The 72,089-nt window shown below is 40.1% G+C and overlaps 1 protein-coding gene across 7 annotated transcripts; it reads left to right on the plus strand.

Moving 5' to 3' along the window:
• Positions 1-11,122: 11,122 nt before the first annotated feature.
• CD47 (CD47 molecule) lies at positions 11,123-58,487 on the plus strand. 7 transcript variants are annotated; one of them, XR_012074912.1, is made up of 12 exons: positions 11,774-12,052; positions 23,879-24,226; positions 27,840-27,929; positions 45,383-45,490; positions 46,696-46,788; positions 47,840-47,932; positions 49,260-49,352; positions 51,239-51,285; positions 54,294-54,325; positions 55,662-55,686; positions 56,302-56,334; positions 58,244-58,487. XR_012074912.1 is itself a non-coding variant. In XM_072965698.1 (11 exons), exons 1-11 carry the CDS (start codon positions 11,340-11,342, stop codon positions 58,246-58,248), a joined length of 930 nt encoding a protein of 309 aa, XP_072821799.1. In that variant the 5' UTR covers positions 11,123-11,339; the 3' UTR covers positions 58,249-58,487. The 7 variants fall into 7 exon arrangements, 4 of the variants coding, with proteins under 4 accessions (XP_072821799.1, XP_072821794.1, XP_072821798.1 ...); XM_072965698.1 differs by lacking the exons at positions 11,774-12,052; positions 51,239-51,285 and adding an exon at positions 11,123-11,349; XM_072965693.1 differs by lacking the exon at positions 51,239-51,285 and having other exon boundaries at positions 11,729-12,052.
• Positions 58,488-72,089: the final 13,602 nt, after the last annotated feature.

Genomic DNA, 72,089 nt, shown 5'->3' on the forward strand with positions numbered 1-72,089 from the left:
GAAGGAGAGTCAGGGAATATCCAATCCCATTCCTTTGTCCTAATAGCATCTTACATTTTCATTTCCCAAACCGCCTCCTGATATCCCTCCTCTCAATCCTACCCCAAACCTCCCTGCTAGGTTTTCTCCATTTATTTAATTCAGTAGTGGTGACTCTATTTCTCCAGTTTTTCAAGCCCAAGACCTTGGAGTCATCTTTGGTTTCTCTCCTTGGTTTCCTTGGATCTCTCACACCACCCCCGCACCCCAATCTGGTCTGACAGCAAGCCCTGTGAGCTCCACCTTCAAAATGTAGCTCATATCTGACCCCTTCTTGTCAACTTCACTGCTACAACCCTGGTCCAGGCTACCTTCATCTCTCCTATGGATTATTCCAACGACCCAAGGATCAGCATGGGCCAAATCTGGCCTGCCACCTGTTTTTGTAAATAAAGTTTTATTGAAACACAGCCACATTCATTAGTTTATCTTGTGCTCCAACAGGATCAAGAAGTTGCTACAGAAGCCTCGTGACCTACTAAAGACATTTACCATCTCTGGCCAACCCCAGTCAAGTCTTATAAGGCCCTGTGTGAACTGAACGCTCCACCCATGATTGTCTGCCCTTTCCCCTGCTGTTCTCCCCATGTGCTCACTCTCATCTGCCCACACTGTCCACTCTCCCCAGAACCCCTACTTCCTCCAACCCCCTGCTCTTCCTCAAATGAGCCAGGCAGGCTCCTGAAGCTGGACCTTGCATTTTACTGTCCCCTCTGCTGGAAATGACCTCCTTGTTGACACTGGTGGAGCTTACTTCCTCTTTACTTTTTACTCAAACGTCACCTTCTGGTGAGCCTTCTCTGACCCCCTTATTTAAAACAGCCCTCCTTCCCAGCCCCTCTCATTGCTTTCCTCTTCTCCACAGCTCTATCCCCACTTAATGTACCACACTTCCCTTACGAATAGTGTCTGTCATCTCTCTCCACCTCCCTGCTAAAACGCAAGCTCCTTCAGGGCAGGGTTCCATCTGGTCTGCTGTCCTGATATACCCACACGGTGCCTAGGCATGTACTAGGTGTGCAGTGTTTTTGAATAACGAAATAAATCCCTGGAAACAGTGACGCTATAGCAAATGTGAAATGTGTCAGTGTCTCAACAAGGGTTTCTACAAACACTCCTGCCAAGGGAAGAACCTGTAGGGGCTCCTGCCAGAAATGACCTGTGGACTCGGGGAGCTACCTTACTTCCCACTTTCCCACTTTCCTTTCTCCATCTTATCTCGTCCATGTAACTAGTGTCCTTATGCTATCTCTTGAGTCTACAGCTATAGTTTCTGTACTATTTCAGATTTCACTCTTTCTTTTCCATCTATCGTGATTAAAACAGATCTCTCTGGCTTCTACCAAGACTCTGGCTCATTCTCTTCTAAGCTGATAGACTCATTAAAGCCCAAATATTAATGAATAATAATGTCTCTACCACCTAGAAAATAATTTGCATTTAAACAACTTTCAGTGCTTGAATCCAAAGAGGCCAGTGATGTGGGAATTCCCAGCAGGCTGAGGCCTGAGCCAGCTAGGGTTGCCATGAAGAGGGCCCTGGAGGAAAAATCAATTCACAGCCCATGGGCAGCTGTCCACTTTGCTTCTTCAGGGTGAATCCAGCCATGTACATCCCCACTAGAGTGAGTGCTCGAACAGATACACATACACAGGGTATCAATTAGAGGCACTGAGAATATCTTAACTTGCATGGAAATGAGCCTGTCACTTGTGATCTATGTACACGCTTACATACATTACTATCGATTCCTTCCCTTAGTGCCTTGATAGCTTTTCATCTAGCTTACAGTCCCACTGGCACAAAGCTACTTCTTGGGGAGGAAAAAGAAGATGGATAGGCATAGACTCAGCCCCACAAAGAGGGGAGACAAGGAAAGGGGGGGTGACTATTGGAGCACAAAGCACAGCATGTTATACTGGCCTTTTGGGGCCATACATACCATGCTCCAAAACACAGTAAGGGTCCTGAGTAAAGAAGGGGAAGAGGTAGAGAAATGCAACCTCTTCAACAAAAAAGGGCAAAAATAAAATTCTTGGTTCACAAGATTTTGTGCTGTGCAAGGAAACTGGTGGACTTTCTGCCAGACAAAATTAAGAGAATCATCTGAATAACTGAAGAAGAGGAATATATCCATTAGGAAATCTGACTGACTTGTCCATCTTCTTACACCTACAGAAGTAGAGGGCTTGTGCATAGCCCCGGGACAAGACAGCCACTTACCTCCCAGGGACAGAGCAGGTTAAGATGTGCTTTTCCCCTCGTTTACCTGAACCAGCTCCAGGTGATCTAGCCTTTGTGGCTATTGAAATGAATAAATCATTTTCTTTGGAATTACGATAGAGTATGACTCGTTTCTCCCCTACTTTACACGCTGCCATGTAGGTGTCTCTGAACTTGTCATCTGGTGAAATGGGTACTGATCTGTCGTCCCTCCAGGGACTCCCCCGTTTTCATTTACTACAGTCTGTAGGCAAATGGGCACAATTATGAAACCATATGGAAGATTTCTACATTTTATCAAAATGGCATCTTTTGTATGTGGAAACTCGTAAGAGATTAGCACAGATTTCAGGTCCTAAGTGCCTCGATGGACACACAAGAAAGGCTGTTTGTAAACTACGATGAAACCAGTTTCTTAACTTCTAAACCTACTAAATATAGAACTGAAGAGATCCTCATCATGCTTAGTGAAGTGAGCCAGAAAGAGAAGGAAAAATACCACATGAGATCACTTCTATATGGAATCTAAAAAAAAAAAAAAGGACACAAATGAACTTATTTACAAAACAGGGACAGACCCACAGACATAGAAAACAAACTTATGGTTACAGGGGTCGGGGGGAAGAGGGTGGGGAGGGATAAACTGGCAGTCCGGATTTATAGATACTAACTACTACATATAAAATAGATAACCAATAAGGTCCTACTGTACAGCACAGGGAACTATATTCAACACTTTGTAATGGCCTATAATGAAAAAGAATAGGAAAAGGAATATACATATAAATGGATCACTATCCTGTACACTAGAAATTAACAAAACATTATAAACCGACTATACTTCAATTAAAAAAACCAAAAAACCAAAAACTAAAGAGATCCTCGAGCCACTAGGAAGCACACATTGGTTTCTCTCAAAACAGAGGTAGGATATGTGCTCCTTCACCATGAGATTTCAGAGAAACGCTGCTTCCAGGTGAGAGGCTTCTTGGAGCTGAATGATTTTATGTCCAGGCCGCCGCCACAGCCTGACTAGGGCTTGTGACCTACAGCTAATACAAAATGCCCAGAGGGCCAGGAGATTACCAGGATTTCAAGGGAGTCTCCGCTGTACCATAGGCGGGTCTTTCCCACCATATTAAAGGGGACAAACGAGCTGACGTATTTTTTCCAAGATAGATGACATCCTAGGCAGGCCACCTGACTTTTGAGGTGGCTATAAGCTGGTGGCTATCAAACTCTAGTTTGCACTGCAATCTCCTGGAAGGCTCCCTAAAACAAAAGTTGCTAGGCCCTACTCCAGAGTTTTTGGGATAAAGCCCAAGAGTTTGCATTTCAACAAGTTCCCAGGTGCTGTGCGGGCTGCCAATCCAGGCACCACCCTTGGAGAACCACCCCTCTAAGCACAGTGTTGCTATGACTTTTCCTTTTCCTCCTACTCGTGGGAACTATGACTGGGGGGTGGGGGGGAGAGTGGACGCTGTGGCTGCAACAGCAGTTGGCAGTGGGCACCTTCAAGCCCAGGCTGCCGTTCAAGACAGACAGGTAAGTGAGGTGAAAGGCACATAGAATCAGGCAAACGTTCTCATGATTCCAAATATGTGCATCTGCTTTGTCTGGCAGTTTGATCCTAGTTCATCCACTTCACTTTTAAAGCCCATCTGATGGTCGTCTGAGTCCCTGGCCCATACCCATAGCAATTAGAGCAGCATTAGAGGAAAGCAGATTGGCAGATGCCCCCAGAGAACTCCTGTAGCATCAATAAGCAAGCTTCATGAGGCATGGTGTCTTGAGTAATTTTTCACTGTGGCCATAGTAGGGCAGGGAGGGGCACACCTGGAGAGTGCCAGTTCAGACGGAGAACAAAGGTTCCTGGGCAGGCATTCCTGGCTGCCACAGGTGGGGAACTCTTCTGAAACTGGAGACCAGACTGTCAGCCTGAAATGTACACAGCTACTTTCAAAGAACACCCATGGGCTCTGGCATTCATTCTTTTTTTCTTTTTCCTAGAAAACTTGCTAAGGCTATAAAAGACGGTCTTTAAAACTTCTTTCTTTCTACACCTTGGCCCAAAGAGGAGGAAAGTGCTGCCAGCGGAGTTGGGACTAAGAGGAAAAGTGGTTTTGGTTAACACTAGGATTCATGGGGGGTTTTGTATGTAAGGCAGGAAATGGGGAGCTGCCTTAGCTGCTGGAAATATCTCTGAAGGGCTGGACTGTGGTCATCAAATACTTTAGATGGTATCCCTTCAGGAGAGATGACACATTTATTTCTATTCTAGTTGTGTTCCCTTTGTAGGTCAGCTGGGGCTCTGCTTTGTTTCATCTTCACCCCAGGACCCAGGCGGAGGGAGCAGCCGCTGTCCGGAGCACTGCTGATTGCCACGCAGGAGGGAAAGAGACTGGCAAATCTTAGGCTTTTGCTCAGAACGAACACATTTTATTGGCTGCAGTGGGTTGAAGACTACTCTCTCCAAATTCATGTCCACTCCTGGAACCTCAGAATGTGATCTTTTTTAGAAATATGACCCTTGCAGATGTATTTGGTTAAGGATCTGGAGATGATATCATACTAAATTTAGAATGGGTCCTAACTCTAATGATTGGTGTCCTTATTAGAAGAGAGGACATACAGAAAGAGCAGAAGGGCATCTGGAGACAGAGGCAGGGGATGGAGTGTTGCAGCTCAAGCCAAGGAGTGTCAGGATCTACCAGAAGCTAGGAAGAGGTAAGAAAGGACTCTTCTCTAGAGCCTTCAGAGAGAGCGTGATTCTGCCGACACCTTGATTTCAGACTTCTCGCCCCTAGAACTATGAAAGAATAAATTTCTCTGGTTTTAAGCCCCCTTGTTTATGGTCATTTGTTAGGGCAGCTCTAGGAAATTAATGCACTGGGCAAAGTTAGCCACACCAATTTCAAGGTTGGTTGGGGGGACCATCTTGCACTAATGTACAGTCGTCTCCCCAAGATCAACTCTCCACCCTTCTGAACTCTGCTGAGACTGGAAAGCTGAGCTGCAAGAACTGCATGAGCAGACCCTGTCCCCTCTGGCTTCTGGCTGGGACTCCCACAGCAGGAGTCCAGAGGGTAGGAGAGAGTCAAGTCTGAGTACTGACTTTACCACCTTCCTCTCCACCAGGCAGGTGGTAGCTGGGTTCTTCTGCCAAAGGCCACAGCTCATGCCCAGCAGCCCTCCTTCAGCTTCTCCTTTCGTCTTCTGGTAACGGGGCAGCAGTTACTGTTAGCTGACAGCACTTGGCCACTCCTTGTCAGTTTCTCTTAACCCTTCCCACATTCTGGTAAACAGCCCCTTTATCAATCTCCTGTAAATAACTTCATTTGAGTGTGCCACCTGTTTTCTGCTGATACCCAGGGGATACATTTATCTGGTACTTAGAAGGGGAACTGGAAGCTTGGTGGATACAGTGGTAACTGTCTCACTTTTAGTTGAGAAGTACCAGGAAAACAATTGTGGGAATAGCAGTGAGAGTGACAGATCACACGATTGCTTTGCTCCCACTATTTCTTCTCTCTAGAAGAGGAAGGAGGGTGAGCGCTGAAGCAACATTAAACTCCAGCTCCACCATTTACTACCTATGATATACCCCTCTCTGAATCAGTTTCTTCACAAGCACAATAGGTATAACAATGCTTCCCTTTCTGGGCTGTTAAGAGGGTTGAGGGACATAACCATGAAAGGAACCTAACTGTGGTAGGCAGAAGAGTGCCTCCCAAAGATTTCCGAGCCCTAATCGCTGGGAATCTTCGAAAACGTTACTTTACATGGCAAAAGAGACTTTATAGCTGTGATTAAGGTTACAGACCTTAAAATAGGGAGATTATCCAGGATTACCCGAGGGGCCCAATCTAATCACTTGAGCACTTAAAAGTAGAAGAGGAAGGCAGAAGAACCAGTCACAGAAATGCGGCAGAGGGGGCGGCAGAAGAGATATGACAGCGTAAGAAGGATGTTGTGCACCTTTGCTAGTTCTGACATGTTTGGAGATGGCGTGCAACTGCACACAATGGCCCAGAAGAGGCCTCTAGACCCGAAGGGTCCCCCCTAGATGGCAGCCAGCAAGGAAATGTGGACCTCAGTCCTATAGATACTGAATTCTACCAACCGCCTGAATGATCCTGGAAGTGGATTCTCCCCTAGAGCCTTCAGAAGGAAAAGCAGCCCAGTCAATGCCTCGTGAGACCAGACACAGAGAACCCAGCTGAGCCCACTGGACTTCCGACCTACAGAACTGTGAGATCATAAACGGGTGTTGTCTTAAGCTCCCATATTGGTGGTAATTTGTTCCAGCAGCAACAGAAAATAATACCCTAGCACAGTGAGGACTTGGTGCATAGTATGACCCACTGCATGTATGTTATCTGCCCTCAAAGAGGTGAGTTAGGCAAGATACATGGGGCCTTCCCAGGACCCTGCATGTTATGTGCTCTTAGAGAAGTAAGCCTGCTGCGATTTTACAACCCAACCTAGAAGCTGCCTTTCTCTAATGCTTCCAGCTGTCGTGAGTATGGGCTCCCCCACAGGAGTAGCCTCCATCAGCAGCAGGAGGAGCAGGACTCACTGTGCTTCTCCCCGACCTCAGCAGACAAGCCTGTGCACACATGACATCCACAAGGAAATTCACACCAGATCAGACTCATCTCTCTGGTAGGATTTCTCTTACTTGAAACCTTCCTACCATCCTCCCACCCCGAGGCAGATCATTTCCTGCTGCTGGAGCCTTCCTTCTGTTTCCCTAAGACAAGTCCATCTCCCCAACCACACGTCAGTATCTTCCAGCTGCCTAACCAACCAAACCCAGTCCTTGCCCAGAGAGCACAGGCCTTCACTGCTGCACTGCTCTACTTAATGACCAGGGCTCCTAGGCTTTAATAACTGGGTCAAGTTGAAATAACACCCTAGGGACACTGGGCTCTGGGCCAGGTGACAGAGATGTGGGTCCCTCAGCATTCAGTCACCAACACAATGCGCAGAAGAGTGAGAGGATTAAGGACTACCCAAAGGACACAGAATCAAAACTGGAGACAGTCCACCAACTCACTACTTTTTCAAGCCTCCAGACCAGCAACTGGGGATCCTTTGGAAATAATTTTCACTGCCCTTCTAGGAGGCCTATCTCACTATAAGGCCATAATAATAAGGGCTAATATTGATTGTGTGCTTACTGTGAACCCGGCACTGCTCTGTGTGACTGTAAAAGCATTAACATTAAATGCTCAAGGAAATTTGAAGAGTTAACTTCTATATTACTTTTATCACCTAGCTTTGAAAATGAGGAAACTAGGGCTCAGGAAGGTTAAGTAACTTCTCCAGGGTGAACTGGTAGTCCTAGGCTGGAGCTGGAACTGAAACCAAAGCTAAAATGTTTCTGTAGACTATGTAGCACATTGATATCTCCTGATTGATTTAACACACACACAGAGGCCCTTAGATCTCAACCAGGCACTGTGCCAGACCCTGGAGATACAAATATACCCAGAAACATTTCACTTTTTTCCCAGCTAACAGGGTAGAAAAGGAGACAGATATGTAGGAGAAATAGATATTGACACATTTTATAAGCAGCATGAACAGAAGTGTAATGGAAGAGGTTACCAGCTCTGCAAAGTGGCAGGGAGTTATGGGAAAGAGGAAAAGGAGGGTTGAGAAAGGCTGCTTGGAGGAGGTAAAATTTGGCCTTGAAGGATGAGTTTGAGTTCTTTGGGTTGAAGAGAGAAGAAGAAAACATGGGGAAGGACATATGAAGCAGAGGGAACAGCTTGATTAAAGCACAGAAGCCAGAGAGCAGAATAGTCCCAGCATGGAAAGTGCCTGACCAGGGCATGGAAGTCACATTAGCCAGAAGTGTTAAAAATAAAAGAACTTCATTTAAAAAACCAACCAACCAACCAAACACAAAACCCCCCAAACCCCATATATTAAGAGACACTAAGAAGAGAGAGAATACTCATCATGTACTGCAACTAGCTTGATGTTTGATAAGCCAAAAATTGGAACTTAGTGACTATAAACATGCCTGGTATATCAGATAAGTGTTAGGGTTAGTTTGATAGTTTAGCTCATAGATTTTCAGTTCACTGGACAGCCCTTTATGCTGGTACTTTGCCAGACACTCATGGAAGACAGAGTTCCTGTCCTTGAGTGGTTTATTTATCATTCATTCATTCATCTTTTTAACACCCATTTGTGGATGACCTACTACGCACCAGGCAGTGGGGGTAGCAGTGAACACGACTCATGTGGTCTCCCCTCACTGGGCTTACAGTCTAGGAAAGAGTCACTATTGAACAGGAAGACAGCCACACAAATGGGTACTTTCAATATAATAAGGTAACTGATACACACCAAACAAGACTAAAACACAGAGAAGGGGACTTTAATAGCGAGATTATCCTGGGCTTTGGTCTACTGTGGGATCCTCTGATGTAGGCCGACTTATGTAGAAAGGTGCATCCAGCTCAGCACAAAGCACAGGCCATGCAGAGTAGGTTCTGAGCTAACTCTCGGGAGTATCAGGAGATAATGCACGGCACTGCATGGCACACCAACATGGGCAAAAAGAAATGTCTAGCTGAATGAAAATTACAGTGAGGATATCCCTGTATCACTATAAAATTTTAGGCAATTATCAATATGGACTATGGAGAAGGATGTAAATACAGTTTGGGGAGGAAGATAAAAGCAGATGTACTGTTAAGATGAAAGTGAAAGAAAGGGGAGTTGGCCATGAATTGAGAAGTTGTGAACATTTCCACTGGCCTTGGAGTCAGACCAGCCACAATCCCCTCCCTGAGCTTGTGAGCAAGCTTCACTTTCCTCATCTATAAAGGATAATGACAATGCTAGAAGGTATCAATTGTTCTGCGGTTGTAAATGTATCCATCTGTAAAGAGGAAACAATAACATCTTTAATGTTATAGAGTGAAAAGAAAAAGTAGGAAAAAGAGGCCAAGGGAAGTAGATACAAACGAGGGAGACAGAGAGAGAAGTATCACACAGAACCATAGGCCAAAAGCTCATTATCTTTCTTACCTTTGTTTCCTTTGTTTCCTCATCCCTAACGTGAAAATCATAATGCCTATGCCAAGGCTGTTATGGAGATTAACTTAGGTAATATACCTAATGTGTATTACCTCTGTTCAAAATGTTCTAAAATGCATTACTCCCTTGGCTTCCACCCAAGAAAACCCCTCATGTAAAGATGAGCTCAAAATCCAAGTAAAAATGCTTACAAATGTTCAAAAAGAAACACAAATGTGAGATGGTTAGATACTAGAGAAGGGAGCCCAAGGTTATCTCAGAGAGAAGGTCATCAAACCTAGGCAGGTTGCTTTGGATTGTCTCTTCTGGTGCAGGCCTCCTCCTGCCCCATCATCAAAACACATCCCAGCTAGATTCCCAAGGACAGAGGTGATCACTCAGGTGGCCTGTCATTCACTTGACTTAAATCTATTCCATTTTCTGCACAATGCCATTTTAAGCACACAGCCTCAGCAGCTCCCAGGATAAAACCGGACATCACTGATCTGTACCTCTGAAGGTTGGGGACAGTCCTTCCCAGTCACTCTTCAGCTTTAGGGGGGTTGGTTGATCTCAGGGACAGCTGACAGCCTTATTTAGCCAACCAGCTGCTCGGTGATACACAATGTCCCGAATGCTCAAAGTCTGATGGATGATTCTTTTGTATCCATAGAAGCAGCAGTTGGAGGAGAATCCATTAGTCCCTTTGGTAGCCTCAGGGTGTCAATGAGGCTGCCGTTCTAATCATTACCACCATAATTATTAACCATTGTTTTAGTGAGATATCTGCCAGGCAATTGTTTTTTCTTTCTTTCTTTTTTGAATCATTAAAAAACAATCAAATTTCACTGAAGCAACGCTTGCCTCAAGTCACATCAACACATTTATTAAACTCCTTCTGTTTGCCCAGTTCAACAGGAAGTCTTGCAGAAGGACATACTTCAAATATTCTTCCTGTTTTTTAAAAAAAAAATGATAATGCTGTGGAGAAGAGGTTTACACAACATAAATTATACGGAAAAGTTGCATGGTATATGTAACTGCTACAGAGGGTCAGAGAGTGGCATTTTTGTCCCCTGGATTTCATTTCTATGGGGATACAATGGAGGAGACGCCATGGGTAGATGATTTGGAGGAGAATATTGTGGTGGGAAATTGCTTTCTTTTCCAGCAAGTAGGAGAAAAACAACCAAGAGAGCGGACAGGATATGCACCCCCATTAGAGTAGCCAGCCACCGGAGCGTGACTTTTTGACAAGCGTTTTCATCATTTAGTATAAATGTTAAAGGAGTTCTAAAAGGGTTTTTGCTTCAAGATGAAGTGTGATTCACTGAGATTCTCAAAGGCCTTGTTCATATTGTGGCTTGAAGCCACACTTTGAACCCATTTTCCAAGCATGCTAAACCCAAATAGCATAGAGGAATGCACATGGCTAGGTCACAGACCAGGCTCAATGCACTACAGGAACCGATGTCTTGGATTCCTCTTCTAACATCTGCGACCGTACCTGATCGCCCCTGGGGTTTCAGCGCTAACCACATCTCAAAGTGTTTATTTACCACCACGAGTGGAACTTGTGATACCAAAAGGTTAGAACAGCCTAGCTGCCCAACATCAGCACAGTTGCGAAAGCTTGATCTTATTTTTCGGGGGGGGGGGCAGATGGGTAGATAACTAGATTTATTTGTTTACTTGTTTATTTAATGGAGGTACTGGGGATTGAACCCAGGGACCTCGTGCATGCTAAGCACACACTCTAGCACTGAGCAGTCCTGTTCAGAGGTTGAAAACAGTACCAACAAGGCGACAGAGAAAGCCGAGAACCTGGGAGCCGTTGGGGGAAACAAAAGCAGATGGAGGCAGGTGAACGGAGGAGGGCGCGGGAGTCCAAGAAGGACGAGTGTACGTTCCCTGCGGACAGGCACTCGCCACCGCCCTGCCCGCGGCGGGGCGCCCTCGAGCTCGCTGCCGGCATGGGAAGCGTGGAGACGCCCCCAGGCGGTGTGCGCTTCGGCGGCAGCGGCGGAGCTTAGGGGAAAATGGGCAGAGGTGAGAGGCGTGGAGGCGTCGGGGTCGAAGCGCGCCGGAGGACGTCTGATGCCGAGAGGGGCGAGAGATCAGGGGCTGGTGCGGGGCCGGGGCTCCGAGGTCGGGGTGAGCAGCACCTTGAGAGAGTTCTTGAAGCGTGGGGGTGGGAGCGAAAGCTGGAGGGTACCAGCGGAGAGGACGGTGGGGCCCAGGGCGGTGCGAGAGGTAAAAAGGGAACTGCAGACTGGGACGGGTGCATTGAGGTCCCCGGTGAGCGTGGGAGCAACACGCTCAGCCTCCGGTGGGGGCAGGGACACTGACGCGGGGCGGAAGACGGGGCGGCAGGGCGTGACCGGGAAGCCCGGGTGCGCGCCACCGCCCGGCAGCGGCGGGAGCGGGAACTTGAAGCCGTGAGTCGGAAGGGCGCCGCCGCGTCAACAGTCGCGGCGGCCGGGCGGGGGCGAGGCCGAGTGCGCGTGCGCGGCCCGCGCGGGCGGGGGAGCGAGCGTGGGGTGGCGGGAGCGAGCGTGCGCGCGCGCGGCCAGGCAGCCTGGGCAGCGGGTCCTGCCTGTAACGGGAGGCGGTGGACTGTCCTCTGTGTGACGGCGGCGGCGCCTGCTCCAGACACCTGCGGCGGCGGCAGCGGCGGCGCGATCCGACTCCGCGGCGGATGCGGAGATGTGGCCCCTGGTGTTGGTGCTGCTGCTGGGTTCGGCGCGCTGCGGTGAGTGGTCACTTGCTCTTGGGTCCGCGGCTGGTGTCTCGCCGCCCCCGCGGCAGCCCCTCGGGCGTATGGGCTGCGCCCCGTCTGGCCCGGCGGCGCCCTGGAGAGGGTGGCCGGGGTACGGGACGCGCGGGCCCTGCACTCCCCGGGTGCGGACGTGGGAGGGCCCCGCGGGTAATCGGCGCCCCCTTCCTTTCTTCCTTTTACCTCCTCTTCCTCTTTCCCCTGGGTGAGAGCGGGGCTCATCTTTTCCTGTTTTCCACCTTCAGATGCCCACACCGAGGAGGACTCCAAACCGTTCACCTCGCTTAAAAATTAACTGTAGAGAGAAGGGGCGCGATCGGAGGCGAGAGGTTGGCAGCTGTTAGGATCCCCCCTCTTTCGCACTCCTCTCCCTCCTCAGTGCTTTAAACGCATTTGGGGTTGAAGGAGGGAGAGTGGGAGGGCCCGAGCCTCTTGCGATGCAAGTGCGCATTTTGGCGAAGTCTGCAAGAAGGGGTTTCTCCTGTTTGCCCTCCCACATGAACATAGGAGTTAAGGGGACATAAAGGACACAATTAAGTTTCATTTCCAGCCCAGCATTTAATCAGAAGAATCTTCTGGCCACCACCCCCCCTTCCGCCCCTTTAACCATAGGAATAAGCTTCCTGAGTGGAAACTCTTTTTCACTACCCCCACGCCCCATCAGCCACTTTAATACAGTCCAAATTGCATGTTCAAGTTTTCCTGCTTTATTAAAGGGAACCGTTCTAAAAGTAATCCAGATTTCGCTTGAAATATGAAGACAGTAACCTCTATATGAAGACAGTCAAAACCATATTTGCGGCAGAGTGGGATTTGGTGTCTGTCTTTCAACGCCAGAGGCGTGTTGGCCCCCCAAGCTTTTGGAATCCATTTCGCTTTTTTAAAACGTGTGCTTCGTCTGTAAAAACTGAGAAAGGAATGGTAATTTTCGTGGTTCTACAGTACATGTCACACTTCACATCTATAGAGCCTCTTGTGAACTTTCTGTAAGATTCAGAATTGAGTTTGAGTAACATTAACAGGCAGTTGTTACATTTAATTCTAAAATGCTAAATTAATTAGATTTTAAACGGGGTATTGGCCTCACGGTGCCATTCCTAAAGGCTTGTGACTTCAAGCTATTTACAAAATGCCCATAAGTCCAGGCTTAGCACTTTCCCCACTGCCTGAAACCTCCCGGGATGTTGGAGCTGTTAATAGTCAATGTTTGTTATGTAAAGGGTTGATATTAGGAAAGCAGTATTTCCAGTTATCCTTAACGGCTTGTTGCTCTTACTATCATTATCACTCAAGCAATACTGCTTTCAAAAACCTGTTGTATGATCAGAAAGCCTTCTGTTGAACCAGATAGTAAATTTGTAATAAAATATTACTAATTCAGACCTTTGGTCTCAAAGCTAGCTTGCAGTATAAAAAGTGTAAATCGTGTACTATTTTAAAAACAGAGGTCCTATTTTCAAGTAGATTTAAAAGAACCGCTAGAATGGTACTTTGGGGGATAGAAATTGTTAGGCCTCCTTTAGTGATACGGTGTGATCATGTATAATTAGCACTCATTTACATACAACGTTAATGTTCTCCAGTCCCTGCAGACTCATAGAATTCAGAATTTATGGTATCATATTGTACTTAGTTAATAATAACCTGAAAAAAAAACAGAGGCAGTTTGCGTTTGAGATCTGTTAATTGTTGAATATCAAACAGGAAGGGGTAGTGTCTGTCATGAGATATAATGGAATTTTGTGCATGTTTGTTTAATATGTTGTTTTAAAAGGACGTGTATGAAGAGATGTTAACAGTCTCAGAACACAAGTGGTTACAAACCAAGGTATTTGGGAGACTGAATTAAGATTCTGGAATGAATAAGGAAGTCATGGGTTTGTATGTTTATTTGCTCTGAAGTTTGATTTTGCTTTCAGTTTCACTTATAAATGATAGGTAATCAAAAGCTATTGCCTGGTAGCCACTACAGTTTCATTTGGCCTTCGTAGGAAAGGGAGTTACCAAAAATGCCCATTCCATCTAATTAAAGGCAAAATGCAACAGCCTGTATTGGCTTACAAGACACAGAATGAATGACTATTCTCCTTTCCTTCCCCCTCCCCCATGTGTCCAATTATACTTTGTTTAAAAGCACATCAGCAGTTTCAGTAGTATTCACAAACTGGTAAATAAAATGTTACTCAAATAATGACAGTAATATGAACTGTCTTTCTGGGTTGAATGATTTTTCTTTGTCCAAATGAGTTTTTAAGATCAGGGGTACACATGAGTAAAAAATATTTTTATTGTCTAAGTCTAGTAGTAATTTGGCTTGCTTGTACTAAAAATGTTTTCTTTTCTTCTCAAGAATATATTACTTTTAACCACAATTTGCCATTTTAAGGAAATAAGTGCCTATTTAAAAGTACTTATTTCCGGGGCCACCCAGCAGTCTAGAGGCAGTGTGTTAAAGCATTACACTAAATGCCTGCCATTAGGACACTTGCTCATGCTGTCATCAGTGTTTTGGCAGATGTTTTATCTTTGCCACTGAGTTGTTAATGTGGATTTGAAAGGCTGGGTTCTAAAGATGAAAAATAGGTGGTTTTCCCCAAATTGATAAACATTCTGAATCCAGAATACTCTATTAAAACTAAGTTCACATTCCTAAATGTTAATTCAGCTCCAGCTGGTGTGGGCATTGGGTTTTTTTTGATACATTCATGTTCTTTTTGTGACATATTTTTCATATAACTATTTTAGTCATCTCAGGTTTTTGTTGTCATAGCTTTTTATAAAAGATAAAAATTCCTGTATTTTTATATCTTGTGCCTCAGCCTAATATACTCTCGGGTTGTGATAAAGCAACTTTCACTTTGTGTACTAGTGCACATATTTCCTCTATAATAAAAGAATAAGAATGATAGCATAGGATCACTTTTACTAAACTCACTGTGGCACTAAAGTTAAAAAAACAAAAGAGAGAGCACACAGGAAGTTTGATTCTAATATACCTAGACTAAGACTGAGACAGGAAAACCTAGGTATTCCCTCTTTCTGGTTACATGGAGTTCAAACAGGAATTAGAAGCTGCACCTTCCTCTGAATATTTCATTCCATAGCCATGGGCATTGTAAAGAACTCAGAATCTGGTCAACCCCAGGGTTTGAGATTTAGATAAAGAGAATAAATGTGCATATTTGAATACATGTTACACTTACAGGTTAAAAAGCAAGGCAAGGGATTTGGCAAGGGCAAAATTGCCAAATCTGTCAAAACTGCTTTTTCTCTTTCAAGCAAGTATGAGCCCATGTTATATTCTAAGAAGCACTTTGCAAGGTCCTCTTGGACATATAGACAAATTTCAGACTATATGCCTCTTTGTAACTTAAAATGTAGTTTTTAAAAAGAAGGGATTTTTTTGTTTTTATACCTCAGTGGTACTTAATATATTTTAAATGCTTGATAAGGTTGTAATTCTGGATACTACTGACTTTAAACTGCTCTGGGCCCTGTAATTCTAGGTTGACCACTTCTATTCTTCTGAGGCCACTTTAAAATCTAGTAGGGGATTAGTCTGAGTCAGAACTAAACACAGGTGGACACCTCCATTTTACTCCAGACTTTAGTTGGTTTCTGTTGAGGAGAGATCTGACCAAATCCTCCTTTTGTCCCTAATTCTAACCTGATTCAGCTTGAGATTCCAGTTCTTCATACCAGGGCCCAGGTCTGATGGCAAAGATTAGTAGGTTTCGTTTCTAGCGGGTGCCTTTATTCATGAGCTTTACTTCCTTTACCTTAGTGACTGCTGGGGCTTCTTACCCCGTTCCTGAACATCCATTCCAAGCAGGTAATTAGCTTCCTACTCCACTGCAAAAAATAGTGATGTGTGGTGTGGAGTCTCTCAACTTCCCGCCCACCATTGTTAAACTTGTCTGTAATATCTTAGGTAGCCTTCGTCTCATTCTTCTCCTTCACCCAGGTCAGAAGTATTCCTTTTCCCCTTTCCAAGGAAAGGACCACCTGTCTACAGCTCTTTGACTTCCACCATCTTGGAGACCTGCTCACTCAGCTTAATTCTTCAGTATTATCCCTTAGATCTTTCCCTCTCCTCTCCCCTGGTTCCTTCATCTTAGCTTGCAGACATGGTCAAGTTTTAGCCCATGTTAAAAACAAACAAACAAGAACAACAACCCAAAAACTGGCCCTTGTCGCTGCCCCTGTGCTTTTTCCATTATGGCCTCTCTCTGCTTTCTTATATTGCCAGGTTGATTCAAAGAGAATCATTGCCTCTTCTTTCTGCTTTCCCCTTCACTTCCCAAGTGCAGTCTGACTTCTAATCCCTATGCTGTTGACATTGCTGCAGACAAAGAAGCTGATGATGAAATTTTTAATCTAGAGGCTGTTTTTACTTATCCTGCTTAACATCTGTTTTGTCCGTATAAGACCCTTCTTGGTGCCTGTGGTGGTGTAGTTTGCTGCCTCACCTACTTTTGTTTTTCCCCCCCTCACATCCTTGGTTTGTTCATCTTTAACTGTTTGCTCCATAAATACTGATGTTCTCCGACATCTTATTCTCCGGTGCCTGCTCTACTTGCTTTGGGAGGATTCTCTGGGTGATCTTGTTTATGCTCACAGCTTCAGTTACCAGCTGTATTCTTGGTGATTCCCAAGCCTTTGTAGCTCTGACCTTGCTTCTTAAATCCAGAGCCATATACCTCGGATCTATTGGACACCCCCATTTCATTGTACTGCAGGTACTTGAATCCTGAGCCTACTGAGTATTGAAAGAATATTCACCCCTAAATCTCTTATCTGTAGTTAATTCACAATCTAACTGGTTATGCATATTATTTTAGTTAACAGATCTTAATTCTCCTCTCCTCTTCCTCCTTACCTCCTGTATCTGACTTTTGTTGATTCTGCTTCTTTGTTTTTTACTGTAATTTTTGGCCTTCTCTCCAGTTGTCCTTTAGCTGGACTATTACAGTGATCTCTTTATATATATGTACTCTTAATGGGTTTCCTTTCCCATCTCCCTTCCTGCCCTCAATTCACCCTTTTTACTAGTGTATTATTCTTTAAAGTGCAAGTAAATCTAAGTGGTTTGCTAATGCTTGTGTTATCAATCCAGAGTCCTCAGAATGACATTCAGGGAAGCCTGTACAATATTTCTTAATCATCTTTTCCAGCCCCTTTTCCTGGAGCTCACCTAAACAGTATCCTGCTTCTGATTACTCACTTTCTTCATTCTTCTGTCCACGTTGTATACTCTGCCTAGAAAGCTCTTCCTTTTCCATAATATTCCTACTCATCCTTCAAGCCCCAGTTGAAATACCACCCTATCGGAAAGAGCATTCTTAGACACATCATGTAATTGTTAAGGAACTCTTCCATCCAGTCCGCAACTCACTTGATAGAGATTTTTCATTAAGATGTGTAGCTTCACGGTAACCATAGTCAGATCTATAGAAGTGAGAAACAGTGGAGGATTCTTTTGAAATATGGAAGAAAAGTGAATCTCCCCTGATATGATATTTAGATTTTCCTTTCTTGAGATTCATACTTTAAATTTTTACATTCAGATAGAATGTATTGAGTCCTACTTGCTGGACCCTGGGTTGGAGCCATAAGATACCAAATGAAGCCATTGTTCTTGCATTTCTACCTTTTGAGCCTAAAGGAGAGGTCAGTAAAGTAACACGGTGATTACAAGATTAGGTAGTAAGTGCAGTGACAAGACATGGACAGGAAGCAATGGGAGCAATAAGGAAGGATGAATACAGTTGAGTAGTTGCAGGGAAGAGGACAGGATTGAACAGCTCAACTGTGCTTTAACAGGAAGAGCCAGAGATAGCAAACTGTAGCTGCCATTTGCTGAAAGTTTACTATGGATATGAGAGGCACTGCAGTAGGAACACTATGTTCATTGTCTCATTAAATCTTAACAAAATCTCTTTGAGGTGTGCACTGTCACTCTTCACATTTTACAGATGAGGGGACTGAGATACAGAAATTAAGTAACTTACCTAAGGTCATACAACTAGGAAGAGCTGTCATGAGCCAAGGTCTGGCTCCAAGGTATGTGCTCTTACCCATACTCCCAGGAAGGGTATGGGCCTCTTCAGACTGGGGACCAGCTTGTGCACAGGCAAGGGCATGGAGATGAGAGTGCATTTGCATATTCATGGAAGTGCAAGAAGGTAATTATGATTGGAGCTTGGTTTGGAAATGAGGGAGTATAGGAGGTGGGGTTGGACAGGATCTTGAAGGACCTACTTTGTATTCCATGCTAATACACTTAGAATTTAGCCTGAAAAGGCCGGGTGGGGGGTGGGGGATTGTTGTTAAAGTATATTAGGCAAAAGAGTGCACATTTGCATTTAGAACAGTTATTTTGGGAACTGTGGAAAATACAGTGGGGCAGGGATGGGGAAATGCTGAGGCTGGAAGCAGGGAGCTAGTTAGGAGTGTGTGGCAATAGTTAAGGGAGAAATGATGACTGTCTAATTAATTCATACGACATTGGGTTTAGGAACTATTCAATGGGTTGAGCCTAGTAAGAACTTTCCTTGGCTCAGGAGAGGGCAGAATCCAGCATGATTCTTAGGTCCAGTTCTGGTTGACCAGTAGATAATAGAAAATACTTTAGGTCAGCAAGGATTTGGGATGAGGGCAGGCAGAGAGTAAACAGATTTTTGGACATTTTGACTCTGAAGGAACTGTAGGACATACAGGTGGAAATGCACAGCAGACGATTGGCTTTCTGAGTTCTGCAGTGAAGGGGAAATGTGGGGACTAGTTGAATTAAAAGTGCGTGGGTAGGTAAAACCACAGAGTAAGAGAATACTGGAGCGGGGCTGGGTGGGGTGCAGTGCTGGATAGGAAGTCCTTAGGAAGTCTAATGTTTATTGTGAGTCAAGGAAGAGATTTCAGTAAAGAAAGCAAGCTGCAGTGAGGTGGACAAAGTATTAGGAGGAAATTCAGAATCCGGAGATACAGAGGCCAAGAGACAAGAGCAAGAAAGGAGCTGCCCACTAGTTCAAGAACTCTAGAGAAGTCAAGATAGAAAGTGAACCACGTACCTTCAGTTTTCACCAGGGATTACTGGGGACTTTCCAAAGAGCTGTCACAGTGAAGAAGGCAAGGTGGAGGCCAGGTGGCAGAGGTTTAAGAAGTAAGAGGTGAAAAAGTGCATTTAGATAATTTTTTTCAGGACACTAGGGAAGAGAGAGAGAAGTATGAGGAATTTTTTTTTTCAGTTGACTAATACTCAAGCATCTAAAAAAAATGTTTTTAAACCTGTGTGAATGAACTTGGGGGCTATAGGAGGCTGATAACCAAGTAGGGAAAGTCCTTGAGGAGGGTGAGGAGTGTGGAGGCAGAAATGGGAACTAGCTCTCAGGTGAAGGGGTTCATTTCTGAAGAGGAGGAACTGAGGGGAAGAAAAGTGTAGATGGTTGCAGTTTCTGGTACATTTATTGGTGGAATTGCTGGAAGCTTCTGGCTTCTTATCTGGAGGACTCAATTTGAAATGAAAAATAGGAAGAGAGGGCTCCTTTGGAGGGTATAGGATAAGCTCTTACAAAAAGACAGAGATGTAAGAGTTGTTACAAATGACGGAAATACATGAAACACGTGAAACGATACAAGATTGAAGGCCCATGGGGATGGGGGTATAGCTCAGTTGGTAGAGCAGAGTGCATGCTGAGCATGCACGAGGTACTTGGTTCAATTCCCAGTATGTCCATTTGAAAAAGAAAAAAAAAAAAAGATTGAAGGCCCAGATGGGTGGGGTCTTGTTGTTCCCCTAGGAGCAATGCCAGTTTTCTTAGAAATCTGTAAGACTGACTGCTCTCCTGCCCGTCCATAGCACTTTGTTCATGCCCGAAGGATAGCACTTATGATCTTATGCTATAAAAAGTATGTGTCATTCCCCCAAGTGAGGATTCTAAGCTCCTCAAAGAGAATTTCTACATTTTTTTCCGTTATTGTATCCCCACATCTTGTCACATTATTTCAGATCAGGTAATTCTCAATAAATGCTTGTTGCATGTCAGAATTTCTGAGCTAGACCTGTGTACTGTGAGGACCACGTATTGAGCCTTCTCTGCACGTCTATAGGAGCTGTTTTCAGAAGTGTAGTATGAGATGGTTTAAGTCGGTGGTCTGTCTTCACAGAGGTTGTAAGGTCCAGTATTTTTGACATTCGATGTAAAATAATTTCCCCATTTCATTTGCTAATTTACCTGTAACTCCAGCATCACTGATGATTATACTTATCTGTTCCTATCTGATTTAGACTGCTGTAGCCATTTCTTGATTATTCAGACTGTACTTAATCATGTTAATCATCTGTGTTCCTTTATTTGCTTTCTGTATTTTAGATCTTCTCTCTGCTGTTTCATCAAAAGGCAATAGGCAAAAGAGAGAAGACCCAAATCAGATAATTTTATTACTTAATAGTTTTTAAATAAATATTTATAGAGGATGAAGTTGTAGTTAACAGCTGGCAGAGGAACATTTCTGGGCTATCTTTATTTATTAATTATTAGTGACAGGGTTATTCAAATTAATGTTTATCCAGGTCAGCTTTACTTTGAATTTTATTGACAGTATTTATTCTACTTAAATTGCTTCAGCTATAACAGTTTTTTTAAATGTCAACAAATAAAGCAGTGCAATCAGTGCTTTCTGTATTCTTTAGAAAAAAATTCAGTTTCTAAACACAAGTTATGAACTCATGAAATATTTACCCACCACTTCTTACCTAAAGGCTTCTAAGAAAGTTCTCTGTGATAACTGAGTTCTTCACTTGTATCTCTTCTATTAAAGGGTAATTTTATTTTTAAAAAATTTTTAAATTGAACTATGATTGATTTACAATGTTGTGTTAGTTTCAGGTGACAGCAAAGTGATTCAGTTGTACATATACACATATTTTTTTCCAGATTCTTTTCTGGTATAGGTTATTACAAGATATTGAACATTGTCCCCTGTGCTATACACTAGGTCTGTTTTATATCTAGTAGTGTGTTTATGTTAATCTCAAACTCCTACTAATTTATCCCTCCCCACCTTTCCCCTTGGTAACCAAGCATTTGTTTTCTAAGTCTGTGAGTCTGTTTCTGTTTTATAAATAAATTCATTTGTATCATTTTTTTAGATTGCACATATAAGTAATATCATATGATAGTTATCGTTTTCTGACCTACTTCACTTAGTATGATAATCCCTAGGTCCATCCATGTTGCTGCACATGGCATTATTTCAGTCCTTTTATGGCTGAGTAATATTCCATTGTGTGTATATATATATATATATATATATACCACATCTTCTTTATCCAGTCATCTGTTGATGGACGCTTAAGTTGCTTCCATGTCTTGGCTATTGTAATTAGTCCTGCTGTGAACATTGGGGTGCATGTATCTTTTCAAATTAGAGTTTTCATCTTTTCCACATATATGCCCAGGAGTGGGATTGCTTGATCATATGGTAATTCTATTTTTAGTTTTTTAAGGAACCTCCATACTGTTCTTCTTAGTGGCTGCACCAATTTACATTTCCACCAACAGTGTAGGAGGGTTCCCTTTTCTCCACATAAAGGGTAATTTTAGAAGGTAAAATCTTAACTCAAACAAATATAAAATGAACATGTGTCAAAGATTTTATTTCATGCATTAGTTAAGCAAACCAGCAAAATGGTACAACCATCTTGGTTTTAGAAGGAGAGTGGAAGAACAGACACATGGGCATATAGGCAGTCAGGAATGCTGACGTGAATTTGTGAATAGATGCAAAATTGGTCAGTATCCTTGGGGCAACAAAATGTGATTTTTTTAATTCCTCTCTTCCACCAGGTGGAAGTCAATTGCAGAAGCAAGTTTATTCGTATCTCTGTGAGCATGGATCATTTGCGTTACCATCAGTTTTCTACAACTTAGAAAATTATAAAAATAGCCCAAACACAGGCAAAAGGCACGAGCCACTATAGAATTAGAGATTCTGAAAGGATCTGTCAGACAATGCCCAGCACTCTATTGAAAGGACTCATAGTAGTCTTTTTTGTCCACTTAAAAATCGTTGATCATCATTTCTGGCACTTGCCTTCCTTTCTGATTCCAACATCATAGGCGCTTTCTTCCCTCCTTGTGTACTACCGTCTTCCCCTCAGTTCTTCTTTCTCAGGGGAAATAGTTCACAACTCCAAGGCTTTTCAGAATGCAATTGGAAGCCTAGGTTTTGCCTGGGGCTTCCTGATATCTGAGTGGCTAGAAATGTAGAGAACTGGGGAGAGGTGAGCTGTGAAAACCTGCAAGGTTGATTCAGACTGTGGATCCCCAGAAATGTAGCAGTTTAGACCTGTCAGTCACAGACGGTCCGGAGCATGACATTAAATGCTGTAGTGCCTAGTTGTTACGGAATCACCCTGAATATTTACAGCAGAGTATTGTTTAGAGAACACCTGCTAGTATATTTTCTCCTTTGATGCTGATCACAATTCTGTGAAGTTGCCCAGTGTTCGTTTTTGATCCTCTTATACAGAGAGTGAACCAAGGCCTAGACAAGTTAAGTGAATTGCTTAAGGTTGCATACGGAGAAGTGACAGAGATAGGATTTGTACTCAGGCTTTCTGAACATTATTCAGTTCATATTTCCACTCTGATCCTAGTGTTCAACTCAGTCGGCATTTATTGAATAGTAATTATGTTCCTAGAGTAATAACATCCTATGCCCCCAATGAAGGAGCAAATCTTAAAGATGAATGACTAAACTTGATATTTTATTTGTATTTGTTAGTGGGTTTTTTGAGGGAAAAGCCAACTAACCACTTAGTTAAAGGGTTGATAAATGGCTGAAAAAGATGGAAGACAACTACAGTTGTTCCACATTTTTGCACATTTTAGATGAAAGATGAGTGATTGCATTTACTATTTCAATCTTGTTTATAAGATAACAACTGGTAATTTATCCTATTGAGAAAAGTTGATAAAATACACACTACTTATGAGCAGTATCTGCTCTTGGTTTCAACTTGCATCTTAGCTTTATTTTGTGTGATTTATGGTTTATGGAAGGAATACCTGTAATATGCATTTGGAAGTTGTTGTTCCTTAGTTTCAATGAAGTGTAGGAGTGGGAAAATGCCATTCAGTTGTGTATAATAATTTATAATACTTGCGTACAAAATGTCTGTGGCTCTCTGCATTTTGCAATAAAAAAATAGCCATAGAAAAAGTTTTTTTTTTTCCTTAGCATTGTAAGACTTTTCATCCTAGTGGAAAGATGTGATGTGATTCATCTGATTTACTTTTTATATTAAAGTACAGTAGAGCCTGCCACGTTTTTTGGAAATGCAACATAGGGATGGAGATAAACTTCATATTAGTTAAGCAAGTTCTTACCGAAGTTGAGTCTGAATATAATATTTGATTTTATTTTCTGTTTAAAACTTTCTCATGGCAAGGACAGTATTTTTCTGTGTATATCAATAGGCAGTAACAATTACTTAAAAGCTTCCAAAGCCAGATACTACACCTGCAGGTTCTAACACAGTTGCTAAATTTATTCCCAAGACACATGAGACTGTATTGTGCATTACTGGGAACGAATAAGGAAAAGATATGGTGTTGTCTGTCAGCTGCACATGTTAATATTAAAATAATTTGTTTCTTCTTTTCACCTTGCCCATCTCCCCCAAGCTGCACTGTTTTCTTAAGTGAATAATAGAAATATTGCTCTTAAGAATTTGTAGCATACCTAAGATCTTATAGTATAGAATTCTGTAATTAAATGAAACAATTTTCTCTTTTCCAGGTTCAGCTCAGCTAATATTTAATAAAATCAAGTCTGTAGAATACACCGTTTGCAATAAAACTGTTGTCATCCCATGTTTTGTTAGTAACATAGAGGCGAAGAGTATTAGTGAATTGTACGTCAAGTGGAAATTGAAAGGAGAAAACATTTTCATCTTCGATGGAAATCAAAACCAGTCCAGTCCCAGCAAAAACTTTACAACTGCAAGCATCTCATCATCAGATTTACTAATGGGCATTGCGTCTTTGAAGATGGATAAGCGTGATGCCGTCGTAGGAAACTACACTTGTGAAGTAACAGAATTAAGCAGAGAAGGTGAAACCATCGTAGAACTAAAATATCGTATTGGTAAGACTTCTATAAAGTTTCCCTTTTATTTCTCCTGCAGCAGCCTGATCCTGTTAGAAACGGGGGGGGGGGGCACAAAATGGGGCTAGGAATTCCGTTGAATCAAAAAGCAGGCTATTAATAATAAATGTTGATGAGATGTTTATCAGCTTTAAGGTCATGAGTTTTATCTTCCTTGCGCTTCTGCTCTTCGTTTGTTAATTTGTACATTGTGTGGTTCTCAGACTTTTGGTCTGAGGACTGCTCTTTTGGGGTGAGCAGTCCTGGGGTTGTCTATTCTGCATTCCTGTGTGCTGCCGTCAAAACTTTCTTTCACGTGATTCATTTTCAAGCCTTTTTCCAATTAGTTAGCCTTTTTCTTTTTTTAACGTTATACTTTGATCAAGGGTTGGCAAGTCCCAGCCATGTTTCTTCTGGAAAGAATAGATTAGGAGGAGAATTAGAAGATTAAAAATCAGGTTATCCTGGAGGATTCCTTGAGGCTCCCCTGTGCTTAGCCTTGCTTTGGTTTTCTTTTCCTTGGCCAGGGTGTGGGAGCACTAGGGATCCCAGTTAATTTATTTAAATTCAGCCTTGGTTATAGCACCATGATTCTGCTCTGTCTTCCCAAACTTGAGTTTTGGTGAGTTGCGTAAAGCAGTCAAGTTAGCTGATAAAAAAAAAAAAAAGTCTCCTTTCTTTTCTGTCCTTTGCTGTTCTAGCTAATTTCTTCAACCACATAGAAGTACACTCCAGTTTTATATTTTGAAAGCTGTTTAGAATCACTAGACATAACACTGATCTCAGGATTAGACCATGCTTTGAGAACCTCTGCTTTAAATGGGATCAGATCAATTCAGTTGGGTCCACTCTTTGCCCCTGTTCCTCTTTTGCTTGCTGTTACAAAATGTCTGTTACCAGACTGGGAATGAGGTGCGTAGTGTGGTGAATATTTTGACATTGTTTAGGATTAGGAATCAGGGGTGAGATCAGAGGTGTATACCCTGTTCTGCAACTTAACTGTTCACCTGTATGATATTGAAAAGCTGCTTCACCGAATTACCTCATCTCTAAAATGGGGATGAAATAGATCCCTGCTTTTATGAATTCTTTTCTGAAGTCTAGTGAGCACCATATGAGTGTGCAAGTGCTTTGTGAGCCAAAGTGCTTTTGCAAATGTAAATCGTGTTCCTGGGATGTTTGCTTTATGAAGGAAGGTATCAGGTTGCCGAAACTGGCCCGGGTGTTGTGGAAGGGATTTTCATGCCGTGAGGATTGGGCAGGAGATGGCTTAGAGCAGGCCAGCAGAATCTGGAACGCTTTTATGCTCAGAAATCTCTCTTATATTTTAACTTTTATTTATTTGATGTTAATTTGAGTTAAAGAGATTTTTTTTTGAGATATACCTTTCAGCAGGGGTCTAATGTGGAATTAGATAAACTAATATCTATTTGAAATTTTTCTGAGGGAATGTACAGATTCATTGAAATGAAAAAACAGGACATGGGGGCGCAGTAATTTTGGGGTGTAGTGTAGGTCACTGAGAGGCAAACGATAAATCTTATGTTCGCTAATAGATTTTATGAATATATCCTAAGACTGTTAAAGATTGTTCTGTGTATAGAGAGGGAGGCCAGTGAAAGAACATTTCATTGTCAGCCCACCTTGAACATGAGATCAGATACTGGCTATATTTTGAAGGTAGTGACCACAGGATTTACCATCAGACCAGACATAGGGTGTGGGAGAAACCAGGGAGTCAAGGATGACTCCAAGGTTTTTGGCTGAGCCACTGAAGAAGTGGAGTCACCACTACTGAAATGGGGAAAACTGAGGGGAGGTTTGGTGTCAGGAGTCAGTTTGGGACATGAAAATTCAAGTTCCTTAAGACCTTTAATTCACTGTGCCTCAGTTTCCTCGGTGTTAAGGAGGAGTTCATAATTCTTCATATAATAACTGTGAAGATTTGAAGAGTTAATGTATACAGCTCAATAATAGAGAAAGCAAGTAGAGATAAAAATAAGTTGATTAAGAATAGTTATTAGGTCTTAGAGCTTTTTCCAAATACTTTGGGTATTAGATATGAAAACCTAAGGATAATTTATGAAGGTTTTTCCTGGTAGGATTTTAGACTGAATGGGAATGGGTTTTGTTTGGTATAGGAAGATGCTCAGTGATTCAGTTGGACCATAATGTATTAATTCAGAGTATCTGAAAACCTTTGTCTTTTGGTAGAGCTCTGCAACCAGGGGATCATCCAAAAAAAACAAAAAACTGTCTTTCATTCACTCACTAAACTATTTTGTGACTATTGGAACCTTCAACAACAAACCAGTTGAGTCTCTACTGTGGGTAGGGCAAAATGCTAGGTAACGGAAAGCTAGTATCTGTAAGATAGAAAATTTAATGTTATATTCTGGGGATTATTGTGAACGTTTACCAGAGTTTAAGATTATAAGCTTAACACAAGAAATGCATGGCTAGAATTATGGTATGAAAACCCACAAGATTCCTTCCATGCCAGTACAAAGAGGCAGAGCAGTGAAAGATGTGAAAGGGTTAATTTTAGAGGAACACGGGTGGCTAGCTTTGGGCAGCATTCGGAAGTGTTCTTCACACAGCACATTCCCTCTATACAGGCAAACTTTGAAATGCTTTCAGTGCGTTTACTTGGCTTTATTGTTAGAGAAGAAAATTTCACAGGTAAAATTATGGTCTTAAGAGTTAATAAGATGCAATTAAACTTAATTTTTTAAACGTTTTTAACAAATCTTATCTGAAGTCTTAACATCACCATTTCCTTTATATAGAATGTGTGGTTATATTATCCCTCTCTAGGTAACATGTGACCCACTCAGTAAAAGCTTCCTTAATACCTAAAGCCCCTCACGTTACTTTATGTGTAAACAGTCATTTGAAGCCTAATTGTTCATGAATGCATCTTCTGGTCCAGAGTAAGTTCGAGAAAAGCTAGGGCTCGCATCTGTCTTGGTTTTAGTCGGAGTCAGGCGAAGGTACCAAGCTATATGACTTCCTCACTTGGGTACCCCGGGTGAGTCTTTGCAGGAAGACTTCACTGTTGCTTTAAGGTAAATTCTCGGCATTTTGCGCATACAGGTATCACCACAGAAGCACATAATACTAATTGTAGTTAATGTCTGAGGAGCACTTGGTAAGGGCCAAAGTTTGTTTTAGGCCCTTTGCATCTATTAACTTTGTTAACAGTCACAATGGTCAGTTTACCAGTGTAACACTGGAGGACACTGATGAGCAGAGAGGTATTAAGACTCTGTCCAAGGTCACAGAAATTATAAGTTAGGGTTGGGTTTCAAAACCAGGTACTGTGGCTCCAGAACCTTGTTCTCAGCTCCTGTGCTATACCACCTCCTTCCACAAAGCATAGGTTAGGGAAAATGTGGTGAAAAACACTTAAATAACTTTCTTTCATAAGTAAAATTTGTTATATAAGTAAATTATACTATAACTTCTTACTTATTTATTTTAAGGCCAAACCTTTATTTGACTATTTTTATTTCCCGTCTCCATAATAAAATATATTATTGACCATTTATTGGCAGGAGTTCAAGTGAGTATAGTAAATGTTAATTGTGATTTTTGTCTTCTTTCTTCCCAGTTTCATGGTTTTCTCCAAATGAAAATATCCTCACTGTTGTTTTCCCAGTTTTGGCTATACTTCTGTTTTGGGGACAGTTTGGTATTGTGAGTAAGTATTTATTTCTGTTTTTGGTTTCTGTTTCAGTGGTTAAATTGTTATTTCCAGAAGGCAGTTAGTGAAATAGTTTATTTAACCAAATTGTATTAGAAAGTGTGATAATGTGATAAATAAGAATATATAGTTAATATTAATATTCTCCTTGAAGTCTATTTTATCCCTATAATTTGCTACAATTCACTTTTAATTCCTAAGAAGGTTTTTTTTTTAACTTCTTAAGAATAATCATTGGGAGTCATGATAACAGTACCTTTAACTCAGCTATTTTTAGTGTTTATATTTACACACACATGTGATTTTCCTTGGTAAAGAGAAGGTCACAGCCTACATTAGTGTTGAGATACGATATCATAGAAGCAAGTGATCAAGATAGCAGAGTAGGAAGATCCCGAGCTCTCCTCCTCCCACGGCACACCAAAATTACAGCTACTTACAGAGCAACTATCTCTGACAATGACCTGAAGACTAGCAGGAAAGATCTTCTACAAGTAAATATGTAAAGAAGAAACCACCACCAGACGCGTAGGAGGGGCAGAGACATGGTCTAATCAGGACCCACACTCCTGGCACAGTGACCGTTAAGTGAAAGGAAAATCACGGTGATGGAGTTCCTCCCCAAAGACTGAGAGATCAAGCCCCACATCAGGCTCCCCAGCCTGGGGTCCTAAATGAGGAATATGAGCACCTAAAACGTCTGACTTTGAAAACCAGTGGAACTTACGTTTGGGAGAGCCAGGGGGTTGTAGGGTACTGAGACTCTGCTCTTGAATGGCACATGTGAAAACGCACTTGCTCCAAGTCCCTTCACAGAGGCAGCAGTTTGAAAGGCACCTGAGTCAGACCCACTTGCTTGTTTTGGAGAGCCTCCCTGAGAGGCAGGGGGCAGCTGGGGTTCCCCCTAGAAACTGAGATGCTGGCAGCAGCCTTTTTTGTGATCTTGTTCTACCAAACTGACACCTGCATTGGTGGACACCATTGTGGAACCCTCACTCTAGCATATTAGCACCAGGGGCTGGCCTGGCCCACCAGCACACTTGTAGCAGTTCCATGCTTCCAGGTCTCACAGCCAGCAGCGCTTGGGGTCCTATCCTGCCCACTAGTGTGCCCACAGGAGCCACACAATTAGCCATGCTGGAGGGCCTGCCTCCCTGCCCCCCACAACATGCCCACAGCAGTCAGCCTCACCAGAATAGAAGGATATACCCAGCCCACATAGGGGACACCGGACACCCCTGGAGTATCTGGCTTTGGTAGCCAGAGGGAAGCTTGCTGCTGGGCCCCATAGGACATCTATATAGGGCCACTTCCCTAAGATCACAAGATGTAATAGAACTACCTAATACATAGAAGTAAACACAGAGCATTAGGTAATATGAGGAGACAAAGGACTATGTTTCAAATGAAAGAACAAGACAAAATCCCAGAAAAAGAGCTAAATGAAATTCAGATAAGCAATCTACCTGATAAAAGAGTTTAAGGTAATGATCATAAAGATGCTTAATGTCCAAGAAGAATGAATGAACATGGTGGGAACTTCAACAGAGAGTTAGAACACAGAAGAAAGAACCAATGAGAGTTGAAGAATACAATAACTGAAATGAAAAATACAGTAGAGGAGATCAGCAGTAGATTAGGTGATATGGAAGGATGGATCAGTGATCTGGAATACAGCATACTGGAAATCCCTCTAACTAAGCAGAAAACAAAACAGAACAAAAGGAAAAACCAAAAAGAATTTTTAAAAGTGAGGACAGTTTAAGGGGCCTTTGGGACAGCATCAAATGTATTAACATTCACATTATAGGAGAAGGAGAAGAGAGAGGACAGAAAACGTATTTCAAGAAATAATGGCTAAAACTTCTCTATTCTGGGGAAGAAAAGAGATACTAAGATCCAAGAAGCATAGTCCCAAGAAAGATGAATCAAAAAAGATCCACACCAAGAGATATCATGATTAAAATGACAGAAGTTAAAGAGAGCTTTAAAGGCAGCAAAAGAAAAACAACTGCTGGTCACAATCACAGGAACTCCCAAAAAGCAATCAGTCGGTTTTTCAGCAGAAACTTTACAGGCCAGAGGGAAAGGCATGATATATTTAAAATGCTGAAAGGGAAAAAAAAAAAACAAACTTACAATCAAAAATACTCTACCTGGCAGGGTTGCCATTCAGAATTGAATGAGAAAGAAAGAATTTCCCAAAACTAAAAGAGTTCATCATCACTAAGCCAGCCTTAGAAGAAATGTTAAAGGATCTAAGTAGAGAATAAAAGGCCATGACTAGAAATAAGAAAGTATATGAAAGGCAAACTCTAACTAGTAAAGGCAAATACATAGTAAAGGCAGTGTATCATCACTTAAAAAGTTAGCATGAAGGTTAAATGACAGAAGTTGTCAAATCAACCAAAACTACAATAAGCGTTATTTGTGTATATGGAGTAAAAATATATAAATATAACATCAAAAATGTAAAACATGATGGGGGAAGTAAAAATGTAGTTTTCAGAACGTGTTTGAACTTAAGTGACTATCAGCTTAAAACAGTCTGCTGTGTATGTAGGTCCATATATATAAACCTCATAACCATAAACCAAAAACCTACAATAAATACCCAAAAAGTAAAGATAAAGGAAACCAAACACAAAACTAAAGAAAATCATCAAACCACAACAAAAGAAACTAAAGGAAGAATAAAGGAACAAAGAAGAACTACTAAGACAACTAGAAACCAATTAACAAAATGACAGTAAGTGCATCTCTATCACTAATCACTTTAAATGTAAATGGACTAAATGCTTTAATCAAAAGACACAGAGTGGCTTGAATGGATACAAAAACAAGATCTATCTATATGCTGCCTACAAGAAACTCACTTGAATCCTAAAGACATATACAGATTAGAAATGAAAGGGTGGAAAAATATATTCCTTATAAATGGAAACAAAAAGAAAGCTGGAGTACCAATACTCATGTTAAACAAGATAGACTTTAAAACAAAGACTTTAACAGAAGACAAAGAAGGGCGTAACATAAGGATAAAGGGGTCAATCCCAAAGGATATAACTTTATAAATATTTATGCACCCAAGAAAGAATCACCTAAGTATATAAAACAAGTAGTAAACATAAAGGGGAAAATTGATAATAAATAAAACAAAAGTAGGGGATTTTAGTACTCCATGTACGTCAATGAATAGATTATCTACATAGAAAATTAATGAGAAAACATTGGCCTTAAATGACACATTAGACTCGATGAAATTATTTTATATATGTGTGTGTGTGTGTGTACATACACACATACATACACATACACATATATATATACATACATACATATAGGACATTCCATCCAAAAGCAACAGAATACATACTCTTTTCAAGTGCACATGGAATAGTCTCCAACACAGATCATGTGCTAGGCCACAGAACCAGTCTCAGTTTAAAAATCAAGCATTTTTTCCTATTGCAATAGTATGAAACTAGAAATAAAATGCAAGAAGAAAAATGGAAAAAAACAGTAACATGTGGAGGCTAAACAACATGCTGCTAAAAAACTAATGAGTCACTGAGGAAATCAAAACGCACCTGGAGACAAATGAAAATGGAAACACAATGATCCAAAATCTATGGGATGTAGCAAAAGCAGTTCTAAAAGGGAAATTTATAGTGCTACAGGTCTACCTCAAGAAACAAGATACATCTCTACAATGGAACACTACTCAGCCATAAAAAGAATAAAATAATGCCATTTGCAGCAGTATGTATGGACCTGAAGATCATTCTAAGTGAAGTGGGACAGAAAGAGAAAGATAAATGCCACATGGTATCACCTATAAGTGGAATCTAAAATAATAATAATAATAATAATGATACAAATGAACTGCTTATTATTTATATCTAAGGTGATTGATTTCTTGAATATATGTAAGCTGCCTTTTATGATTGTATTACCACATTCTATTGATTCTTACTTTGTGGTTGGCTTTATTCCTTTGATAACTATGTGAGTTTAAAAAGCTAAAGCTCTAATCTGTTCTTAGAAACAATGATCAGTACATATATGTAAACTAAAAAAATGTGCAGTATATTATATGTATGTACTTACTTGCAATATAATGTATATGTGCAATTGAACTGTAATAATTCTACCTAATAAAACTGAAAAAGGAAAAAGAAAAGAAACAAGATACCTCTCAAATAAAGAGTCTCACCTTATACCTAAGGAACTATAAAAGAGGAACCAACAAAGCCCAGAGTTGGTAGAAAGAAGGAAATAATAAAGATCAGAGCAAAAATAAATGAAAAAGAGACTAACAAGAAAATGGGAAAGAATAGTGGAACTGTGAGCTGGTTCTTAGAAAAGATAAACAGAATTAATAAACCTTTCACCAGATTCATGAAGAAAAAAAGAGAAAGACACAAATAAATAAAATAAGAAATGAAAGAAAAGTTACAACTGACACCACAAAAATACAAAGGATTATAAGAGATTACTACAAAGAATTATACACCAACAAATTGAACAACCTAGAAGAAATAAATTCCTAAAAACATACAATCTTCCAAGACTGAATTAAGAAGAAATAGAGAATCTGAACAGACCAATTACTGGAAGTGAAATTGAATTCATAATAAGAAACTCCCAGCAGACAAAAGTCTGGGAGCAGACAGTTTCACAGGTGAATCTACTACACATTTAAAGAAGAGTTATTTCCTATCCTCCTCAAACTATTCCAAAAAAACTGAAGAAGGAACATGCTTAAAATTTTCTGTGAGGCCAGATTTACCCTGATACCAAAACCAGACTAAGACACTAGGGAAAAAAAAAAAATTCAGGCCAATATCCCTGATGAACATAAATGCAAAAATCCTTTACAAAATACTAACAAAATGAATTCAAAAATATGTTAAAAGGATCATACATTATAATCAAGTGGGATATATCCCAGGGATGGTTCAGTATCTTCAGACTGAAAGATAATCATCCCAATAGATGCAGAAAAAGCATTTGACAAAAATCCAATATCCATTTATAATAAAAACTCTCAACAAAGTGGGTATACCCAACATAATAAAGTCCATACATAACAAACACACAGCTTACATCATACTCAGTGGAGAAAAGCTGAAGGCTTTTCCTCTAAGATCAGGAACAAGACAAGGATGCTCATTCTCACCACTTTTATTCAGCATAGTATTGGAAATCCTAGCCATGGCAATCAGACAAGAAAAGGAGATAAAAGCTATCTAAATTGAAAAGGAAAAAGTAAAACTGTCACACTTGCAGATAATATGATACTATATATAGAAAACCCTAAAGACCATCAAAAAACTATGAGAACTGATAAATGAATTCAGTTTAAGTTGTAGCATACAAAATCAACGTACAGAAATGTGTTGCATTTCTATATACTAAGAATGAACTGTCAGAAAGAGAAATTAAAAAAACAATCCCATTTACAATTGCATCAAAAAGAATAGAATAAAAAAAAAGAGTAGAATACATAGGAGTAAATTTAACCAATGAGATGAAAGACCTATACTCGGAAACTCTAATACACTGATGTAAAAAGTTGAAGATGCCATGGATAAATGGAAAGATATTCTGTGCTCATAGATTGGAAGAATTAATATTGTTAAAATGTCCATACTACACAAAGCAATCTATAGATTTAATGAATCCCTATCAAAATACCAATGGCTTTTGTTTTTTTTACAGAACTGGAACAAACAATCCAAATTTGCATAGAAACACAAAAGACCCTGAATAATTAATCTTAAGAAAGAAAAACAAAGCTGCAGGTTATCACTCTGCTGATTTCAAACTATACCACAAAGCTTTATTAATCAGAACTATATGTTATTGGCACAAAAACAGGCACATAATTCAGTGGAACAAAATTAAGCACCCAGAAATAAACCCACACACTTATGGTCAATTAATTTACAACAAAGGGGCCAAAGCTGTACAGTGGGGAAAAGACAGTCTCTCTTTAATAAACAATGTTAGGAAAACTGGACAGATATGTGTAAAAGAATGAAACTAGACTACTTACTGGCACTATATCCCAAAGTGAACTCAAGTGGATTAAAGACTTAAATGTAAACTCTGGAACCATAAAACTCCTAGAAGAAAATGTGGGCAGTACGCTCTTTGACATTGGTCTTAGCAATACTTTTTGGCTCTGTCTCCTCAGGCAAGAGCAGCAAAATAAAAAATAAACAAATAGGAGTACATCAAACTATAAAAAGCTTTTGCACAGTGAAGGAAACCATCAACAAAATGAAAAGACAAACTACCAACTGTGAGTAGATGTTTACAAATGATGTATCTGATAAAGAGTTAATATGCCAAATATATAAAGAATTCACACATGTCACTATCAAAAACTCCCCCAAAACCAAAAACAAATAGTCTGGTTAAAAAATGGGCAAAAGATCTGAATAGACGCTTTTTCAAGTAAGTCATGCATATGGCCAACAGACACATGGAAAGGTGCTCTCCGTCCCTAAGCATCATGGAAATGCAAATAATAACCACAATGAGAAATCAGTTCACGTCTGCCAGAATAACTATTATCAAAAAGACGACTGACAAGTGTTGACGAGGATGTGGATAACAGGGAACCTTTGTGCGCTGTTGATGGGAATGTAAACTGGTACAGTCATTATGGAAAACATGATGGAGGTTCCTCAGACAACTAAAAATAGAACTACCATAGAATCCAGCAAGTCTACTTCTGGGTATTTACCTGAAGAAAATAAAAACAGTAATTTGAAAAGATATATGCACCCTTATGTTCATTGTAGCATTATTTAAAATATCCAAGATATGGAAGCAACCTAAGTGACCACTGTTAAATGAATGGATAAAGAAGGTGTGATATATATAATGGAATATTCCTCAACCATTACTTGCCATTTGCAACAACGTGGTTGGACCTAGAGGGTATTAGGTAAGTAAGATAAATCTGACAGAAAGAGGCAAATACCATATGACTTCACTTATATATGGAATCTAAGAAACAAAACAAATGAACAAACAGAACAGAAACAGATACAGAGCACAAACTGGTGGTAATCAGAAGAAGAGAGATTTGGGTCGGATGGGCAAAATGGGTGAAGGGGATTAAGGGCCACAAACTTCCAGTTTTAAAATAAATAAGTCACAAGAATGTAACGTGCAGCATGGAAAATGCAGTCAGTTAGCTTTGTATGGTGACAGATGGTTGCTAGCCTTATGGTGATCAGTTTGTAATGTATATAAATGTCGACTCCCTATGTTGTGCATTTAAAGCAGATATAATATTGTATCAACTATATATTTCAGTTTAAAAACTAGGATGTTATTCTTTTGAGTATTGACTTCCCTTTCTTTATTTTCCCAGTTAGAACCTCTGTATATATCTCTTCATCCTTAGAAAAGCCCAGTTTGAACCATGTTTTGTCATCCTTACTGTGTGATTCTGTAGCTTCTGATGACGTAGCCATAGGAGAGCTGTGTTTTTTGATCACGTTTTGCTATAATAATTGTGTGACCAAACTTTTCAGGGCAAATCTTGATGCTGTATCAGATTTAACATCAACAGTGTAGAATTGTCACTAGTGGGTAAAAAGGTATTTTGCATTCTGGTTGACATTTATATACAATCATATTTCCATAACAATTTGGTAAAGGAGATTTACTAAGTTAGTGAAGTTCTAAGGTGAGAGTCTAACCTTTTAAACTTTTACAATGTAAAATTTATTTCTTGCCCCCCTGAAATAGTCAGTCACTGAAGGCCAGTAAATATTTATGTAAGCATTAAATAATGATGATTTCATTTATTTATTTCATCCTGCAACCTTTATAAAAGTGAAAGCTAGTAAAATGTTGTAGTGGATTGACCTGTTGTATTTTGGTGGATTTTACCTTCACTCAGAAGTTTAAGTCATGTGTGTCTAAAGTGATACGTAGAAATGGAAGCAAGACGACTGATTATGTATTCTGAGGGCTGTTCTTAGTGTATGGCACTCTGGAAATGCTTTGTGCTATCAAAGCTGTTCTCAACTTTTGTCTAAAAGGCAAAAAACGGAAGAAAGGGCTAAGGGAGACAACTGTCAAGATATTTCACAACTCTTACTTTCAAAACCATGTCTAGAATTCTTGTGAAAATGTTCTTGGAATTTTGGTAAGCCTTTCATTTCAAGAAAAAGACTGGTGTAGCATGAAGTCATAGTCTACTGATGTTAGGGCAAGCCATTAACCCTATGGGCAGACCCAGGCCTTAAGGCCAACGTCGTATCATTTAGGTAGGAAATAGCCTTTTTTTAAAGACCATGAAATCATTTCAACAGTAGTGTGATTTGTTGCATTTGGATTGATTGAACTGTTCTGATCATGGCATTATCATTAGTAGCACATCATTTTTAGTGGACTGAACCAGAATGATGTTCACTATCAGCCATATTTTTATAAAATAAGCTTTACAATTGTTTTCTGACTTTAAAAAAAAGCAATACATAGTACTTTAGAATCCCTTACACAGCGTAGGAAGTTAGAGAAACAAAAATCGTCTAGAGTCCCACAGCCTGGAAGTAAAAACTATTGATGCATTCTAGTGAATTTCCTGCTGCCTTTTCTGTCTCTTGACTTAAAAAAAGAAAAACCGTAAATGGACTCGTATAGTCTACATACTTGTACATGCTGATTTTCCTCCCATGTTTTCAGAAATCTTTTTATAGCTGCTGTGCTCTACGTAAATTACGGGTGTACTATAATTTAGTTAACTCTCATCTTGATGGATGTTAAGGATGTTTCCAGTTTTTTTTTTTTTTGATACTACGGAAGTAACTGCTGAAGATATGTATGACTGGAAATGGCAGAGAAGGTGTTTTAAGGCTCCTGATGCATATTGCCGACATATTTTCCAGCAACAGTTACTACTGCCAGTAAGAATACCTGTCTTTCACCTCACAAGCTTGACATCATTCTAATTTTAAAATCTTTGGTAATTTAATGGGTCAAAAAACATCTTGTCTTAATTTTCATTTCTGTGTTAGTGAGGATAAATATTCTGTTTTATCTTTATTCTACTGGTCACATTTTAAGGAATGTGTTTATAAACCTAAAGAAACCATTTTGGTGGCAATGTTGTATTTAGGCTCACCTTAGAACAGGTAAATGTGGCGTGTGTTTGTGCGTGTGTAGGAGGTGCCTGTATACTTGATCATCCAGCCTGCACTCACATTTCAAGGTGTTTATGGTAATAATACCGAAACATTCGTAGAGCTCTTGCTTTTCATGACAGGCACTATGCAAAGTACTCTACACTTGAAATCACATTTCTTTCAGAACCTCTGTGGGGGTAGGTACTGTTATCCTTCTTATTTCGTAGACAAGGATCAGAGGCACAGACAGGTCAGGCAGTTAGCCCACAATTACTCAGCTGTTTCTTGGTAGTACCGGGATTTGAACCAGTGCTGTTTACCACTGCGTTATACTGCCTCCCTGTCTTGGACTTATTTTTAGACGGTTTTTTTTCCCCTCCCTTCCACGAAGAGTGAACCTATGTTGGGTGCACATACTGAGTAAATGAAACTGTTACTGATAGAGCAGAATGTGAACCCACTGTATGTATTCAACAAATGTCTTTTGACAGGGTGCCTACTGATTGCTAGGCACTGGGCTATATGCGAGATTGTGGAAATGAAATATATATTGCCCCTGGCTTTGTAGCGCTCCCATTTCTGTTGAGGAGATATGTGAGTGTGCTTGCTTGTGCCTTTTGTCACATCTTTGGGATAGACATGACTCTAAATCTACTTTTCCCTTGGTACTTTTTGTAGGAAGCCTCCTGTTTATGGCCTGGGGATTCCACCAACAGGAAAGCCCCTCTGTTTTCCACTCGCTGGTTGCTTAGCATTTTTAGAGTGCAGAATCTTAGAGCCTCTGAAGTATTAATAGTAATTCAGATCCATGACTTTCACTTTCTAGATTTTCAGTTCCTTTTAACTTTTTCTCTTTACCGTTTATGGTCTGTGCTTGACCGCAGGGAATTTCTCTTTGGTTTTTCTAACTCTGTATGTCATTCCTTTTGGTGGTCCAAGATGAAACCTAGACCTTCTGTCAGCTAAACATCTAGTAAAGACAGCAGCCCGTGCCTTCACTTTAAGGAGAAAGAGTTTTCTTGTACCAGAACTGTGTCTTGAACTGTATCTCAGGATGCCATTGATGCTGCTGAGAACGAAGCCTGAGAAGACGTCTAAACTCCCGAAACCAAGCCAATGGCTCCCGTGTGTGGTGAGCCCTGGACCACATTTTTGAAGACAAAAGACTTGCAGGAAAATGTTCCTAGACACCTTCTCCTTTCGCTTTAACTTACGAACTTTTACGCAGAATCTTATGCTTAGCAAACAGCTCAGAGATTATTCGAATCAAACACTGAGCTTTAACCTTAACAAATCTCTAATAGTATTGCATTTCAGGTACTTTGTTTTTCTTCTGAAAACTGTACCAACTCCATTTCCCACTGCACTGACAATTATGTTCCTGGCTGATTTTCAGGGTTCTTCTTTCTCACTCTTTGACAATGTAACAAGTATTTTCCATCATTTAGATGTTTGATAAATGATTGCAAGTACTACCCATTAAGACCTCCAGTTCCTTTAGGATTAAGATTCAACTCCATGTCAAGAACCGGGTAACATGTTGAAATTCTTTGGGATAGGTATATCTATTCATACTTTTTCTTCCTTAGAACAATTGTTGCACACAAGGAGTCCTTGCTATGAGAACTACGAGACCATCAACATGACCATGTAAGCTGAAATCCTACAAAGCAATCTAATAATAAATGCCAAAAATTATTGGTGTTCCATTACCTTTAAATTTTTTGTCAAAACAATAAAAACTCTCTTACTGTCAGTAATAACTATATGAGAACATGAAAAAAATAGTAAAACTAATATTTAGTGCATGGAAAATTAAAACATTAAAAGCAGTGAGAACTAAAGTGTTTTATCAAGAGTGGTTTGAACAGTGCTTGCTTTCTTCTTGTATAGCTTTGAATACAGAGCCGGCATCTTTTCTCTACCTTAGTGAGTTGTCGTACTCCTTCCTCAGTTCGGTCCACTTGCAGTATTTTATCTTCTGCGCTTTCAATGTCGTGAACTAGCTCCAGGAGCTCCTCTCATATGAAATGTTTTTTGACAGAATTGCTTTTTCCAGGACATCTTCATTTTTTGTCACAGCCTCCTCACTGTCCTCATGCATGCCAATAAGTTGACTTTTACTAAGTTCTCTCTGAGTATCTAGAGTCTCTTGAATGGTGGTAGGGTTGACATTCCCACGGTTAGGTGTTCTATAATGCCATTTATGACCTGTTTGAGTTTCATTCACTTCCAGCATTATTACATCTTATTTCTTTGCTCTTTCATCTTTATTGCCCAGTTTCCTCTCTTGACTACCTGTTGTAAAATGTCACAGTGGTTTATTACTGGGAGACAGGAGGTTACCCAACATAATGCTTTGCTGTCTGTGCGTGAATTGTGTAACGAATGTGCAGGGACCAATCACAGCAGCCTTTGAAAAAAGTGACGTGATTGGTCACTGATCATGATGCACATCTTTTGTTTATGTAGTGATTTGTGGACTGAAGAGGGAGCAGTGAAGTTTGCACTTCACGCAGTTAGTTAATATATTGTGGTAACTGAAATTTGAACTGTGTTTTTGGGAGACTTGTATTAATTAACTAAACCATGGTAACTGAAATTCATGCATATTAGAACCAGGCAAAGCAAGGACAGCTGTAATTAATTTCAAATTTGTGCATTCTAAGCATTTTTCATTTTGTTTTCTAACTTTCTAGTTCCTGCTCACGATTATTCTACAAAGACTTTGCTTACTGCCCAGAGATATTAGTTAGATATCCCTGCAGAAATCATTGTTGGAAAATTCAAGGAAAAAAGTTTTCTCTCACAGTAGCCTTAAGATCCTTCCAAGTCCTTGAGTTCAATTTTGAGGAATAGCTTAATATTGAAAGTGATTAGGCCATGAAAGTACATTTAAAAGAAGTAATGGAACAGAATTCTTTGTTAATTAGAAAAATCATTCTGAAGAAGTAAAGACAGATACTAACTATACCAGGAGATTTCTACCCAGGAAAAAAAAAATCACAATAAATATTATTACAAAGTTCTGTTCAATAATCTTGAACTCTCATTGCTTCCCCTTGGTCCTGTCCACATAATTACCAAATTCTGTTATTAAATCATATTTTTATGCACTGATTTTATTGTAGAAGGAACTGAACAAAACTTTATGCAGCACTATGCTTTTTTGTAAAAATATGGTTGCTGTTCCTTTTGCTTTTCCTTTGACCCTTTCCAAATTCAGACATCCCAACTTCCTGCCTATATTCTGAAGTGTGGCATCATCCACAAGACCAGGGAACGTTTGGAACCAAGGAAAGGAAGTTGGTGTGTTGGACATCCTCTTTTATCTTTTATATTCAAAGTCCTTCAAAGCTCAAGCTTCACAAAGCTTGGACTCTTTTATTCTGAGTCCTATAAACTAGGAATGTGATTCCTAGTCAGTCTTCATTTTGACAAAATTGTTTCATTAAAGCAAGTTGGGCAGAGTTCATTATAAAATTATTTTCTTACCTCCTGGCAAGGAATCAGTTTATTAATATTAATCAGAATATTAATGCCAATAATACATTAATATTCATTTTTATTCAGTACCAGTTTCACAAAGCCTTCATTGTTTTTTAATGAGTGTATTAAATATTTTTTAAATAGTAATTTAAATTTAATTAAATAATTCAACATTTTGAAATTTTATTTTAAAACATCAGATTGCTTTATCTTGCATCAGAGACAGTGTTGATTTGCAGCTTAACAGATACCAAAAAATCCTAAAGTTCCTTACCTACAGTTATCAGACAATAGCACTATATTAACAAAGTTAAACATATGTCTCCATCTATGATTTATTCTTTATTTGATGTGCATTATACCTCACTGGTTAGCCTTTCTATCTCGCCACTAACTCACTAATCACTTGGTAAAGGGTCGTCTAAACGTCATGTGTTTAGGACAGGCATTGAATTCATGGATTTTCAAGTTTTGTTGGATGGACTTCAGTCTGTGTGAATCTGTGTGGGCTTACTGAATCGCATCTTTGGAGTATTGTGAAAACTAAGATGATAGATTTTATTTGATCTCTGAGTTGAGCCTGGTAATTTCACTACATTTAGCCACATTCTGTCTTGTTGGTGCTTTATGTAAGTACCAAAGAGATGTGAAAACCTTGATGGAGTATCTGTTCATAATATTAGCTGTTTCTTCAGGTGACCAGAAGGACATGTCTTTTCTCCATTCATATGAATTTGAAAGATTAAATACATAAAGGGGCTTTCTCAGGCTACAGGAGACCCATACCTTTTATTTAAGTGGAGAAGGAGGTCTGGGGTTGGGGGTAACATCCCCATCCCTTCTCCCTCCTGCCCCCCCCACCCATACACACTCATTCACATATTCGAGTGTAAGGGCATCGAGGCAGAAGTGTTTGCTTTTGTTCACTGCCAGCGCTTAGAATAGCAATTGTCATGTAGTGTAATGTATTCAGTTATTATTGAATAAAGTGAAGTCTACTCCTGCCTCATTCTGGTTGATACAGCTTGGACTAATAAAAGGACCCAGTACATTGTAGGTACACAGTAAATATTTGTAGAGCAAATGAATGAACCAACCCATCTCCTTTCTGAGAAGTAGCTGGCTAGATTTAATTATTTTATAGAAGGTATACTTTTTTTAATAGAAGGGAAACTTTTAGAATTCCTAATTTGTTGAAAAAAATTGATACTGTCTTCCCATATCCCTGTGAATTTCTGTGTCAGGCAGCAGTGAATTTATAAGTTTTGTTGAAAGATGTAAATACTGGCCACACTAAATACCGGTCAGGATGTAGAAACTCTCATTCATTGCTGGTGAGAATGCAAAATGGTACAGTCATTTAAGAATACAGTTCGGCAGTTTTATACAGAATTAAACTTACTCTTTCCATATGATCCTATAATTGTACTCCTTGGAATTTACCCAAATGGAGTTGAAAACTTAAGTCCACACAGAAACCTACACATGGACAGCTTTGTTCGTCATTGCCAAAACTTGGAAGCAACCAAGATGCCCTTCAGTAGGTGAATGGATGAATAAATGGTGGTACATCCAGACCGTGGAATATTATTCAGCACTAAAAAAGAAATGAGCTGTCAAGCCATGAAAAGACATGGAGGAACCTTAAATACATATTACTAAGTGAAAGTAGCCAATCTGAAAAGCTATGTATATATACTGTATGATTCTAGCTATAAAACATTGTGGAAAAGGTGGAACTTTGGAGAAAATTAGAAGATCAGTGGTTATGAGGGATGGGTGGCTGAGAGGAGAAGTGCATAGGCAGAGCACAGAGGATTTTTAGGCAGTGAAAATACTCTGTATAATATGTAATATTGGACATGTGGCATTATACATTTGTCCAAACCCATGGAATGTACAATACCAAGAACAAACCCTAACATAAACTAAAGACTTTGGGTGATTATGATATGTTAATGCAGATTCATCCTTAGTAAAAAATGTATCTGATAAGTGATGTTGATAATGAGATAGACTGTGCAGGGAGTATGTGGTAATTCTATGTACCTCCCTCTCAGTTTTGTTGTAAAACCTAAAACTGCACTTTAAAAAAAGAAGTCTTTAAAAAGTATAAAATACTGTATTTCCCTTATTTTATTTTGTGGCTTTATTTCAGTACTTTTAGTTAAGGAGAATTAAAGTATGCAGATCTTTAAAATTATATAGATTGTCTTGCCAGGCAGCCAGTAAAATCATACCAGGAAGTTTGATAAGAGCTCCCAGTTAAGAACACATTAAATTATCTTTCGCATAATGCTAAGTGTTTGGGGAGTTGCTTGAATTAATTTTCATTGTTACATTTAAAATTTTGATAGATTTTATAAATAAGAATAAATCCACTCATTAAAGGACAAGAGAAGATCCTTCAGATTATTGGATTCTGTGGCATCTGTATCAGATTCCTGACCCTTTAGCTACACTGGAAAAGTTGCCAGCTGACCTCGCAAAGAGGTACCTTCTCCAGACTTGCTATGGACCTGCTAAAATGTGGCCATTGTAAGCAAAGATGAGTCGAAAGAAATCCTTTTTAAATGTTCACTAAAGAAAACATGGAGATACGTTCATTGCCAGAGGTTACTTGAATAGACCCCACAAGTGTATTTGTTAGAAAAGGGTTCTTAATTTTAAGGAAGAGTTTAGGTAGCCCTGGAAATACGTAGTACTTGAACTAATCAATAGGAGCTAAAGCTACCTCCGAAAGGTATTGAAAAGGCCATTTTGTGGTAAAACATTATCAATAATAGTATTCTGTGGCATTTTATTTTTGTTGCTGTTGTTGACATTATTTTCCTCTCACAGCTCTTCTAAGCCTGAAGAGGGTGTATTTTGTATGAGGTTCAAACTCTTTTGTTAAAAAAGCTATAAGTCAGCCTTTTTGCATGAACATCTATACTCTAAGGTGAATTCTTGCTGCTTGATCTTTGTAGCTCTTTTATGTGTCAAATTAAACCTAGAAGAGTTTCTTATGAATGTTTGGTTGTTAGGTACATTTGAAATGGCTTCTATCTTATAATTGCAGAACTTTCAAGCTCTTTTTAGATAACAATATACATGGGATTAAAATGGAAACCCTGACACATGTCTAGAGAAAGTTTCTTTTTCTGTCTGTGTCTGTGCCTTTTGTGACCTATGCACTGAATTTCATCCTGGTCAGTGTTTAAGCCTAGAGAATAAGGAAGCTCAAAATCTGTGCCCTTATAAGAAGGCAGGGATATGACTGAGTCATAGGCACCTAAGTTCCAAGGCTGGATGGATCAAATGAAAGCTTGGGGAACTTGCCAGATTGTTTCTTGCTCTTTTCTGATTAATGTGGATTTCCGTTACTCAGCTTCAGGACTGACTACTGGTTAGCCCTCCATCTCCGCATAAAGAGGACAAAGTGGGGGTTACAACCTAAAGTATGAGTCGAGACTGTAAATTCAGGTGCTAAATTATACTTAAAATACTGTCAGCGTAGATTTTATCGTGGTCACTTAGGGGTTTGTTGTTTTAACTGTAATTGGTCTGTTTGTCATTTTAGTGAGCACGAGTTAAATGCTAAATATAAAATTATTTAAAATTTCCTCCTCAGGACAGTCACCCGTTGATTAATGGCATGGAGAGTGAGAATATCATGTGTAGATAAAACACAGCAGGATTTCAGTCATGTAACTCTGTTTCTCTTTGCTACTCAGTCTGCTTTTAGATTATTTTTAACAACTTTCTTGGTGAAAAATTAATTTTGATATGAACCAAAACAAAACCCAAAAGGTGAATGTATGATTAAAAAAATAACATTTTTAGGCTTCTGCAGTACATTATTCTTTTAGAGAAGCTGGATACTTGACAATAGACAATAGAGCTAGCCTCAAAAACATGACATGTATGTTGAGACCTGTTGAGTATTTGTAGTTTATGAAATTATTTTAGTTGAATGATTTAAGCATTTCCCCCCACCTCAGGGTTTCAAGAGGGTGTGATTTGTCCACTGTTTATTCTACTTCTTCAAAACAAAATATCTAAATTTCCAGATGCTTTACTAATTTTATATAAGGTGGAACAAAGTTCTCTTTTTCCCAGTATTACTAATTAGCCAATTATTTCTCATCAGCATTGTGCATATCAGTTGTAAACCTGAGGCAGTTTTGTTCTTCAGGTGACATTTGATAATGTCTGGAGACATTTTTGATTGACACAACTTGGGGGCTATTACTGGCACAAAATGTGTAGAGGCTACAGATGATACTAAACATTTTATAATGCACAGAGCAGCCCCCCAAGAATGACTTATCTGATTCAATATATTAATAACGCCATGATTGAGAAAGCCTGGTGTGTGTGTTTGTGTATACATACATATATAACTTCAAGGGGGATAAAGTATCACTTATAAATTCAGCATCCAAGGTGGGAGGGGTGTGGCTCAGTGGTAGAGCGCATGCTTAGCATGCATGAGGTCCTGGATTCAATCCCCAGTGCCTCTGTTAAATTAACTAATTAATTTTTACAAATAAATAAATAAACCTGATTACCCCCCAAATAAAAGTACTATAGTTAAAAAAAAACTTAATTCAGCATCCATATTTAAACTACTGTGACACCATTTAGCCATTGACTTATTATGAAAAAGATTTGAGATGACTTAACATGATATGAAGCAGTTTTTCCTCAAAGGTTATTCAATAATAGTAAGTTACCCGTTTAATCTCTGCACCTTGTAAGTTACAGAAATGGCTTTACTTCTTATGATTGAGTTCATGTAATTCTTTGTGTTCTTTTTTAAAGCACTCCAATATAAATCCAGTTTTACGAGGGAGAAAACTATTTTTTTATTAGTTGCTGGACTACTGCTCACCATCATTGTCATTGTTGGAGCCATTCTTTTCATCCCAGGTAAGACACACAGTTATCATGGGGGAAGACAGGATTGACATGGCTGAGGGCATTTCTAGGGAGGTGCACGTTAGTTTCCTAGGGCTGCTGTAACAAATTACCACAAACGGGGTATCTCAAAACAATAGAAATTCTCTTATAGTTCTGGAGGCCGTAAGTCTGAAATAAAGATATCATGAGGGCCACACGCTCTCCCGAGACTCTAGAGGAGAATTCATTCCTTGACTCTCCTAGCTTCTGGTGTTTGCTGACAGTCTGTGCAACTCCTTGGCTTGTAGCAGCATAACTCCAGTGTCCTCCCTGGTCACATTGCCTCCTCCTCTCCTCTGTGCCTTCTCCATGTCTTCATTCAATTTCCCTCTGCCTCTCTCTTACAAAGACTCCTGTCAGTGGATTCAGGACCCACCTGGGTAATCCAGGACAAGCTGCTTCTTTCGCATCCTTAATCATATACTTTACTATGTAATGTGATGCTTGCTCTTTTGCTATATAAGTTAATATTCACAGATTTGGGAGATGTGGAGGTGGACAGAGCTTTAGAGCTACCATTCAACCCACTACAGAGGCACTCTTCGTTGGCCAAGACACAGAAGTGGGAATGAATGTGGGAAACAGATCTATCTGAAACTTGCCCTTGGAGGATGGCAGTGGGAGTGGGAGATAAGAGTGAGCAGCACGTGGTAGGAACAGCAGAGACAGGCTGGGACTCAAAAGTGTAGACTGTAGAAAGCCTTTGTTGCTTTTTGAGCAGAGTACAATATAGGTGTAAGGTTTAGGCACATAAATGTGACAGCTGTGTTTGCAACTGGAGTTAGTGAAAACATGGGGAGGAAGGAGATGAATTCAGAAGACAACTTGAAAGAACAACTATTTTGACTTTGGGACAGACTGAATATAGCAAATGAAGGGAATGGTAAGAGATGACTCCACTGGAATTCTGTAAGGTAGTTAAGGAGGCAGAGCCAGTTCAAGGTTTGACATACTGAGACTTAGATGTTGACATTTATTTGTCTTAGTTTGGTCTTGAATAATTAAAAAATAGTCTTTTATTCTTGTGAGAAGTTTTGGGAGAAACATACGTATTTTTAAACTGTTTGCAGTTTATAAGAGTAGTATTGAGATTGATACATTTAATAAGTACTTTAATGTCCCCATAAAAGTAGGAAGTATGTAGGAAAATGTTAATTATTATTTTTAATTAACAGGTGAATATTCAGCAAAGAATGCTTGTGGACTTGGTCTAATTGTAATTCCTACAGCAATATTAATATTACTACAGTACTGTGTGTTTATAATAGGTAAGTATTTGATGTTTCAGCATGATTTTGCCCACCTTTTTCATTTAAAAAGTGGCATTTTGGGTCAAAATATTCTTGTAATTTTTTTAAGAACTCGGGAGAAGTCAGTTTATTAAAAGACTTCGCAGGCTATTCTTAGTGACATTTCCCCCATATGGATTAATTTTAAGATTAGCTTAGGTTTTTTTCAAGGCACTCAGTCATCTTGAAAAAAAGGATTTTCATATGTCTTTGGTATCAGTGAATTTTTTAAACTATGCTATATAATCTCTTAATGATTATCTTCATGTTTTTGTTTTTGAAGCTATAAGTAGATATTAAGCATGCCCTTTCTCTTCGTTCGCTAGGCCTCTCTGTTTAAAAAACTACTTCTACAATATAGGGCTATAAATAACAAATAGCGGCTTAATTTATTATGTTTTTAGTAACTGGCATATCTTAACATTGTAGTTTTAAAAGATGACATAGATATCCAACCTATTATTGGAGTCATTTTCACTGCATTTGGGGAGTAAGTCACTAACATATTTTTTTTATTGTTGCAGAATGTGTTTTTTTCTATTTGCACATTTAACTCTTGGTCTGTCTTAGAGCCCATCTCTGGCTTGCTGTGCGTTGGAAGGGTGTTGATTTGTTATAAAAACACAGATCTAGACACACAGGAAACAGGCTAGGACGTTTACAGTGGCATTTTTGCGTAATGGTTCTCCCCACCTGAGCAATTTTGTGTGCGTGCTGTAAAGCTATACATAAAAGCCATTCACGTTGTGAAATGCACAAATTTGGTGAAAGCAGTATTGTTTTAAGATTTAGGGTGAAAACTGCCAGTCCAGTTTAGCTCACTGTGGAAATGAAAGATTGCTGAATGTGTGAATCTGGAGCTGACTACCTATGTGGAGAAGCAAGGTTTAGGTCACTGGAAAAGAGTCTACCATCTGACAAGGAGCTATGGAGTCAGTCTTTGATAAAAGGATATTATTCTTGATTGCACAAAATACAAGTAGGAGTGACTGCTTCCTAAATACTTTCAACCCACTTTTCCTCCCTCCAGCTATTGAAATGTCCTCCTTCACCATTGCCATACTGATCCTTCAGGGCCTGGGCTACGTGCTCTCTGTGGTTGGACTAAGCCTCTGTGTCTCAGGTGAGAGTCCTAAACTGCTCTAGTCTCAGTTTGTCTTAGTAAGATTTCTCTTGGATGCAGCTCTTCTTTCTTGTTCTTTTTCTTTCTTTCTTTTGTTTTTTAATATATAGACTTGATCATTTAGAGTAGCTTTAGGTTCACAGCAGAATTGACTGGAAAGTACAGAGTTCCCGTATACCCCACATAATAGCCTCCTTCACGATCAGCATCCCCCAACAGAGTGGTAAATGTGTTATGGTCATTGAACCAACGTTGACATATTATCACCCAAAATCCATAGTTTACATTAGGGTTCATGCTTGATGTTGTACATTTTATGATTTTGATAAATGTATAGTCGTAGACATAATATTGTACAGAAAAGTTTCACTGCCTTGTAAGTCCTCTGTGCTCTGACTGTTCATCCACCCTCTAAACCCCTAACAACCACCTCTCACTGTCTTCATAGTTCTGCATTTTCCAGAATGTCTCACAGTTGGAATCGTGCAGTATGTAGCCTTTTCCAGATTGGCTTCTTTCACTTCGTGTAATAGTAATTTAAGGTTGCTCCATGTCTTTTTGCGGCCTGATAGCTCATTTCTTTGTAGCATTGAATAGCATTCCACTGTATGAGTGCACCACAGTTTGTTTATCCACTCACCTATTGAGGGACGTCTTGATTGGTTCCAGTTTTGGGTGGATTAAGAATAAAGTTGCTCTAAACATCCACATGCATGTTTTTGCATAGATGTAAGTTTCAACTCCATTTGCGGTAAATACCAGGGAGTGTGCAGGTGCTGGGTTGTACGTTAAGAATATATTTAGTTTTCTAAAAAATTGCCAGACTGTCTTCCAAGGTAGCTGTACCATTTTGCATTACCACCAGCAATGAATGAAAATTCCTGGTATTCCACATCCTTGTCAACATTTGGCGTTGTGAGCTTTTCTTTTGTAACTCTCATTTTCACCCCGCTGAGAATAGTGCTTTCCACACTGCCGTGAGAAATATTGGCCGTGTATGCAGTATTTGTGGGAGAACTTTTAAAATAACCAGGCTCCATCCAATTGGTTGGAGCCTGAGGCTTCTATACACTGTTTTCCATTAGTCTTGATGTAATAAGATAACATGTTGTACAGATAAGGGCTCATTCATTTCCATAATTTGGAGTCATTTCACTGACTGACTTAACAGTGATGAACATATGTCGATAATTTTTGTTTCTTAATAATTAGAAAAAGAATTACTCTCCTTAAAACTTGCTATTATTGCTGTTATTGTTGATTCTTTAAAAAAACATGAAGTTATTTCATGAGAATTCCTAATATAAAATTTCATTTGTTTTTACAGAGTGTGCCCCGGTGCATGGCCCTCTTCTGATTTCAGGTTTGGGTATTACAGCTCTAGCAGAATTACTTGGATTAGTTTATTTGAAATGTTTTGGTAAGTCAACTTTATTTTTGTTAGCCTGTGCCAAGAATTTCAAATGTATAATTTGGAAAATGATTTTGGTTGATTCTTACAATTTAGGACCAAAGAAATGTATTGGTAACTCCAAACACGAGAAAGCGCAGTAACGCTGCTGTGCTTTTTCCGATGATAAAATTGCGATGCTTTGGGGGCAGTAAGGGAGGGTAGAAGCCGTACGAATGAATGCAAAGTTTAGATTATTAGCTGGTTTAAAAGAAAACAGCTTCTTGTTTTAGAATGTATAGACTTTTTTTATGTGAAGTGAAAGGAGAGAGTATTGAGGATTCATTTTAATTCGTAAAATAGGGTGTTTACTTGGCCCATTGTTTGCATGGTAGAGCCCTTTCACGGGCCCTGTTAGTCAGTTGCCCCTCGTCTTGCAGACCATTTACAGCCCTGGACTCCCCTAAGTGGACAGGAACTGAAATTCAAAGTCTGTCACTTTTGTTAATCAAAGAGCAGTGTCCTCTGATGCTTGGATTTTAACATATTTTTAGTTAAAACCAATACGATAAAAACACTGAGTTTTAAATTTAGGCCTCTACTACTCTTCCAGTAGTTGTTAGTAAGTATGGACATGGCTTAATGTCTCTAAACTTTATGTTTAATCTTCTAGTTTTCAAATAACAGATTTCTGTATGAATTCTTATTTTTAATGCATTTATAAAGATAGATGCTTTTTAATATATTAGGTACTTAAAACTACTGTGATGTCTTACTTTAAGCTAAAGATGTTCCCTACAATCTGGTTTATATTAGTCTCTCTTAAAAAAAAGATTTCTGTTTTTTATTTATGAAATAAAGCAGACTCAAACATTTGTCAAAATAATCAAAAGTTACAAATTAATAGAGTAAAAAAGTCAGTCTTTCTGACTGACTTTCTTTTAGGTGAGCTTTATGTGTTTCTAAAAGTTAACTCAAACCTTGAATTGTTACAGTTAGAAAATCCCCCACATGACCTGCACAGTACTTTCAAAGAAGTTTTACCTTTATTTCTGAACTTTAGCTTTCGTTGACTAATCATTGAATTCAATTCTGTTATATATTCTTTGTCCCCCTTTAATTAATGCTTATTTGATAAACAATTAAAATGCTTAAGTAAAATTCACCTATCTTTAGTTCCTGTGTCATAAATTACGCTGGTTTCAGAGGCTTCTTAGGGATGTAGAGGTGGAGAAGAGGGGAAAGCAAGAAGTTGTTTCCTCGATAAAATTTTCTTAGTTCAAGCTGTAAAATAGTTTAGACTTCTGAAGCAGAGCAGCATTCCTTTGGTAGGCATCATGAGCATCGCACTACGAATGTTGACACGTACTCTGTTTTTGTGAGTCTTCTAGTCACCACTTGTCTGGTTCTTGCAGCTGGCACTGCTGGTGGCGGTGCTCCCATCAATGCTTGAGAACAGTATGTGACCTGCAGCATCCACGCAGCGTGATGTAGTGTTAGGTGTCCGTGACGGATGCTTAGCGCTTTGTTCTTTTTTCCCCTCATTATCTGGACCGCTCTCTTTTATTCCCATGCTCTCCCAGGCCTTCTGTATCTAACAAAGACCAACAGGTCTGGAGATGCTGACTCAAATGGAAATAGGCATTGTCTAGCTGCTACCCTCTTGACCTTTCTTTCCCCGCTTCCCCACTGCTACACCCCTAAGAAGCCTGTGAAAATGGTATAATTACAAACATGCTATTCTCACATTAAAATCAAAGTGAAACTGAAATCCTGAAAAGTTCCCCCAATTATTTTTTCTTTATCATACCTTAACATTTAAATATACCATATGTAAGTAAAGAATTTAGTCCAATTTTTTTGACATTTTGAGAATATTCTAAATTAACCTTTTAAATCAACTTGTCTGATGCCAGAGTTCAGAGAACCACCTTCGGTCAATTGAAGGGCAAGAAGAGAAAAGGTACAGGAACGTAGCTCTTTAAATGATATGGTAGACTAGAAAATTTGATGTGTTTTTCATATGTAATCTGAATGTGTACCTCATGAGTATACATAACATTAAGGTTGCAAATTTGAGCATTTGTATTGGGAAGTAAAAATTGTAAGTGCGACCAGTGTAACTTTTACTTGTTACAGATGCTCTATTTTGGAAAAGTCTAATGAATATATCTTGACTTGAATGTAATAAAATCCTCAGTTGATTTAAAAAAAAAAATCCAGGCTGTCTTGGAGTAAGTGTGTGTCCCTATAAGAGGTTTAACTTTTATCATTTCCAAGTTAAAATTTGTAGCCTTAATTGTTACTTTAAAGTGTAGGGTTTTAAATTTCATTTTCTATGTTCTTCTTTTGTAATGGTGTTGAGTTTTTTGTTTTTTTTTTTTACTGGAAACGTTTAAATTTCATAAAATGAAATTGAGGACTGAGAACAATAACAATGTAAGAACATATAGAAGATTGAAAAGAACTAACTAAACTCACTGACATTGGGTGTGTTAGCTATACAGGCATTCATGTTCCTTCTTTATGAGGGTCAATACTGGTTAAATTTTTTAAGCCATTACCATTTAGTTCTGTATGAGGGAATATAATCATGTTTCCATACAAATCAACCTACTAGCTGCCAGAAACTCTATTTCCCATGATATTTTAGAATGGCATGCAAAAGATATGTAAAATTTGGTGATATTTTCTTGCCCTTGCTGATGAGAGGTGAATCTGATATCAACAGAAAAAGTATTCCTGAAAATTCAAAACCTGGAAATATATTTATGGCATGTGTCAAGTGTTTCTGGGAGAAAAGAACAAATCAAGAAGAAGCATTGCAAGTGAGCTCATGTGGAATGCTCAAGGCTTGTGATTTCAAAAATATATATATATATATATATATAGCTGGCAATGCCTTATGCCCATGGTAACAGCAGATAAATAACAATCATTCTTTAGTCACATAGGTCATATGCCTATTGGAGAGGATTAACTCAAGCGAAATTAACTTCTGCGCTGTTTGCTTTTATAATATTAGAAGGATCACAGCTGACGAGTGCCCTTTGAATCACTAGTCTTTGTAGATCTCTTTGTTTCAGAAAGGGCTAGCCAAATGTGATGTTCCTTGGACCTGAGATTTAGAACTCAGAGGCTATTCTTTACTCATTATTAGGGTTATTGAAGGAAGTTTCTTGGCAGTTCTTAATACTAATTCTGGTAAATAATTTATAAGCTTAAAAATATACCTCTAAAATCTCACCTCTGACCCTTCATGCCTTCACATTACCAATCAGAAATTTATATAGCTGCTCAGTTCTCTTTTCCTTGATAAAACATAGATGCAAGGCATGGTTTAGTTGAAGTAAGTTGTATATACATGTCGGTGTCGTGATTGTCCCTAATAAAGTTCTGTGATTCTGCTTTGTTTATCTGGGAGCCTGCTAAGTGTGATTTACCCATATTCCCAACATATTTCACTCCATAGTACTTTAAAAAGAGGTTTCCTTCTTGTTTAGTTGCAAGGACCAAAGCACTCCCAAGTGCCTCCAGTGGAGATTTACTTTAAAGCGACACATGGCACTAACAGAGGTGGGAATCTCATGACAGCAGATATGTAACTGGGCCTCCCCGAGAGTGCGACAGTGAGTAGTTAGGAATTGGAAGAATCCAGTGCATCTCTAAGGACTGGGTCATCATCTGCCCTCTCAGTGACAAGAGGGAGCTGATGCCCTTCTGCCAGTGATAGCTGCTTGGTTCCTCCCTCTTTAGTTCTTCACCTGCTGGCCAACTAGCTCATCTTCTCCTCAGGGTTCTCTTCTCCTCTTCGTGTCTTCTCACTGATGTATCTTTCTTACCTTTGGCTCTAAGCCTTGAGCTTCTCCTTGCTTACTTCCTGTCTCCTCTTCCCCCTCCTTTCCCATCACCAACTTTCTAGCCGCCTTTCTGTGCCTCCTCTTCAGGTTCCAGTGGGAGAGAGAGACTTCACGGGCCAGTCAGTGGCCGTCTCCCCCGTTGGAGCCAGCCTGAGCGGCTTCTGGCTCGTCTGTAGATTGGCTGCCCTTGGGTCAGGTCTCAGCCCCATTTCCCCTCATGGAGTGGGTGTGGAGGAGCAGGAGATAACGAGCACAGAAGACCAGAGCCGTTCTGCGGGCCTCCGCAGTCTGCTCGGGGGCAGACCCAGTGCCATCGCCCAGTCCAGGGGGCAGTGGGACTGGCGACCCTTCTCCAGAGTGATTCACAGGGTGCTGTCACTGGACGCTTCTGTGTCTGCAGGACCCTGACTCTGTCCTTAGGACTGGTTTTAGCTGCCTCAGGGCCTCCTCACTGGGTTATTGTAAGTTCTCTCTTCTTCTCTGTGCAACAAGAGCACTTCTTTTCCCTTTGTCACTTTCTTCACGCCCTGTATTCCTTCATCTTCATTAACCAATCCTTTCAGAAGCAGTGAAGGGTAACTTGGAAAGCTAAGAAGCAGGAGAGAGGGGCTTGGTTGTAGCTAAAACTAGTTGCCTAGAATCATTCTTTAAATTCAACAGGGATCTGAATTTTTGTTTGTTTAGTTTGTTAGCTATCTGGAGCTTTGAGAACTGTAAGGATGGGAGAAAAAAAGACTGGGCTACAGGAAACAAGAGCAGTGAGCTAAGGGTGGGCGATGGGAGAGAGGCAGAGAGTGGTCCTCTCCCTGTCCTTTCCACATGCCAGCTGGGCTGAGTAGGGAGGGATGCAGAGTCTAAAGTGGGAGTGAGTAAAATGTGTATGTTTATTATTTGATTTAGGTGGATCATTTGCATTATTTTATTCTGTCAATGTGTATAATTAAGAGTGTTCTGTATTTTTAATAGACTGTCAAAGCCAGAACTCTTTCAGTGGAGATTCTGACACTTTTAGTTTTAGCCCTGAACATCTTATCTTAAAATTAGACATAGTATTGCCTTAATTTCTTCCATTTATTAGATTTACTTTTTTATTTTTTTTTAATTTTATCAGCTTCTGATCACAGGACTATACAGCCTCCAAGGGTAAGTTAAAATTTCTTAAATGAATTGCTTAATGGTTTAGACTGAAGAATGGTAATTGAGATATTGAACCCCTTTGCTAGCTGTTTAGTGTAACATCAAATTAAGAGAACACTGAAGTCATTTCATGACCTTTGCATGAATAGATCCAACTATTTTAAAACCTCTGGCCATTTTGTAGCAGTGGGATAGAATAAATGATTCCTTAAGATTGTGCTGACTTCTCACACCCAGAACTGGAAAGTTTTTGTGTAAGAATAATGGTCATTATCTGCTAAAGGAAGCTGATTACAATATATTGCCTCACCTGTTGGATCCATTTGATGTGCATACACGGAATGAGATTTCAGGCTTAAAAATGAGGGAGAGGGGTTTATAATAAATAGATTTCATTAAAATTGACAGTCTGTAAAATAAATGTAAATATAATTGAAAAATGACTGTTCTGAATTAGGATTCATTTCCCTCTTTCCCTCATTTTATAAACATTTTTCTTCCTCCAAACTGTACTGTCATTTTCACTGTATCTTGGATACCTTAATAAGCTATCTGAGGAAATTCCAAGGAAAGGAGCAAATTTAGGAGGTAAACTGAGAAGGATAAATGAGGGGGGTGAAAAAACCTTTATAGAGAGAGACTCATCATGGCGACAGGCACATGGGCTACTTTATGGAAATAAGATCTAGAAAGGACTATATGTCGTCATCTTCCTTTAAAGGATTAATGATCACTCATCTGCAGTGCCAAAAGCAAGGTTCCTGTCCATGGCAGGAAGTGGAGATTATCTGACAAGCCTCCACAGACATGCCTGAAAGGCACGGGAAGTGAGGGTGCATCTTACACAGGTGTCCATTTTAAAAAGACTGATGCCATTGCTACCTTGGTCACAAACAGCCAGAAGTTTTAAAAGTGCCTCTGTTAGAGACAATCCAGCCATTAGACCCTTAAATCCTAACACATTTGCTTTCCCTGTTACTGAGTTCAATTTGCATGACTTGAAAATGATTCTGTTTTGCTCTCATCTCTGGTTTAACTGTATTATTTATTATATTGCTATTCATGTTTGTGCTTCAAGAAGGTAGAATTTCTTGAACTGAGAGAGGCAGGGTGGGATGGGAAATTCTGCATGACAAAAAGTATATTAAGAGAATAATGCAGTTATTTATTATAAAACTTTGCAAGCTTGCTTTTCTAACTAACCTATGTTGCCTTCCTTTTTTTTTTGACTATAGGATTCACTGTTTATTATATAGTTTAAATGTTAATGTATATAAATTTTAGTATAAAAGGACATGAAATAAATTCTATTTTATGTAAATATATTTTAAATATTTTCCAGAAAGCTGTAGAGGAACCCCTTAATGGTATGTGGTTATTACAAATTTGTATATTTTTGTTGATCCGTTACCAGATCATAGTTTGAACTGGCCCCCAAAGCAATTAAAGTGCTGTCTATGCCTTGGGAAGAATCTAGGATTTTTCTTGCCTTAACCTCTCTTTTCTTGATTTTTCATCAAGAATTGAGTGTTGCTTTTGTAATGTTGTCACCTCTGAGAAAAATGCACTGTTCTGTGTCTCTTGAGCAGTTGCTTGTGCTAGCCAAGTGATATTTGGGTGAGGGGACCACTGCCTTTTTAATTGGCCACGAGGAAATGTAACACCCCCAGTAGAGAAGAATCCCAGATAATTTCAGCTTCTAATTATAAATTTCAGGAAGACACAGGCTATCATCATGGAGGGAGACAAAAACATCTCACTTTCTTTCTCCCTAAATCTAGATCTTTATTTCCAGCTGACTTGTGTAGGCTGTGGGTATGATCCACAGAAAGCTTTTGCAATCAAATGATAACCTTGAAATTAACTTGGCTTTAGAGCTGTGGAATAGTTGGCATGATCCTGCTGCATATTTGTTTATTTAGAAATGATTTCTAATTGTGGAATCTTACTAACTGTCTGCTTGGCTTGTTACTAATTCTTAGCATTTAAAGAATCAAAAGGAATGATGAATGATGGTAAGTATAAAGTGCACCTGTAATTATAGGTGGGTTACAATATGGACATTGAAAAGAAATAACATTGCTTCTTGGAAGTATGGCTTTTTTTTTTTTCAGTAAAAGGGACACTCAAATCATAAAGGCCTACATTTCTTGGTTTATAAAACTTAAATCTACTGTGTTAATAGTTGCAAAACTAGTAATATAAATGCTGTAGGGTGTCACTAATCAGACTTTCCAGTTATATTGCTCGTAACAGAGAATTACTTTTAAAAACATTTTTTAAAAACATTTTTCAGATACAGTGTCTGGTGACTGTAACTTTAAAATGCTTTTTATAAGACAGATAATCGGGCACAAATCTTTGTCATCTTGGCAGGGTTTCTTTCGTGCTTGTGTTGGTGATTTTATTGAATTTATCCCATGGAGACTTAATATCTCTGCTTTTAAAGCAAGAATTTGGTTCTAACCTTTTGGGATAGGATTTACAAAGAGAGAGAGAAATGTTTATTCGCTCCAGCTCTTGCTTTTTTCCTGGAACTTTGGGCTAGTAACTTCTAATTTATATTGAATATTTCAAAGACATAGATCTATTAGTTCTTAAAATAAGTGAGTCTGAGATTCTGAGTGCTGTGAGTGTTCGTTCATTTTGATTTTACCATAACATGTCGTGATACTTCAGTTCTGTTAACATTTTAATAACTATGTTTTTATTTTGTCAAAAATTTCTTCCTACCTTCGACTTTTATAATCATTCCTTGATCATGTAAATAGTTTGCTTTCTATTTTACTGTTGTAAAATCTGTGACCTACCTGCTCACCTCTAGAGCAAAGTGCAGCATTTAACCCAAGAGGCTATATTCCCCGAGTGCAATTAATTTTTGCCTAAGATTGAAAACGTGCCAGTTGTGTGTTGGTGGACTCAGTTTAAAACAATGCTTATTAGACTGTGTTCAATAAACAGTCACAGAATGTTCCCACTTTTTTAAGTTTGTGTCACAGCTTTTATTACAAAAATGCATGTTTTGTTATTCTAACTACTGCCCTCATTAAAAAAAAAATCATGGTTAGTAGGAATACATTAAATAACACTAAAAAAGAACTGGTACCTGATAGTGTGGCATGGTGTGTCTGAGTTTACTTTCTGCTGTTAATTTCTTTGTTTTTTTCCTTTCCTACTGTGATGTCATTCTTCTGTAGTTATATGAAGAAACTAAATTTTCCATTTTCAGAAAACCAGTACAAGAACCTTGAATGCCTCTTCTTTTGTTAATTTCCCTTAAGATGTGACTCTGTCTGTGTCATTGTAACAGGAGTTGTAGCTGTTTTTGCATGTTCATAGCACATGAAATCTATGACGACCTTTGAAATTCCCGTAATTTTTAGCTGTTGAGAATTTGTTGGGTTTTTTCCAAATGCCTGTCTGGTGGGCTCTTCCTCCTGACAGTGTACAGTGCTCACAGTGTGTCTGCCTTGTGAGTGAGTGAGGTCCCAAGCACCCTCTCGGGACCACAGTACTATTTCCTCTTTCACTTATACCTAATCACGTGTTTGATTGACTTACCGCAAGTGAATGGTGTCAATCTAAAGTGAATGTGACAGAATGTTTATTCTGGGATCAATATCTTTTGCTCTGAAAAATCAACATCTCTTGGCTTCTCATCAGCCAACCCAGCAAACAGAGAATATCAGACTGATGACTTTTATTTCCACTTGGAATTGGCTTTTACTTAACTGTAACCAAAAAGGCTAATGATTTACCAGGTTTATGTCTGTGACCTTTGCATATCTAAGATTAAATAATTTTTCCTTATTTTTAAATACTGTATATCCAAAACTTATTTTCAGTTTTTTAAATATGTCAACTTGTTAATGCATAGAAAATAGACACACATAGCAATTATATGTTCATTTTTCCATTTTTCAGAGTAACTGAAGTGAAGGGATGGACTCTGATTCTGAGAGTAGTAAGACGTGAAAGAAATTCACCTGTGTTAAAGCACCATGGCCTTGATTCACTGTTTGGGAGAAGAAAACAAGAAAAGTAACTAGTCTCCATCTATGGGAGAAAGTAAATTGTTGGCCTTTGAATGATTATTACAGTTAAGTTTTTATTTAAAGTGTTTTTAATTTAGTTAATAAAAGAATTATGATCTGTGTTGTGTGCCCAATTGAGGTCCAGTTTTTTGTTGTTGTTGTTATTTTTATTCAATTAGGAGCAAAAGTAGAGTGTGCAACTTCCAAGAATGATGCCTTTCAGATCTCGGGGCCTCTTGACTCCAGGTCACCAGTTTAAACTGGTTCCAGATGAGAATTACCTGGCACTAACCTGGTTACCCACAGATACTTGAGAACAGTGGCTTCCATCGAACCTTAGCAAATTCAGGTTCACAGCCACTTTGACAGTTGTGATGTTAGCAGAGTAGTGTGTCTGCCATGTCTGGGTCAAGGGAACAACACATTAAGTACAGATAGGAATTTGGTTGGAAACATCGTGTATGCTGCCTACGTGTGATTTGTCAGTCATGGGGTTCATGGTCTTCATTCCTGGGGGTTGCCACTCAACACATTTTTCCTTCAACATACAGTGTACCAGACCCTTTTCAGATTTAGGGTAATTTTATTGGTGGATATGTTTTTTTTCTCCCCCTCACACAACCCTTTACATCCTGTCTTGTCCTCCTGTTATTTGCTTCTGCTGTACAAGATGTAGCACTTTTTCTCCTCTTTGAACATGGTCCAGTGACACGGTAGCATCATTGCAGAAAGGAGCCAGACTTATTCTCAGAGAACTATGTTCACACTTTTCGGCAAAAATAGCGATGGTTGTAACATATGTATTCCCTTCCTTGGATTTGAAGGCACAGTCTACAATGTTTCTTCACTCCTTTTCTGATCTGGGGCATGAAAAACCGAGATTGAGATTTGGACTGTGAGTCTCCTGCATGGCAACATACTGTGTGTCACCGTCAGGCCAACAGGCCAGCCCTGAAGGAGGGCTTTATTACTGTGTATCTGTGTTGCATGGTAAACACCCGTCATACTCCTCCTGTAGTCCTGCCTCGTACTCACCTTACTCTAAGATTGAAAAGTAAATCAGAACCCCCACGTTTCCTACCCCCCGTTAGAAGAAGATTAACACTCTGACAGTTGTGATCGCCTGGAGTACTTTTAGAGTATTAGCGCTCGTTTTCTTCCCTGTGGGTGTGTTTGTGTGTGCACATGTGTAAGATAGGCACGTGCATCTTCTGTATGGACAACGGCGGGGTGCCTACAGGAGAGCAAATGTTAATTTCATGCTTTTAGTAAAAACCGTTCAAAACATCTTTATTGGGTGGACTTACATTTGACGTGCATATTTGATCACTTAAAACCTTAAAAAATTCTAGGTAATTTGTCAAGCATTTGACTGCTCACCAATGCCCTCTAAAAATGCAAGTTATTCTTCCTGTTGGTGTAATAACAATAAGACGTTCCTATTTGTAGTTGCGTTATTAATGGTTATTTCTTAGTCCACTGAATGTTCCCGTGTACCTCTTTTATGCCAAATCAATTGTCATATTTTATGCTGGGACCAAGTGGTTTGCCCGTGGCAAACCGAAATGTATGACCTGCTGATGCCTCTCAGAAAAGTAAACACACTATGAAGACAGCTCTTCTTGAAAAGAGAAAGAAAAAACAGTTCCCTAATTGTGTTGCTGTCCAGAACGTTACCATATGTAGAGGGAGCTGTACTCTTTATACAAATCTAATGGCTCCTGCTGCTCTTTTTCCTTCTGAAAATATTTATATTTTACTAATATCATTTGTTACTTTAGAATCCAATTTTGATGAAAGGAGGAAAAAAAGCCAATGGACTCGAAAAAGATCCAGACTGCTATTCTCTATTGAGAAAACCGCCAGGTGTGAAAATCTTTATAGTAAACTTTTTTATGAATTAGACTTTTACCTTTTAATATGTAGTCAGCTCTCATTTATTTGGGGTTCAGCCTTGGAGCTAGCTTATCCTTTGTGTTTCCTTTAATGCTGCCTGCCTTTCGAGGCATGCGCTGCCCTAGACATCGCACAGAGGTTGCAGGAGAAACGCCAGGTGATCTTACCCATCATCGGCTTCTGTGGAAAAGGGACCATGGCAGCGGGAGCCCTGTTGCTTGGGCATCGCTGGGCCAGTTTGTTCTCTTTAGATTAGACTTACACTGGCCCCCAGTTTTCTGCCACACCAAATTAAAGTTGCTAACAATGTTTTGTGCATCAAATACTTTTCTCCCCATAATCTGCTTTTTTAGTCACTGGTCCCAATTTTTGCCGCCGACTCTTTGTTCATTTTTATTTACTGTATGTCCTCAGAGTGACACCGTTTGTCATTTTGGCAACAAATTTTTCCAACCTTTTCAGCCAAATCAAATTTCTCTCTCCTTCAAAACATCCTCCCAGCCTTCCTCCCCCACTGGCTCTCCTTTGCAGTCTGCCCCCGTCTGTGTAGCTGCCTCCTTCATCTCTTACCTTCCTTTCCTAGTTCTTCATGTGTCTCTGTGTAGCTCTATTGGATTTTTGTCTCTTTCTCTCATTCAATTTAAAAATTCCTTTTTTTTTCTTCTCTTCCTGCAGTGTTTTGCATACATTAGACACTCACTGCATAAGTTTGATGATTGAGAGTAGGCTGTATTTAGATTTGCCACTATTTTTAATAGGGTGAGCTAGAGAGTTTTCTTTATAGACAGATTTCACATGCTCTGAAAACGGTAAAAGGTAATGATTTTTTTAACCTGGAAACCCCATATCCAGCCTGTTTAAATTTCTGTGAATGTTAGAATTACATCAATGGGACTATCCTGTAGTTGGGAGTATTGCTCTTTTCAGGATGCTGTAGTCAGTTTAGTAAGTGACCGACCAAATTGTAGTTTGAGTTATAATAAAGCTCAAAAAGTGGTACATTTACTCTTCCTTCTCATTAATAATAATTGAGCTCTTTGTTACCTGGATTTCGCTTGCCCTAACATGAGTATTCAAAAACAGACATCTGTGGTGTATGTGTAGAACTACACACCCTTTTTTCACCTGTTGTTGGAAAGTAGAGAAAAGATTGTTGGGCAACCCTTTATCGTTTTATCATGTTTTATTTGATGGAGAGTTTGTTTAGAAACCTTCGTTTTACATGTGTCATGTTTCCAAAATCACTAACTGCCGTCACCCACTGGGGTCCTTTGTTAAGTCATTTTCTGTAGCTAATGGGGATAATCCAGGTGACTTAGGAGATGAGCAGTGAACAGGAAGTTTTCCTGCCTTTGGCTTTTGACAGCTCTTACTTAACATGCACAGCCAGTTTCCCCATCAATTTAGCTTTTTGAAAACAAGAGAGCAGTCGTAATAAGCTTCTCTGTAAGGCAACATCAGTGGAAACTTTAAAGTGTTATCAGAGTTGGTGAGACAAGGAAGCATTTTTGTTTTTATTAAGCAGAGCATTATTTACTAAAAGCCATCATTGAGAATTAGATCACACACCGTATAAATACCCATTAACCATTCTAAAGAAAGAAAACTCCAGTGTTGCTATGTGCAGGATCCTCTCTTGGGGGCTTTTTTCCATAGCAATTAAAGGTGTGCTATTTGTCAGTAGCCATTTTTTGCAGTGATTTAAAGACCAAAGTTGTTTTACAGCTGTGTTACCGTTAAAGGTTTTTTTATATGTATTAAATCAATTTATCACTGTTTGAAGCTTTGAATATCTGCAATCTTTGCCAAGATACTTTTTTTATTTAAAAAACATAACTTTGTAAATATTTCCCTGTAATATTATATATACTTAATAAAACATTTTAAGCTCTTTCTGTTGGGCTAATTTCTGTTGCTGCTACAGCAGACCACAAGCACGTGACCGAGACATTCGGTTTATCAGTGTATTTTCAAGTCCATATCCTAGGTAACAGTGCAAAGGATGACTTAAAATATTAACTTATAAATTATTTTTTAAGTATTATAATAATATCCAATAGATAAGCTTTTGATCAGAACAAAGTTTTAATTAAAAGTTTTAAGCAAGTCCAGCACATTCATTTTCCCCACAGTAATAGTGAAGATACCACCTGAGAAAGCAGGGGACCTTGGTTCTAGTCCCACTGTCAACTAGCAGAGGGCCTCAGCGAGCCACTCACCTGCCTCGCAGGGTCCCTCCTTATCTGTAGGAGATACGTCTCTCCCAAGACATAGATGTCAACTGAAATCATTTTCCATTTTAATTGGTTACCTATTTTGATTGCAAATGAAAGTAAACCTAAATCTAAAAAATGTGGGATTTATTAATGTGGGCTAATATAACTGAAAATTCAGATGTACATAAAACTAGATAGTGGGCCTCAAAACAGTGTCCTAAGGATCCAGTGTCTCCAGTTTTCAGCTTTCCTCCTTGTTGCTTTCCCTCAGAGGTTGCACGTGATGGTAAAACGGCTGACCACAATCCCAGACCCACCTTCTCCCAAGTTCAGGGGGTGGAGAGGGGAGGAAAAGAGTGTACGCCCTTTGTCAACAGTCTCCTCCACCCCTCACTGCCCTTCAGTGCTGACTGGGCCACGTGCCTCCCTCCCTCAGGCACAGAGACTCAGTCTGATGCTCTGATTGGGCCGGCCTGAGTCCCATGTCTGGCCTGGAATGGCACTGTGGGCTCCATCGTAGGTGGGAACGGGGGACAGAGTGGAAGTTAACTTGAAGCCAAATCAGGAGACTGTAAAGACTGAGATGGCATGAGATTTTCAGGCACAGAATTCCTCGTCAGTGCTGCATTCCTTGCAAGTATGCACTCTCTGGTTCTGCTTTGTGTGTGTGACTGTAGACCATTTAAATGGAAAATAATATTTGGTAGCAAAGTACCGTCTCATTCCTTACCTCATAGGCAATTTAATTTTTATGCATTTATGAGGACTTTTTCACTCTCGGCAGGAGTAACTAATGGAGTTCAGAAAGCATTTAATAGCCTACCTCCTGCACAGAAAGCTGTTCTGTGTAGCACAGAACTGCACTCATCCTGGTTTGAGCTCCCATGGAGGTGTAGGCTTCCAGATGCAACTGGATTTCATTTTTGGGGACGGCACTTTTCCAGCTAAAGGCCTCCAGTTTGACAGCTACAGAAAATAATGGATTATGGCAACACCATCCATGTAGGACATGATCTCACCAGTAGCTCAGAGATTTAAGCACAACTGACAGTGTTTGGTGTCAGAAGTGAGACTGTGCCGGAACTCTTCCCTGGTGTTTACTTTTGAGTTTATAAGCTTCGTGCTCAAGTACCCATCCATCAAATCGGAGGGAAATGAAGTATTTAACCTTACATCTGGATAATTGGATTGATTATTTAATGTTGAAGACAGCACTGCATAGCAGTGATAAGTGGATTTAATGGTTAAACGTCTGCTTCCGTAGCAATCATTTAGTCATCTGGCTCTAAGACAGCGGCTTTCCAGCTCTGTTAATAGTTGTCGAAGACCAAGTATCTTTCCCCAGTTTGGATGATAAGAAATGCTTAGTAAGGAGTCCAGTGTGGAGAAAAATGATTTATAAAAGTCTGAAAACTGCAATCTGATGTCAGCCTTGCTGCCAGACCAGGCGCTCGTGCCGCAGATTTGCAAAACTGAAGCTCTTGTTCTCACAAAGATGTTGCAACACTGTGGTGTGGGACTCAGCGCGGGGCTCCTGCTCTTGAAATAGTCTTATTTAATCATAGACCTGTCTTCCAAAACAGACAACTCATTCTGCTTCCTAATTTTCTTTGTGAAATTCCTCAAGTTTGAACTGACAACATAAAATCCGGTGGACTTCCATTCTAAACAAGTGGGTTGTTGGCAAAGTTTAAATGTGTTTGTTTAAAACATGGACTGTATCTTCCATGGAAGCTCTCTACTTGTTAATTTTTAAAATAAATGGTAATTTAGCTCTTTCAGTCAGTCCATAAAGGCTTTCTTAGTCATTTTTATTAAAAACAGTGTTTGTTTTGGAGGTGCTGAGGTTAGGTTGCATCATGGGTGAACTTTTGTGTACATACCAACCATTGTATGGATTCTTTGGGGGGAAATTTTTCTCTCATGCCCTCATGCTGAGGGCAATTGGAAAGTACTGGAACCGTTCCTCTCCCCACTGCTACCTCTTTCCCTAGCAGTTGCAGGAATAGCCGCCCACCACCTCAGATGAGAGCCCTGTGCTGGGACACGTCCAGCTCCACCTCCCAGGTAGCCCATTCCAGGAATGTGTCTCACTCTCCACCCCCAGCTCAGCCAGACATTTTTAGAATGTAATGTTCAGAAGTCTCATTTTTGCGAGTTAGAGAAGGCATACATTTGGTTACCTTAAGAAACCTTTATTGCAATGTTACCAATTGTTCAGTTCTCCCAGTCGGAGTGGTTAAACATATACACTGGATTTTTTTATGCATCTATTACTGCTTAAAGGGTAGTTGATTTACAATGTTGTGTTAATTTCAGTCGTACAAAAAGTGATTCAAGTAGACACACATATGGATTTTTAAAAAATGTAATTATCCTGGATTCAATAGAACCCGTGTCTCCTCGTATCTTTAGCTTATGCCCAACTAGCAACTAGGGATTGTTCTGGTAACAAGTATTACTAAATGGAGCAGAAAATCTTTCCCTGGGTCCTATGCAGGAACATATTTGAAAACATCAACAAACACCAGTTGTTCTCACCTCCATTCAAAGAAAGATGTTGGAAAACTATAGAATCTTTATGATTTAAGCTGATTGATTAGATTGTGGAATCTTTATTAACTGCCTAAAAGAACTGTGCTTGAAATTACACCAAAAAATCTGTCCGTTTTTTTCAGGAGCATCACAATCAGTAAAATTAAATACTCTTGTGTTAGTTTTACATCTCTGAAAAAAAGTATTAGATCCAGTCTCCCGGAATACATTTGGCTAAAAAGTTTGGCTGGAATAGGTACCAAATCTCATCCTTGGGCCTTCTGACTAGAATCGTTTTCTTTACTGTATGAATAGACTAGACTTAGTAGTGAGACCAGCCAGCTCTTTGCCTCCCTCCTCAAAAGCAACTGGGATTCTCCAAAGGAGCTGTAATATAAAGTAATGGGAACGGAACATCTCAGAACAGACTTCTCCTGAGCGACTGAGTCCCCAGGGAGGGCGCTCAGTGGCTTGAACATGTGTTAATGAGGCCAGTGATCCCCACCTGAGCCAGTTACTTATTTCTATGACTCTGTCTTGCTCGTCAAAGGATTTAAAGTGCCCCATTTGGGTCAGGTATTTTTACACAGAGAAAAGCCATGTTCGATGATCATAACCACTGGAGTGGTGCCACACGTGGGCGCGGGCGCTGGAGAGGAACAGAGCAACGGGATAGAGGGGGACAGCAGAGGCTGGCCTCTCAATGCCTTGCTCAAAGCCACCTGGCATGGAGGCGAGGCCAAGAGATTAATTTATTCATTTAAAAAGCAGTTTTATATTTCTCCCCTGAGAAGCGAAGCCACTACAATAATTTTCACTATATGTAGCAAACAAATTTATGTTAAAACAGAAACAAAAATCCCCGAGTCAAGCACATTCCAAGAGCCTGGATGCTGTCCAAGCGAACCTGGCAATGACACAGGTGCTGATGAAAACAACATTTTATGAGGCCACCTTAGCTAGTCCTCCTGGGCATCTTTAGTCTTCAGACTGGAGGTAAAAATAAGATTAGAGCTCTCAAGGTGAGGAGAGAGGAGCATACGTTCTTCAAAAGACTCAAATAGATAATTGATTCTTTTAAAGCTGTTGCTGAGTGTAACTTACGTCTGGTTTCAGAGGGCTTTTTTTCAGATGAAATCTTTGCAAACAATAGTAAAGAAATCTAGAACCCCCTGGGGTGACAGTTTGAGTACTGTCAGGGATTTATATCTAATTATTAGCCTGAAAGTAAAGAGAAAAAGAACCAGCCGAGTGTCAGCCTGGAAAACAACAGCCGTGGTGTTCAGCAGCCCAGTCATTAGTGCCTTAAAGGACAGTTCAGCACATTTATTCTTACCCTGGAAAGAAGGCCACAGAGGTTTCAGTGCTTTCTGATTATAGTTCCTTTTTCTATGGAGGAGAGATGCTGCCTGTGCTTGTAGATTTCATCTCTTCTGAGCATCTGGTAGACCTGGGAGCTGGCTCTCACCACAGGCGCTTAGAGGAGAGGCAACATGCAGAGTCAGAGCGCTCCACGCTCAGCGCTTCCCCGGCTGCGTGACCCTGTGCAAGTGACCTAGTTTCTCGGTGTCTGTGTAGAGATTCAATGCCATAATGCACGTGGAGTACTTAGCACAGCACCTGGCCCAAGGTGAGCACTCAGAAACTAGAAACCATTTCTCTTCTTCTGCTTCTTATTAAATTCAGCTGAGGAGGAAAAACCTTAGCAGGATAGCCTAGAGATGAGCATAATATACACCGGAACACATATTTGCCCATATCGGGTCGTCGCCAAAGACGAAATCGAACATAAATTGAGTGTAAACTGATACAACAAGCACAGCTACACTGCAGACGATGACTCCAGGTGCAATGTTCTTGGTAAGACACCTCTGGTTCCCTCAGTGAAACCAGGGGACAGGAGGTGACATTAGAGAAAGGCATCATCAGATAACCTGATTTGCCCCTTCTTGGAATGGAAGTGAAGGAGCTCCTCCTCGTAGCACACAGATGGTCTTTGGAACCCATTCTCCTGTTAGCAAAACTCCACTCGCCCATTTATTCATTCACGTCGGGGACTGAGGCTGAAGATGTCCAAAAATGTGTGGAGAGCAGGCCCTCCCATCACCCTAGGTAGGATACAGTCTAGGACTTAGAGCTGCCTTTTGGCTAATAACTGGCAGAAACTAAATCCAAGCATATGGGAATGAAAATGGATATTGAAAATACTGAGGCCTAGTAAATATTATTTCACAAATGTGAGTATTTCAGTTGGGGGTTTTGATAAGGCATAGGTTATGTGCAATCAGCTTGCTCTCTTTTCTAAAATGATTAGAGTCTCTGCTCCACCAGTCCCCCTGGGTATCTGTAGAAAGCGAAAAAAAAAAGAAAAAGGCAGCTGGAGACATGCTGTGAACTGAAAATGGCTTCTGTTTACTTCTTCTCCGCCTACTCATCTGGCCACAGATGATGCCCAGTTCAAGGGGGAACCAAAAACCAAGCGGGGCTATCAGGCTAGGAACCTTTGAGGGAAGCGCAGAGCTTACTTCAGAGAGTGTTTGACTGAAGGCCCCAGATTCATTTTCAGGCATGGTTTTCTAGTAAGCCTTGAATGCTTAGACTATTGCATACATTCCACAGAGAGCATCTGAGCTATCCTGATATGTCGGTGTTTTAGCTCCTGACTCCTAACGAGGCGAGAGATGTGCAGTGGATCAGTCCATTAAGGTGCTTGGCTGTTTATGTTTGTTGCATGTTTAGAGATGCAATAACTCTACTGGAGTCTTTTCTTTGTCATCTCTCTCTGAGGGAACAGAAGGGAACACCGAGAGCCAATCACAGCACCCTAATTATATCAAAAAGTGGACACGTGTCCTTCATTAGAAACATTACCATTCCATGCCACCCAGTGAACAGTCTTTTACAGACACCTCCCTCTCATTTCTTCCCCCAAATCAATTCCTCACTTCCTTCCACCCAAAATAAAATCACACTGTGAATCATGGCATTATTGATGGATTTCAGTAGGAAGGATGTTCTAAGCAGTGAAAAATACAAATAAATTTGTTCCACACTGGAATTAATGGTGAAACCAGGAAGATAAACATAGCACAACTAATTGCATCCAAGCAAGATTAACAAGAATGTTGTTCTACGGAAAGAAAAAAATCAGCAGCATTAATGAAAATTAAGCAATATCTTAGTGGAACTAGTAAATAAATAAATAAATATCTATATGTTTAATTAAAAGCAAGCCTCAATTATGTCTTGTTTCTTACTGAGCTGCTTAAATCAAGAAAGTCTAATGTTAAACGTGAAAATCAACTCAAGGCCCCTTTTCATCTGCATTTAATTAAGACTTCTGTGTCTCAGACAAGCTTTTGAGACAGGTGGTGAAAAGCGTGCACTTAGGAGTCCCGTGTGAAAGTCCCGTGGCTTCCAGTTCACAGGTCTCTAGATCTCCAGTTTGGGTACAGAAATCTCCTAAAGTTTTGTGGGGTGAAGCTACTTCTTCTATAACTTCCCCTTTGATTTTGATGAAGAGATACCAGATCAGACCAGCATAAGCAAAGCTTATATCAATAGCTATAGCAGGAGGTTCTTTTTTCTAAGAGTGAAAGCAACACAGAAATATTCAGCAAAGCGATTATATGAGGTTTTGCTTCCTCTGAGCTCAACTTCCTGCAGTGTTCTAGGTATCCCAGTAGTGTGAAAGGTCAGATTTGGCGAAGAAAACAGATTCTTCCAGGGGTTGGCCCCATCTGTGTTGTCTACAAACCCCTCCACAGTCAAATTGTTTTCTTTCCACCCACTAAAAGCCCAAGGTGAATTCAAGTTAATCCCCCTTGCTGAGTCCAGCAAGATGGTCTGCTCCTTGGGGATGGGGATGGGGTAGCAGGCGGAGAGAGGGCCGTCTCCCCAGAATCGCCTGAAGAGAGCGCGCTGGAGATCCCAGTGGTGCCATAAGGCATGTGTACGGAGCAGGAGGTGCCCGCGTCTGGCCCTTGGGTTGCATGTGTGGCCCTCGCTAAATCATTCCATGCCTCACCTCCCTGTACTTGGCAGGAATGTTGCTGGGACTGGTGAAAAGACAAGTGAGGTAACTGTCAAGTACCTCCAAATCCTCGGAAGAAAGATGTTGTGGTATAAATCAAAGTCATTCCTTATTTCACTATTAATTATGCAAACCTCTTTCTTTTCTTCTTCATCCCACAAGGTCTTTTTTCATCTTTCATGAAGGTCCCATCGCTCACTGGCCCTTCCACTCTAGGAAATAACATTATCCGCTGCTAATTATTGAGCACTTGTTCTGTGCCAGGCACTGTGCAGAGGCCTAAGAATACAGCCAGGATCACACAGACACCAGCCCTCCAAGCTGAGCTCTGTATTTAGTGGTTTCTCACTTTCCTTGAGCCTCGATCCCCTTATTTGTAACATAGGAAAAAATAAAAACAAACAAAAAAGCACTCCTTACAGGACTGTTTCGAGGACTATACAGATAAAGTATGTAAGTGTCTAGCGGACTGTAACTGGGAGCTTAATAAATGTATTTCCCCACCCCTACCATAAGCAGGAAAAGAAAATGAAAACTAAATGTACACATTTCCCCATTTCTCTTTTTAAAAAAATTATTTATTTTTATTTTTTCTTGCTTTTTTGGGGGGAGGGGGAGTAATTAGGTTTATTTTTAAATTTATTTTAAGGGAGGCACTGGGGATCGAACCCAGGACCTTGTGCATGCTAAGCATGCGCTCTACCACTTGAGCTATATACCTCCCCCTGATTTCTTAAGTTGTTTTTTTTTTTTCAAAATACGTTGTTGTTGGATAGAAAGTTGAAGCTCTTAATTTAAAAGAATGGGCCATTTAGGATGAAACAGCAGGTCACAGGTTAGAGGTCACAGGTTAGAAGTCACAGGACAAGCAATCTTCAAGCCACTCTCTCCAAGCTACTCTTCCCCTCAGGGGAAGCAGATCCTTCACCCCAAGTGAGAAGTGTGTGAATCTGAATCTCAAGTGAGTGAAACCCTCTGGGCGGGGATGGAAGGAGAGGCCTTAGGAGGTGGAACGGGGTCTCCGCACGGCAGAGCCTCATCGCCTCCCCACGCTCGTGCTCTGAGCACGCTGTGAGGATGGGGGAGAGCAACGGGTGACACACCTCTGCCAGGGCTGCACTCCTGTCAGCCTTGACTGCCATGACCTCATAGTCTCCAGGGGCAGGATGTCCCCAGACCCAGGTGACAAAATGAGCAAGAATCCCTTTCTGGATTGATCTCAGGTGAATTCTGCTCACTTCCAGAGGAAAAGGAGAGAGTATTTCCAATTTTCCCCCCAACCTGAGTTTTCCCTCTGACCTTCCCGGCTTTTCCCAGGCTCAGCTCTGAAGCCCACCGTTCATGCAGTTCCAATGCCCATTTAACCTCTAGAGAGGTCTTGGGGCTGGGTGTGCCCAGCAGAGGCAGGAGCAGCAGTGAACAGTGCTGGACAGCTGGGCCAGGGGCCTAGGACCTCAACCTCGTGTCATCGGGAAATGCGGGCCCCAGAGAGGTGGGCGGGGCTTTCTGCGTCTCTGCTTCTTTATGTGCAACGTGAGGGGCCTGTCCTAGATGCCTGAAGGGTTCTCCCCAGCGCAGCTAGTCTGTCATCTCTCCCAGGAAGTCAGTGAGGATAGCAGGACAGTGTTTTTTTTTAATCACCACCCCAGGAGAGGTGAGGAGGTGGCCTGCAGAAGGGGCCAGTGCCCTAGTCACTACCTCAGGGCAATAAATCCCAGGAAAGAAATTCTGCTGAGAAAAGGAGACTGCACCTCTCTTCAGCCTGCACCAGCCCCTGGCATCAACTGAGGACACAGTCAAGGTCAAAATCATGGCCCCTCCTGATCACGGAGGATTCCAAAGTCTCCCAGGTTCCCAGCTGCATGAGGAGGGGCACCTGGAATGCCAAATCTGGAACAATTTGGCAAGAAATCATCAACATTCAGAGTACTAGATAGAAGGCGAGATACAAACGGGCCACAGGCAGGTAGGCCTTATTTGGTGTACACAAAGTTTTAAACAACATTTGCACCATTGAAAGAAGAGAAGAAAAACAGAACAGCAGAAAGAGGAGGTTCTACTTTTTTTTTTAATCTGGATTTACAGCATTTGTTAAGTAAACAAAATAGAAGATCTGACCTCATTGGCCCCCATGCCCACTCCCAGTGATGAGCTGGGGCCACACAGCTTCTGCCCAGTGTGGGTGGAGCATGCACTCCCTGAGTCTCCGGACCTCCTTCAACAGCAGCTGCTTGAGTCTGTATTTTAGCCTTTTGCTTGTAGTAGAGAAATAATTTCTCTGTTCTCATGAATCCACAAGTGAGAAAACAAAACACATACCTGGAGGACCACTTGTTTTGTGTGTACCAGCAAGTAGAGAAAGCATCGTTGTGAAAGGGACGTGGTTGATGTTTACTATGCAAGCCCCTAGCATGCCCTACTCATTTATGTTAACTGCCTGGCTCTCAAAGCCGTTTTATCCCACGTCCTCTCCCTGGAAAACTTGGAGGATGGAAATCTGCAAATAGTCTGCAACTTTCATCCAGTCCTTCCCCGTCCAGAGCTATGCAAGGTCATGATGGGGTTGGCTGGGCCCCTAACCTTGGCAGGAGTTCTGTTGTCTTTAGCCCTTGCTTGCTTTATCATCGGCAGCAAACTTAACAAATCTCATCCATCAGCCCTTGGGCGGGTAGGAATTTCGGAAATTAACCTTTAGTTTGTCTGCTTGGGTACTAATTATATGGTTTTCTATTATGATCTTCTCCATCCTTCATACAGATGAGGAAATTCAGGCTCAGACAGGTAAGTCACGTACCCCAAGATACCCCAAGGGTAGAATCCCATTGTCAGCTGGTCTGTAAAGGGGGCTGGGAAGGGAACCTTTTCTTGCTCTTTCCCTGGGGAAAGCAAGGTGCCCTTCCAACACAACCCTTCCCTGATCTCCCAGCACAGATGCCACATGCGCACACACACACCATAAGGCTGTAAGCTGGCCAGCTCCTCCCAGCCTCCACTGGTGTCACCCTCATCTAGCAGATGGGGCAGTGCAGGGAAAGGAGCCAGCTTATGTCTCCACG

The sequence above is a fragment of the Vicugna pacos genome, chromosome 1, assembly GCF_048564905.1.
Source record: "Vicugna pacos chromosome 1, VicPac4, whole genome shotgun sequence".
Classification (NCBI taxonomy): domain Eukaryota; kingdom Metazoa; phylum Chordata; class Mammalia; order Artiodactyla; family Camelidae; genus Vicugna; species Vicugna pacos.

Excerpts from the sequence above, each read along its gene's own strand:
- CD47 (XM_072965693.1), top strand. The coding sequence starts at position 12,007 with ATGTGGCCCCTGGTGTTGGTGCTGCTGCTGGGTTCGGCGCGCTGCG. Across the intron at positions 27,930-45,382 it reads GGGACAGTTTGGTATTGTGA|CACTCCAATATAAATCCAGT; the intron begins GTAAGTATTTAT and ends TCTTTTTTAAAG. Across the intron at positions 45,491-46,695 it reads AGCCATTCTTTTCATCCCAG|GTGAATATTCAGCAAAGAAT; the intron begins GTAAGACACACA and ends TTTAATTAACAG.